Raw genomic sequence first — 72,089 nt, 5'->3', positions numbered from 1 at the left:
TTGAAACCTTTTGAGTGAAAAGGAGTCGTGTTTGCATACCATTGAGCTTCCGTCTTTCTCTTGTTTTTTTATAAATACCTAAGAACTTCCACGCTTTTCTTCAAAAACTACAAAATCGAATTCCACCTACTCGTCACCATCATCAATAAGTGGAACCGCCCTCACTAACACTTCATATGTCAATCCATTGTGTTTTCTTGCTATAGCTATCACACTCCCTTCCCCCACTTCTAACGCTTGTCATGTCATTACAAATATACCGTGTATTGAATATACACATCCAAAACACGCTCGAGTCAGACATGGATAATGCCAATTCGCCAAGTCTATCTGCTCCAATAACATCAACATCAGTTACGAGTATCAAATCAATCAGAGTGATTCGTGAGTAAAAATGATCTCAACCTAGCTTTTGAGCTCACCATATATATATAGAAACGGGATCAGGAGAAAACGCCCAAAAGTGTGAGAACGGTGAGAACGCATCCTGGCCCAACACGTGTCACGCGACATAGAAAAGGGCGGAGGGACTTTTTTGTCATTTTATCTTCCGCTTTTCCAATTCCGCTTTTCACAATATTGAATTATTTTTGGGGTTTAAGATTGTTGGCGTTAACCAAATTCAATAATTATATGGCGTTTTTAATGGTTTCATTGTATTAACATTTTGGCGTTTATGGCGTTATGGCGTTTATGGCGTTTTTTCAAATCTCTCTGAATGACGTTTTTCAAGGCGTTTTAGAGAAGATGGCCCATTGTTCTATTATTTTGGCGTTTTACAATTCTAAAATTATATTACAACCACAGGGAAAAAATAGAAGTGGAAAAAATAAATTAAAAATTCTAATCGGATCTCTCTTCACAATCTTCATTGTCATCAATCTCTCTCTTCTTTAATACTTCAAGAACTGTCACCAAATATATGACGTTTTATGTAAAACTTAACAAACCCATCGGTTTGATTATTTTGCCTACTCGTCTGTTGAATTGGCTTTTTGTGGATGTTTGGGGACATAGATGTATGACGTGTGGGTGGGTTTTTTCGCTTTGTTTTTCAACTTGATATTCATCTTTATAATCATTCCACCCTTCAGTGTCATTGATCTCTTCTCCTCATCCAAGCCTTCTTCAAGAACAAAGAATACAAAATGACATATGACTGTCATCAGTATCTTTTTCTTGAATTTTAGTCCATCTCATGCAGCAAAATCTTACTGAGTTACTCCCCTCAGCTAACAATCCATTCAGTGAAACTTCACGAAGAACAATACCGAATATCCAAGAAAGCAAATTAGCCATCTTTGATTTTTTTTTAATTTTTTGGCGTTTTACAGTGAGTGGTATTTAGTAGTATTGACATTTTTTTTATCAAATGGAAGTTGCTGAGACGTATCATTTTATAGGATGTCTTTTTGGCGCGTAAGTTAGGCGGTGCATTATTATAATAAAGTATTCGTCGTTTCAGTTACTGTTTGTAGTTATTGTTTTTTATAAGATTTATCTCTGAAGTATGTAACACGTCCCATCTTTCAAGTTTGGCGTTTTAGATTCTAATATAATAAATTTTCCCTCTCTTCAGTTTTACTGTTTTGTAGTTACTGTTTCTAGTTACATTTGGTTTTTATATATTTATTTTTTTTTATTTTTTGGGTTTTTATAATACTTGTCCAAAGTAATTTTATTATGGTTTGGTAGTTTTTGAGGCGTTTTATGGCATGTTGGCGTTTTGATAAGCATTTGGCTGTGTGGCGTTTTTATTACATATGGCGTTGTTATTATATAACCATCAACTGAAAAAGAAAATTAAAAAAATATATATATTGATCTTCCAAATCTTCACTGTCACCAGTCTCTTTCTTCTTTTGAAGCATCTTCACTGGCTGTTTCGACTTTCGTATGATTTTTTTATTTTTGTTTTTTGAAGTAGTTTTTTGTCGCCGTGTGGAAGCACAAAGTCTGAAATCAGCCTCTTTTTCTTGAATATTTGTCCATCTCATGCAGTAAAATGTTATTGAGTTTACACCCTTCAGCCAACAATCTTTGAATTTCCAATGAACGATATTTGATATTTTAACTTTTTTGGCGTTTTACCGAGAAAAAGAACGTCACTAAATAAAAGCACCTTAAAACTTTAAATTTGATCATGCTAAATCAATAATGTTCTGTTGTGTGGTGATGGACAACATTGTTAATCCTCAGTTAATAAAGATGTCTGACAATGTTGTCCATCCCATACAGCTAAACTTTATTGACAACAAACCTCAATAATGTTTTTGTATATTTTGGTGTTATAATTGGATGGAAGTTGAGGATAAAGTCAATAAGATTTTACCCAATAAAATGGACAATATCTTCACTTAAAGATTTTGTCCATTACATTGAGCGAACTCTTACCGGCAACCAAACTGAATTTCAAATAAAAGTTTTGGTTTAGAGGATATTTGATGTTTGGGTGTTTTGGCGTTTCTAAGACGAATGGTATATATTAAATATAGCATTTGGGGTTTTGTGTGTTTTAATGGAAGGTCTGAGATGTTGTATATATAGGATGTTTTTTTGGCGGTTTTTTTAGGCGGGATTTTATTATAATTAATTTTGGCGTTTTATATCTAATGGCGTTTTTCAGATTATGATGGTGTGTGCTATTGTAGGTTAAGGTGGTAATTTAATGGCGTTTTATTTTTCATGTGATGGCGTTTTGTGTAGAGAAGTCAAAAGACCCTTTTACCCTTAATGAAGCGCGCCACAACAATAAAAGTTATGTTATTTACGAAAACGCCACCGCGTCATCTAGTCCCATAGATTGTTTTGATCGGACGATCCATAACTGTTCTCTCTGTTATATATATATATATATATATATATATATATATATATATATATATATATATATATATATATATATATATATATATATATATAGGACAAAGATCCGTTAGGAACCACCCTTTATTGCGAGAACCGCGAGAACCAGTGTGAACACAAACAGTAATACCTAAAAAAATCTAAAAAACACCCAAAAAATTTTTTTTTTATTTTTTTACTATTTTTTATATAAAAATCGCTACTTTTAGTATCCAAAAAAAAAAAAATTTTTTTTAATTTTTTTTTTAAATTTTTTTTTTAAAAAAAAAAAATTTTTTTTTTGGCTACTAAAAGTAGCGATTTGAACATAAAAAATAGTAAAAAAATAAAAAAAAATTTTAGATTTTTTTTTGATTTTTTTAGATTTTTTAGGTTTTTTGGGGGGTTTAGTTTTTAGCATTTTAGCTTGGGGGGGGGGGGGTTTAGGTTTTTGGGGGGTGGGGGAGGGGGGTTTAGGTTTTTGGGGGGGGGGGTGGGGTGGGGTGGGGTTAGGTTTTTTTTAGGTTTTTTGAGGGTTTTAGTTTTTAGCATTTAGCTTTGGGGGGGGTTAGGTTTTTTTTGGGGGGGGGGTTAGGTTTTTTTTTGGGGGGGGGGGGGTTAGGTTTTTTTTTGGGGTGGGGGGGGGTGGGGGGTTTAGGTTTTTGGGGGTGGGGGGTAGGGGTTAGGTTTTTTTTAGGGTTTTTTTAGGTTTTTTTAGCTATTTTAGCTTGTGTTCACATTGGTTCTCGCGGTTCTCGCAATAAAGGTGGTTCTCGCATGAACCTTACCCTATATATATATATATATATATAGTGGGGATCCTACAGAAAGTGTGTTTTTCCTAGAAAGTCTAGGAAGCGATCTGGGTCATCCAATGGGTGTGTTTAATGGTTGAGATCATCTTGGTGGCATTTTGGTAATATGTGTTTCTTAAAAATATGATTATTTAATTAATCAGGGGTAGATATGTCATTTAGCTTGTTTTAAATATGGAAATAATTGTCATTCCATAACCACCCCACATTTCTTGCGATTTTTTTCTCTCTCTCTCTCCCCCTTTCTCTCTCTCTCTCTCTCTCTCTCTCTCTCTCTCTCTCTTCCTTCTATCCTTCATGAAGAAACACATCAAGAAAACACATCGTATTAATCTGCTTGTTAATATGCTTGCTGTTAAAACACAGCGTCAAGTAATCCTCCAGCATTACCAGCATGGATGGTAAAACACAGCGTATGAATCTGCTTACTGTTAAAACACAACTGTATGAATCTGAATGCTAAAACACAACTGTATGAATCTGTTTGCTGTTAAAACACAACTATATTAATCCGAATGTTAAAACACAACTGTATGAATCTGCTTGCTGTTAAAACACATCTGTATGAATCTGAATGCTAAAACACAACTGTATGAATCTGCTTGCTGTTAAAACACAACTGTATGAATCTGAATGCTAAAACACAACTGTATGAATCTTCTTGCTGTTAAAACACAACTGTATGAATATGAATGCTAAAACACAACTGGATGAATCTGCTTGCTGTTAAAACACAACATCAAGAACATTCTGGTGGTTTCCAGACATAGTTAAAAATCGATACAGACCAGATAATAGTAAACAGAAAAAGAAGTGTATTTACCATATCCGCAATCAAGAATTGTGTTTGAAGCCATAACTATCTCTCACGTAAAAAATGATTTACGAATAAAGTTGATCAAGATTGTGAAAGGAACGAATGAGAATTTGATTAATATTTACATCTGGTAGTAATTCGCAAATCATGGAGAATCAGTTACCATAAAATCGTGCATAGTTAGTTAATGAGATATAAATTCCAAAATTAAAACAAAATGTCAAATTACACAATTGCCCTTTTAGTTAAAATCCTTCAATGCCACATGTCACGTTCTGATTGTTTCCTGGACTTTCTAGGAAAATAAGGCTTTCTACCCAACTCCTATATATATATATATATATATATATATATATATATATATATATATATAGGATGAGGATCATGAGTGAACAACATCTTTGGTTGTGAACTGTGTAAACTGATCTAGACCCTTGATTTTTATGATCTTGAGATTGAGATGAGTGGCATGATGGTAATTATTTGGTTATTTTTTTCTACTTAATTAAATACATAAGGGTATATCCGTAATTACACAATCAAAATAATTCAAAAAAGAAACCTAAATTCTTTCCATTAATTAAAATCTAATCAGTTTTCAAATCCAGTAAATTTTCGGATCTCCATCTCTATGAAGATAGTCAATTTCAAATCCAGTTTCTTGGTCTCTCCATCTACATGAAGAACAATCTGCCTCTGACTTCAAATCCATTTTTTTGTCTCTCAATCTTGATAAAGAACACAGTGCCGGCGACTTCAAACCCAGTTTTTTTTGTCTCCATCTCGTTGAAGAAGAAAGCTACCGGCGATTTTAACAGGTGCCGCCGTCGAAGAAGAAACCTATCGGCCGACGGTTCCGATCTACTGGTGTATGACGATTCCAGCGATTTTAACAGGTGCCGCCGTCGAAGAAGAAACAGGGTGCCGCCGGCTAATCATTCGGCCGTCGAAGAAGAAACAGGTGGCGTCATCGAAGAAGAAACATGGTGTCGCCGTCAATATCCTTTTTTTTTTTTTTTTCTGATCTACTGGTATATGACGGTTCCGATTAAGTTGTTTAGTGTTTAATTTTTGCAAGAATTTTGTTTCGATCCGGCGATTCCCATGAATATTACTCGATACATCCTGTTGATTTTGCAAGAATTTTGTGTCTGTTGTTTATGTAAATGGGGTGCACACCTGTGTATACGGTGTTTGTATATTTGTTGTACACATGTGTATGGAAATTGATTGTAGGTATAAACAATGTATACACCTGTGTAAATTGGGTGTACACATGTGTATATGTCTGTACATAGGTGTATAAAATTTAAATACACATGTGTACTTCGGGATTTATGCATGTGTATACGTAATCGAAATCTGGGTTTTTTTTTATCGAAGAAGAAAAAATACATGAAGATGAAGAAACTGATCGATTGAAAAAAAAATCTGGATTGTTTTTTAATAGTGATTATGATATAGATCTTGTTTAAATTTAAAAGATATTTTTAGTAATCACAAAAAATTAGGAAAGTGTAACTTCCATAGATTAATTAAAATAAATAATTAATAATAACTTAATGTACAATTACAATCCTATCCTTTTCAACAAAAAAGATAATCAAGGGCTATGATCAGTTCACACAGTTCACTCTTGAGAGTTTGTTCACTCTAGAACCCCACCCTATATATATATATATATATATATATATATATATATATATATATATATAGGGGGCTGCTAGAATGAGAACCACCCCGAGTTGTAAGAACCGCGAGAACTACACCCCACGGAGCGCCGTTAGCCGTGATTTTTTTTACAAGTAGATGTGTGCATTATAAACACGGCCGTAAAAAATCACGGCGAACGGCGCTCCGTGGGGTGTACTTTTTTACACCTCAAGTTTGGTGTTTTTTAATTTTTTTTCTTTTTTCTTTTTTTTTTCACCAAACTTGAGGTGTAAAAAAGTACACCCCACGGAGCGCCGTTCGCCGTGATTTTTTACGGCCGTGTTTATAATGCACACATCTACTTGTAAAAAAAAAATCGCGGCGAACGGCGCTCCGTGGGGTGTAGTTCTCGCGGTTCTTACAACTCGAGTTGGTTCTCATTCTAGCGGCTCCCTATATATATATATATATATATATATATATATATAGGGGAAGGATAAATCGAAAACCCACTTGAGTTGAGAAAACTCAGAAAACCTTTGTAAAAAAACCATGTAAACTCAAGAAACATTTCTAAAAAAATAGGAAATGTAATATACATATATTTGAACATTTTTAAAAAAGAAACACAGAAAAACACCAAGTAGTTTTTTTTAAAAAAATGTTACAAAATTTCAGGTTACATAATATATATGTCCAAAAAAAATGTAACATACAAATTTTCAACATTTTTTTTTAAAAAAATAGTAAGCGTTTTTTACATTTTTTTTCATAAATAGGTCCGTGTACATTTATATTACATTCCCTATTTTTTTTAGAAAAAAATAAAAATGTTACATAGGGTTTATTTGGGTTTTCTCAACTCACATGGGTTTTCGATTTATCTTTCCCCTATATATATATATATATATATAGGGGAATGCTAAAATGAGAACCACCTCGAGTTGTAAGAACCGTGAGAACTACACCGTAGGGGGCGCGGTGGACCAATTTTTTTTCATAGACGTAGATGCATGTATATAAACACCATTTGTAAAAAAAAATTCAAAAAAAAAAAAATGTCGTGTGTGTAGTTTTGAGCGCCACAAGTTTGTGTTTACGGGACCCGTAAATCTGGTCGGAAAATTTACGGGTCCTGTAAACACAAACTTGTGTTGCTCAAAACTACACCCACGACATTTTTTTTTGAATTTTTTTTTTACAAATGTTGTTTTTATACATACATCTACGTTTCTGAAAAAAAATTTTGGTCCACCAAGGCCTGGATCAAAAAGTTCTCGCGGTTCTTACAACTCGAGGTGGTTCTTATTTTAGCGCAATTCTATATATATATATATATATATATATATACAGAGTAAGATATAGCAAGTCTATAGCCTAGTGACATCTTGGGGATGAGATAAGGGTTATGGACCATTAGGTTCTGGGTTCGATTCCCACAAAGGGGTTTTTCTCAGATTTATTGGGTTTTCTCCTGAATTGGTGTACAAGCATTATTGCCTTGTGGAAATGGATATAATCAGGTGATTCCGCTGATGACACGATAATACTCTAGTGGTCCGTCAGTGCTCCGAATTTAAGGTTAAAAAAATATGGTAACGTGGCATGTGGTCCCTTCCCTATACCACATTTGTGATGGGTTAAGTTGTTACTTATGGTCCCCGCGTTTAGTAGATTGGTCCTTCAGCACATCCGAACCTCTTGTCTTTCCGAACCCGGTCCGTATATTGTTACATATTCAAACCATTTAGGTCGTTACCCCTCAATATGTCTATGTAGGAAGGTGTGTGTAACTAATGAAGCTTTAGGTTGAATGAAAAAGAAACTTGATGAAGAACAACTATAGTATGTTATATGTCTCAGTTATTATTATTTTTAATTTTAAATTTAAGCAAGTTGCCGATAATTAGTTACAAATTTTTGTAGCATTTAATTGGCTATAAATGTTAACATAAATGTATGCTCATAATCGATTTTTTATAGTTATGAACATATGATCATGTAAGTATCATGATTTTAAAATAAAGGATTAGGATCAAATATAAAGAATCCTAATTGTAAGAAATGTAAGAAGAATTTATAGAGTGACAAGTGTCCAATAACCTAAAACTAAACCCACTACACAAAAAAACCACACTAAAAAAAAAAAAAAAAAAAACCTTAAACATCCACCACCACCAAAAACCTAAACCCCCACCCCCCCCCCCAAATCACCCACCCTAAAAAAAAATTTTTTTTTTTTTTTGCCGAGGGGGTGGGGGTGGGGGTGGGTGTTTAGTTTTTTTAGGTTTTTGGGGGGTGGGGGTTAGGTTTTTTTAGGTTTTTGGGGGGTGGGGTGGGGTGGGGGGGGGTTAGGTTTTTTGTAGGTTTTTGGGGGGTGGGGGTGGGGGGGGTTAGGTTTTTGGGGGTTTTTTGGTGAGGTATAGTTTTTTTTTGCCCGGGGGGGGGGGGGGGGTTTAGGTTTTTTGGTGAGGGGGGGGGGGGTTAGGTTTTTGGGTGGTGGTGGGGTGGGGTGGGGGTGGGTGTTTAGGTTTTTGGTGGTGAGTGGGTTTAGTTTTAGTTTATTGGACACTTGTCACTCTATAAATCTTTCTTACACTTCTTACAATTAGAAGACTTTGTAGAATAACTTGACCCTTAAAATAAAAACTTGTAAGATATTTGATTGAACAAACTTTGATGCAAGGATAATCATCTATGGAACTTTGATCACTATGAATATAATCGTCGGATCTTCGTGTGGATAACGTGTTGTCTAGCAAAATCTAAATACTATATGATTATAGAGAGAATGGAGGAAACGAAAACTTTATTAATTTAACTAGTATTAAGCCCCTGTGTTGCATCGGTTGTTGTAAAACTGTGTCAAGTAATACCAATGCTATACCACTGTCAGCGACCACCAATACCGGAAAAGCTCGTAAAAACAAATTAAATAAAATCGAAAAAAAATAACGTCGAGCGAAAAGCAGACATGAAATCTTTGATTCACGAACGCTCGTTGCAGAAAAATTAAACCGAAACGTAAAATATAGAAAAAAATAACTAAGTCAATCCAGGACCCGCAAGTTGGTCGAACTTGTTAAACAGAGAAAAATAGATGTGATGCGACGGGCCAGTCAAACGGGAAAAAATATACGAAAAAAATGTTGAACCCCACACGCACGTTGCGGTACATTAACTCACAAAATTTAGAACGAAACGAAAGACTTGAGAAAACTGATAAGTATGGTGGACCAAAATTGAAAATAAAAAAAGAGTTGGGATTAAATTGCAAAAAATGAAAAACTTTGGGTTAAAAGTAAAAAAACAAAGGGTCTAAATTGCAAGATTGAAGTTATTTATTAATCTTAGATAAAGATAAAGATAAAGATAAATGATATCTATATATTAGTTATTAATATTAATATTAATATTAAAAGAAATTTATTAAATAATTATAAATAAAATTTATAAGGTTGTAGGAGAGAATGCCATGTGGCATTATTTGGAGTCTTTTATTATAAGTTAGATACGAAAACTATATATAAGATCTTAACATTAATACAAATATACTTACAAGATGAGAGTTAGAAATGTCAAATGTGACAATTATCTTAAAATAACATAACGTATTCATAACAATTTCATAATAAGATGAATTTGATATGTATTTATGTTGTCTTCCTTTATGACATTTTTTTATTTACAAGCTAAATTTTTCAGTTGACTGCAATTTTCGTCTCTGTAGTTTGTTCAAATATTCCAGTCCAGGCCAAATTTCAAATTTGTATCATTATCGTCACTGACATTTTTTGGAACATGCTAATTCCGTTCAAGAAGTGAATAACTTGACAAACCATAGGGACACAAATGACAATTAACACATGTTTTTTTTTTTTTTTGACGGAACTGACATGTTTCAAGAATATCAGGGAAGGAAATGGTACAAATTTGAAATTTATTTTGAACTGTCATAATTTGACAAACTATAGAGACGAAATTGACAGTTACCTCTTTTTTTATTTTACCAAAACACACGTATACAACTAAAGACGTAACCTTAAAAATCTCTATTTATAGCCAGGGATGGACTTACTTCAAGCCCAAGAGTGTACTTACTTCAAGCCCACTCAACTTCTTAAATTCAATGTGTTTTTAATATAAAATAGACCCAATTCAAAAGGCCCAACTAAATTCAGTGAATGAGAAATTAGTGACGTTCAAGTTCAATACCTTGGTTCTTGGGTTGTTAAAGTGCATGTATTTGGTGTGATATCTTATGTTTTTTGAATTTGGATTAATTTGTAAGTTTGATATCAGATTTCAGGGTTGTATTTAAGATCTTTGAATTAAGACTAGCAAATCGTGTCTTAATTGGTTTAATAGGTCTCTGATGAAGCAAACAACACGAGTTCTAAATATGAATACGACTCGCTTAACTACTTTATATCCAATTACTATAACATAGTCGTATGTTTAATTTTAATAAAAGTAAATATGTTTAATCGTGTCTTATACATATTACCTATTGCTTGAACCATTTGAATGTGTAATATTGTCATTTGCCTTATGATAGAATGGTTGAATCATTTTCAGTATTTATTTGCATTCAAACTTGAGATTTGTTTCTTTGGTTGATAGACACATATTTTTGTTGAAGGGTTTTGAGATTATATATATATATATGGTAAATTGCCATTTCCGTCCTATATTTTTGTATCGGATTGCAATTGATGACCTTTAAATTTAATAATTACAATTATCTTCATTTATTTGTAAAACTCATTACACCCTACGTGCTTTTGCCCTAACCTGATTAAAACTTTTAGTGAAGTCTGATCATGTGCACCTCATGTGACGACAAAACACATCATCTTCCAAACCTAATTTAGTTATTTAAGATAACCTTCCTTTGGTTTCCGACAACCAGAAATGAATTTTGGATTATCTCTATGATCAAAGAGATGAGCTAGGGAGAAAATATTGGGTTAATAGATGACGACAAGGGTCCCCGCTTGGGCTCCTCGTCTGGGTTCACCGCCTTAGATTGATGACTGGGCTCGAGCCCACTTGGGTCTTTCTCGGTATGTTTAGATTGGTTCAAGTGGCCCATGTCTTGATAAGCCCATTCTTGGGCCAACCCATTAGGGGTATGGCCCAAGTATGTTGTTATAAAAGGAAGAGCTCTTCCTCCAAAGAAAGGGCAACAACACTTCCCCTTACAATGTGTTCTAGAGTTTACTAACGGAAGGAAAGGAAAGGAAAGGAAACAAAAAGAAAGTATAAACATTTTGTGTTCCAGAGTTTCATTTAAGGAAGGAAAAGAAAGGAAAATAAAACATGTCTTGTTCCCGAGTTTCATTTAAGTAAGGAAATGAAAGGAAAATTAGGCTAAATTCTTTAATTTTTCTTTCCTTCCGATTTGGGAGGAAACGGTGGGAAAGACATCTTGTTTTTTCCTTTCTCATACTTTCCTTTCTCACTTTTACTTTCTTTTCTTATCCCTCGTTAAGTTAACTCGGGAACACAGCGTTAACATCAGGCTACCTTGTTTCCCCTCTTTCTCACATACATCTGCTCCCTCTCTCTAAATTATACATTTTACTTGCACTTATAATTATCATTGCCATACATGATACTGACTTGAGCGTCGGAGTGCCCTCGGGGTAAACCCAATCGGGCCCTCTAACTAGATCTTCATGTGGTTGTAGCCCAAGACCTGGCACATCGCAAGAGGGACCGTCACCATGAAGACAAGATGACGAACCTGAACTGGAGCCGTCGAGTCTAAGGTTAGTAACGCAAAACCGTTTAATCATAGATTCGACAGTAGACATTACTAACCACATGGTCATGATTTCCTAGAAAAAAAAAGATAGGGACTAAAGAGTGACATTTCAGCCCTACTTGGTTTGATAAGTACAGGACTTGGTTAGAGTAGAGTGTAAAAGTGGATAAAACATTTTGCTTTTGTTGTTACGTAATTATTTGCATATATTATTTTTGAAATGTCAATGAATTCTTTAAATGGGTTACTGGCGAAATTCATCATATCGAGATACATCCGTCTTTGAACTGGAGAAAACCCTCACCTAGGGCTGAAACATGTGAATAGTCTCCCAAAGGTACGACAGTGTGGTGAGGTAAACTTCGTTCAGTTCAAGGATCGAACTAGCAATCGCCACCTACTCGCATAGTCTCCCATCATCATCCGGTGCAGTCGAAACTAATTGGGGGGGGGGGGGAGCAGGAATCGAACATAGGTCTCTTAATTAGAAACCCAAATCTCTCCCTCACTACTCCACTACCAGCTCATTGGCTACTTATTTGCATATTATGTTGGGGATAAAGGTGAAGTGATGTATTTTTAAAACTAGGTTCTGATAGTTAGACTAAACTAAATAGATTTGCTACACATATGATGTTGGTAGTGTTCACAGTACACTAAATTAAAATCAGCCTATTCCCTCCCCTTTTCGTAAGCAAGATTATGTTGAAAAGAGAACGAATTGACTTCTCCTAAATGCTACCATTAGACCATGCGTAGTCGTTGGGGTGAATAATGCCCCACCCTATGACGTTTTACGCCACGTGTAATACTAGTCACCAAAGGAGTGTTATTCACAAAGGGGCGTAGTGGTGATAACGCCCAATAATGCCCTGTCAATCATTACACAATTATTGAATTTTTTAATTAAAACGAATTAAATTTCATTAAATAAAAAAATTACATTCTAAAAAACAAAAAAAAAAAGGAATTAATAAAAAAAAAACCGAAACAAATGTTGTTACCGTTGTCAAACGGTCAAATCTCGAACAAATCGGCGGGCAAGAGCGTTGACAACGCCAAACACAAAAAAATATAAAAAAGGGGCCTGGGGGGGGGGGGCGTTTCCGGGCGTGTTTTGGGCGTTGTGTGGGTTAAAAACGCCCTATTTTAAACGATTACGCATGGTCTTAATGATTGTGTAATTTGTAGCATCAAAAAAGAATCATTTGGAGGTGTTAGGTGTAATTAATCGTTTTGTAAAAGATGAAATCACATAGAAAACGATTAAATCACATAGAAAACATTTGTAATATTTTTTTGTGTTTTTATATTTACTGAAGTTGTATGTTTACAAATATAGTTACTTTTATCTACTTTTTTTGGCCTCTACTATATATTTTATGAATATATCGCTGATTATATATAGCTCATAATTCAAGAATCGATTACGGTTGTTAAACACAATCATAATATGGACCATCAACTCAGTTCATGGTTCAGTGTAGATCTAATGGTTTCTTTAAACTGTCCTATCTCAGTTTAAGCATGTATTAGAAATGACTTGAAACCAATACCGACCGAACATCGTGCCAGTAGTATTATTATCAAAACAATTATCAGTGTTTATTTTTATGTTTTCGATTGATGTAAAACATGACTTTATTTTTTGGTTACATTAGAGTCTTAGACTGCTTTTGTGCAATGAAACCAGTGCATTTTTTTTAATATTTAACCAAACATGGTACCGGTATAGGTATTATCGGAATTGGTGTCGTACGTTTTTAGGATTTCAGTTAATGTAAAACACAACTTTATTTTAGTGGAAAATAGATTTAGAGTAACTTTTGTTACCGTAAGCTACACGAGTGTTGATGTTGTAACGGTACCGTGACGAGTTATACTGAATGTAACTCAACATCAGATTTTTATGGTTTTTAATCGTTGTGAAACACGCATTAAGATTATTTTAAACATATCATGATCTTTCAGCTGTAATAGTAAGTGTTGATACTGTAACGAAACAATTTAGATTAAGACCGAGTCTCACAACTTAAAGCGGGAGAAGCTTACTACTTTGATTCAAAATCCAAGGTTTTCACACAAAGCAATGTTTCGGGGAAACAAAAATTGGAATCCATGAAAAAACACCAAACAAATCCCCAAAAATTCAACTACATGTGCACGTGTGTATTTAAAAATCTGTCCTTAAAAAAATAAAAAATAAATAAAAAAATAAAAAGATTGGGGTATCCTAGGCCCTTAACATGTCCTATACGGCTATGGTATAATGAAGTTATCTTTTCAAAAAAAAATATATATACATTACTGCAGCCTCTTTAAGAAAACAGAGGTTATATTTATTTAGGTTATTAAAACGTGAGGTTATATACATTAATACATCATAAAATGGGTAGACTGTATAAACTTATAAATTTACATTTTTAATTTACACATTTGCACCTACTAATTTTAGAGACCTTAATATTAAAAATAGCTCATTTGGTAGAGGTTTATGCCTCTTAGAATGAAGGTCTTGGGTTCAATCCTAAACAAGAAGTAGTTTAGGATTTATTTGGTGTAATTTAAAGGGTTTAAGCATTGTCATTCAAAAAAAAAAAAAAAAAAAAAAACAAAAAAACACTTATCTTTAAAGTAAGCTTAGGTAATTATACGTCTCTATTTTTTTAAGGTTAACTTCATTGCCAAACGACAACTCCAACCCAAACTAAAACGACGGGTCACAGAAAACAAACTACATAATAACAAAGTTATATCAACTACGCCAATCTATCGACTTGAACTTAGTTCTACATTTAAACCAAAGGAAACCGATAGATTTAACATTTTCTATAATGTCTTGAATCTTCGCTTCTATCCCTAAAAATAGCTTGTTGTTTCTCGCTTTCCATATCCTCCAACAAGTGACAACCACAATCCCATGGAAGGTGTATTTTTGACCGTCGTCCAAACCCATAATGCTGTGCATATTCATCAAATCACGAACAATGAAGGCGAATATTGGGGAAGTTTTACACCAAGAGCTCCCACTTTGCCAAATCACCTAGAGACACACTGTATAAAAATATGATCAACAGACTCCACACAAGAGTTGAGTCACACAATACACATTTATCCGACCCTGCCCAAATATTCCTCCTCCTCAGCGCCTCACAGGTAGAAAATCTATCCATCTTGGCTCTCCAAAGAAAAAATATTACATTTCGCCGGCACCCACTTGCACCATTCCATCACAAACATATTGCTCACGTCCACATTGAAAAGCATTAGCTTTTTAACAGACATGATAGAGAACATCCCCTCTCCCTCTTCCTCCCAGATGCACTTGTTCTTTCTATTGTGCCACCCAGCCGTGGAAATAAGACCAAATCATCTTTCCCATTCCATCATCTCAATGTTTGAAGATGGATTCATAATCCAAATCCAACTCCAATTCCACTATATTATGTAACGCCCCAAAAATATCAAATTTTATAAATATGTATATATATATACGTATGTATGTATGTATTATTACATAATAGCTAAAGAAAAATAACCTAGTTAGTAACAAGAACTAGGTTATTTAAAAACATCAAGTTATAATGTAATATGGGCAAGAACTAACCTTGGGGGACCATAGTTGTCAATTTTGAAACTAATATGTTAAAGATGTAAACAACACCAAAAATACAGACTGGTGTGTGTGTGTGTGTGTTTTTTGGTCGACTAGAACCAGAGAAAGAAGAAGGGTAAAGCTCCCCACAACCTAAAATCATCAATTTCTTTAAATCAAAAGGGAAATCGGGTTTAAAGTTAGTGCATGAACCGAAAATACTGATCATCTAAGCTAGAGGATCATAAGATATGTTGAAAATTTGATAATAGTGAAGTAAAGGTTTCTAATAAACACTAGCAATTGCAATTCAAGTATGAATTGTGGATGTTAGAATGAAACTTGAAGTGTATTCATGTTTAGAAAACAAACCCTTAACGAAAATTGTGAAGCTAATACTATAATTTAAGTGTTTGGCCAATTAATCATGATTATGTAGGTGGGTTTTGATGAAATTATGAAATACATGGATTATGGTAGTAAACTTACATGTTTGATAGAAACTCCATCGAATCCTAGGTACTAATTGAGCATTTTGATCATGTTGAATTCATAAGATGTAAATACATGGCTTAATGTTAATTAGTAGAACCCATTTAAGTAGTATATAAATTCATGCCCACAAGATATTTGACAATATGCCTAAAGACAATATGCCTAAAAGAAGATTTATTTGTCAAAAAGGGTAGAAGAATTACAATAAGAAACTTGTGAATGATAATTGACAAGTTTACATGTCATAGAATGTGCTATAAGTCATAAACGATAAATTGGTTTGAACTCTATAGGCAATTTGGGTGAAGCATCGGGTAGCCAAGCCGAAGCAAATGCAGGGTTGAAGGAAAAACTATAAGGTATGTGGCTTTATGCTTTGTAGGATTTCGTTAATAGTTTTGTATTGATATATATTGAACAATGAAGTATTACTTGTGAAATTTGGTTCATTCATAAGTGATGGATTTCACATGAATGAGCCGAATGGATAAATACAAATAACGACATGTTTGGTTAGTTCATAAGTGATGGATTTCACACGAACAACCAAACGGGTCAAAATAGCGAATAATGGTATGTTTGGTTTGCTCATAAGTGATGGATTTCGCACGAACAACCAAACGAGTCGAAAGCGTAAACCAGGTAACGAGAATGCAGGTTATAAACGGTGAACCCGAGTAATGGGTCATAGTCGGATTATTGTGAATTCTTGAAAAGAATTCAGACTAATAGAGTTTAACCATTAAAAGGTTGAACAGGTAGAACAAGCGTAAACGCAAGCCGGGTAACGGAAGCATGAAACACAAGGTTAATACTCCGGGTAATGGGGCAAAGTTGTAAAAAAGGATTTATTTGTGAAAAGAGTTGAATTTCATAAGCTCGTGTGCTTAAGTTTGATAACGAGTCAAATAATCAAACAATGCAAAATGTGTCTCGATGGCAAAAACATAAAGTTATGAATCCGGGTTATGGGTTTACAAGTAAAATATGTGGGCAAAGGTTTTACAATCAATTAGAAATGAGTTTCGTGTAAAACGGACAAGAAACCAAAAAGTTACGGACTTGTTACTATAAAGGGTCAAAACTGGAAAAGAAGAAACAGTAGCGCCAAGCCGTAACCTACAACTGCCTGTCATAGGCTACGACAGAGTTAAACTGCCCAGTTGTTCTGTTGTGTGCCGTAAGCTACGGTACACTTGCCGTAGCTTACGACGGCCTTCTCACAAAGAAAAAATATTTTCTTGTTTTGGCATTCTTGTGTTATCAAGCTATGTTTTAAGTATTATATAACTAATGTTTGAGAAGATATTTGATATCTAGGTGATTACTAGGAAGCAACAGATGAAGATGAAGATGAAGATCAATTTTAAAGAAGAACCGAACACAACTAAACGTCATGCTTCCACTTTTTGTCCTTTTCATTATGGAAACTAACTATGTTAGCATGATAAATGCTTGATACACTATAAGTTTTGTGAAACCCAGATTTTGTAATGACGTGCACCTATATATATATCATGCTATATATATATATATATGCAAGATTTTATGAAACTTTAATTATTTAAGAATGGGTCTTATATGTTATCTTTCCATCTGACCTTATCCTTGACCTTGCATATCTTATCAGCCTCAAGCCTAAACAGGTTAGGGAACACATATTGGGAAGTTTCTAATCCAGCCCATTATCTGTCCAAATGTTTATGTCAGCTCCATCACCTATCTTAGCTTTAATCATGTAGCAAATGGTTGTATCGGCAAGCTCCAACTTGTAAACTGTAACCTCAATGGTTTTCCACACTTCTGTGAATTTGGATTTATAAGGAACAAGGACCCAAGCGTTACCTTGACCATGTATCGTTGTGATCATCCTTTTCCATAGCTTGTAATTGTAAGACTCATACTTAATAAACATAGATTTAATAAAGAAATTTGCATTTATATTAATAATGATGTAAATACATATTCGTTCGTAATTTCGAGCCTCATAAAACTTCATTAGTATTAGAACATTTCAACATGTTATCGTTGTTTAATTTCAAAAATGAGTAAACAAAATGCGGAAGCTTGATCTTTAACCGTGTTCGTTCTTCACTATGCTTGATCTCCATCCGTGACTTCAAAATCATTACCTAGATTTCTTAAATCATCAATTACATTAGTAATATAGAGTTTATACGTATTTAAATGCACCCAATTGCCAAAAACAACGAACAACATTTTTTGCCATCTAGCCAACCATAAGCTACGGCTGAGCTGCCGTAGCTTATGGCCAACACCATAAAACAATTCAGCAGCTTCGTGTCATAGCCTACGGCTGGCAGCCGTAGGTTACGGCTCAACATTTGTGCAACTTTTCCAATTTTGTCCTTTTTACGTAAAACTCCGTAACTTCTTAGTTACTCCTCTGTTTTGCTTGAAAGTTGTTTTTAATTGAACGTAAAACATTTATCTATGTAATTTACTCAAATTCCTTAACCCGGATTCTTAACTTTTATGAATTACACATTCTTTAGCCGATTCGCGTATATAATTAATTAACCCGTTTTAAGATTTGAGCACCAAGCTTAATTCTCGCTTATTCTTTCCATACCTCCTACTCCCCCACTAAAACTTTCATTTATCTTCCACCACAACTATATTTGTGGTGGATTATTATAATAAAATCATTATATACCAGTTCTGCCATCCAATTCGACAATTTACGAAAATGACCCATTAGGAGGCATTAAGCGAAAAAGGCTTATACCTTTCACGTTTATACCACCGAAAGAGTCTACCTAAACATAAAATTCATTTTAAATCTACCCCCTTAAGGGTCGTTTGTCCGGTTGGTCATTCGGGGACGTTTTAGTCAATTTTAGTCCTTTTAACTACGAGGGACATTTAAAAGCTTTTGCTATAGGGTGTCTTTTCAAAACTCATCATTTATTCGTCAACACGTGACTAAATTACCATTTTACCCTTTTTACCCATTATGGCTTACACCATAAGGTAACCTTTCAAAACTTATTGTTTATTCGTCAACACATGACTAAATTACCATTTTACCCTTTTCACCGTCAAATATGGTTTCCTACCATTTTACTTGTTCTGACCCGTATCGATTCGCGTCGGAACATCTTATTTCAGAGACTCATTTCAAATACTAGGTCACCTTGTTCTTAATCAAATACATAAGTAGATGTTCTATTTAAAAGATGTAAGCTTTACTTACCTTGCATCCCATTATGCTTTTCCCGCGTATTTGATCCGTTTGAACCGCTTCTTCCTAAGCTTCCACCTAGCTTGTCAAGCGTCAAACTACCATTTATCATTCGCGAGATGGTTAGATTAGTCATCATTTATCATGACTAGTCATCATTTATCACGACTATCCCTCCTTACGGACTTTATATCAAAATTAACATTTGATCCTATTATAGGTAAGTTTGACTTTTAAAAGTCAACTGCCTATTAACATATGCAAATGCACAAATAAGTTCAACAAACTCATTTAGGCATTTTATCAAATATTCGGTAGGCGTTATTTTTAAGCTACCATTTTAACTACATTCCTCAACCAAGTTCATGAAATTGTCAACATCAAGTTAACATAGTTTTCAATCATTGTATGCTAATCTATCAATCATTATACAAGAACTTGGGATTGTTTCATCACCATGAAACAACCCATGGCATCATATGTATGAACTTTAACCAAACATAAAACTTAGCTAAAGACTTTAATCATTCATATACACATAATGATTTCAAGCATCTATTATCATGAATATATCATCAATTTCATCATATCATACAAAACCCATTTCATGGCAAGTATGAACATGTACTCAAACTCATAAATTGTTCAAGTATCTTCCTATTACTACCACTCATGATGATTATAAACATAAGTATATCATCAACTTAATCATATTATCAAACCCACTTCATAATCTACTTGTTAATCACTTATAAGAAATCTCACATCAAATATTTCATAATTTCATTATGTCTAACGAAATTAAGCATACATATACACTCAATTTCATCTTTGGATCATAATCCAACAATCTAATTGCAAGTATTCTACTTGTCTCAAGTTATGACCTTCACCAATCTAGGTTTTAAACATACCTTGTGATCCCCTAGTCTAGGTGATCGAGAATTCATGTTCATGCACGAATTTGAGGCCCAATTTCTCCTTCAATTTGGTGATCTTAAATGAACAAAGGTTTGCCCTTGTTTGCTCCTCCTGATGATCGATACACACACGCACACACACTTGGTGTGTGTGTTGTTTTTATTTTCCTTTTATTAGCCCAACTTTTCAGTTTTCCCTTTTTGGCCCCTCAAGTTTGGGGGTTTTATTATCTAATTTCAAGTCACAAACTTTTATCTTTTTAAATCAACAGGTATACTAACTAAGCTAAATAATTATAGTTGTATGCGTCATATCACTTATTAAATGAACATAATAATTCCTTATATCAAGGTCGGGGTCTTACAATCCGACTTAGATCTTGTACCGATAGCCTCGGGCCTTTTATAAACTTTATTCTAAAGAAAAAGCATTCATTTATCTTTTAGTTAGCATTAGGCTTATTTAATTAAATCCTTATGCTCACCGGGTTAGCTTTTATCACTAACGGCATTTTACCTGTTCTTTTATATTAACGTGGTTTAATTACCAAACCTATTTTAGAGTGTTACAGTAATTTTTAGTTTTGAACCTCCAGAACCATTTGGCAGAAGCAATTGGTTAGTGGTTTTGAGTTTTGAAATTCCAAGACACCCATATGCTTAGGCAAGGCCACTCTATCCCACGCCGCCCAATGCGTATTTTTAACGTCATCCGAACCTCCCCATAAAAACTTTTTCATACTTCTTTCCAAAACCTCCATGGCCTCTGTAGGTCCGGGTTTCGGGATCGAAACCGTGATTTTCATGATTATGTTCATAGATGGAAGAGATTAGAGATGATAAACAAACAACTTTGTATTAATCCGGTAGTAAAACATTACAAGTCGGCCCGATTACATGATAACCGAACTAATACCAAAGGAGTATACATCCGGGGAGAGACCAAGTGGTGATCTCTCCCGGTGAGGTCTCAAACCTCCTCTCAAACTCTTACACTCTCTTAGTCTTGCAAATGACAAAGTGTTGGTATTTATACCCAACACAGGTTGTATGGTCGAAGGATCTAACTGATTGATCGATAGATCATCTGTCGATCATCCAGCTATCGAAAGATACACATATACCTCGAAGGATGACATATCCTTCGAGGTCCATCTTCATCTATCGATGGATATCTTTCGAGCTCATCGAAGGATATACACAATCCTTCGATGCCTTATCCTTCGACACCAAACATTATGTTAAAAGTGGCTTTTTAGGCTGTCATTCAGGTTACAACACACTATGTGTCATAAACTGGGAAAATTGACATGTACAGAATATGAATGATGGGGGCATGTTGAAAATATCCTTATATGTTCATTCATATTCTAGACTGCTTATTTATTGGGCTTATGTTGTTGTTGGGCCCGGTCAAGTTATAACTAATACAAGCTGGGCTTGTGATTAATTCATTCGGTTATAACAACTTCTAAATGCATCAGTGTTATTGTTTTAAGTTCAAGGGTGTAATATGAAACTTCTCAGGGGTTCCGATCATATGTGATGATTTATGTGGGTGCAAAGTGTAAATGTATTTTTGCAGGTGTATAAAAGGCCTCTTGTGAGCTAGGGTTTCTGGAACGTTCATTCATCTTATCTCACACTCTCTAACTTTGGGGTTTTTGTTCATACCAGTTGAAGACGAATCAAGTTGAAGACGAATCAAGGTCTGTTCGTTTTAGTTGATGTTCGTTTGATCTGCTGGTGATATGTCGAAGATTTAGTGAAGATTAATCTCTTCGTCTGTTTAGTATTATTTTCCAGATCTTGCAAATCTTCTTTGTTCAGGTTGTAACATTTCATTCTAGTTGTTTTTTGTTTTGATTAATCAACTGATCGTTATCAGTTGATTGTGAACTTTGTATTGTTCGTTTTTCTGATCTTACAGTTCTGTAAGATCTTGGGTGGTTTGGGTGTTTTTCGGGTTGGTAAAGATAATAAAAGTTACGTCATGTTTTGTCGCTTCCTCTGTGTTCTTTGTTATTTCTGTGTTTGTGCTGTATATTTTATACCATTTTGTCATGGTATCAGAGCTAATAGCTCATGAGTCTGATTTATGGGATTTCCGCTGTGCGTTGAGTTCGTTTTTTGGTTTGTCCTTGTCTCGTTTTTTTTAATCCGTTTCTTGTAGTGTGTACAGGTACAGATCTGGTGGTTCATAGTTCGGAATCAAGATTGGATAGTTTTTTGTTTTTATTAGATTTGATGATCTGGAAAGGGTTTTGATCAGAAAATTGGGAATTTTGATTCTGTTCGATTATTCTCTTGGGTTGTGTTGAAATTGTGGATCTGTTTTTGGTGTTATTTGTGAGTGAAAAAAAAAAAACCTAAAAATTAGGGTTTCGTTCATTTTTTTTTCTTGTGCAAACTCCTCGGTTCCAATATCTGACCATTCAATTTTTTGTTTTGTTTTGTTTCAATCATCATTTTTTAACTCATCATCCATAAGAAAGGTTATCCTTTATTCGTTCGAGCTTTAACAAATGTAATCTGCACTCTGTATGTAGTGTTTCTGTTACTGTTGATAGTCTTGGTGCTGCTTATGGTCTCTTTTGTTTTTCGTTGTTTCCAGCCAGTGGTTCGATTTTCTTGTCTTTTTTGTCGCCGGAGTTGTTCTGGTCGCTCAGTGGACCTTGTCTGTTCATGTCACCTGGAGTTTCTTGACCCGTGGTTGTGTGCGGAGATGAGAAATGTGGGAACTAGATCTGATCGGGTTTTTTGGGTGAAAGAGTGCTTTGTAGACTGCTCGTTAAGATCTAAGTCCGTGCTTATGGTTCTTGATATTAAAAGTCAAGGTTAGACATGTTGTTTACCAGATCTGAAGGTGTTCTTCGGAGATCCACAATCCACCAAAAGAACTATTCACAGGGAATCATGAGAAACTTGTTACAGAAGGCCTGTGTGGTGTTACAAGATCAGGTTATTTCTCTTCATTTTTGGTGTTAAGGTTGCTTAAAAATCTCATAACCCTTAGTGAAGGTGTTTTTACCTCTGTTGGATTAAGCACTGTGAGATCTTCCTTATTCCTTTTTTATTTTTTGTCACACGCTTTTGTATTGTTAGGCATATCTTGGCTGGGTTAGGTGGACCAACAATTGGATTAGATAACAGGGTGTGTCATATCCTGTTCTTATGTGTTTGTATATACATGTTGCATTTCTTTGTGATTGTTATAGTTACAGTTGATCACATTAAACACTTATTATATGTTCATCATTTGTGTGATAAGTTTTTATCGATTGTGTGTTTGCATCAACTTTAATTAATCCTTGATATGCCACACTGAGTTGTGTAACTACCTGCATCTTGTTCTGGTTGATTTATTGAGTATGCTATTTGTACCTTCATACTATAGTTGGAGGATTTTGTTGATAACAATTGACAACTATATTATATGGGTCAATAATATGAATTTAACTTGCAAGTTAAAAGAAAATTAGCTTTATTGATAGGACATGCTTTAAATCTCCCAAGATGAGGTATTTTTACTAGACAATGGGAAATATATTTTATGTTCTCTCGTGTGATTCTCTCAAAACGTTTTCATTGTTATAGATTCATTTTTGTTGAATTGGCTGATATCATTAAATTGAAAGGTTGATATCTATGATGATTCTAAGTGATTATTCATGAGGATTGAGCATATTTGGTTTTGTTTTCCTGTTAGATCTAGTTGTGTGAGCTATAAGTTTTTTGTTGAGACTTTCAGTTTGTTTTGGTCATATTTAGTCATGTATATCGTTCAGTTTCAGTTGCGTTTCTAAGTGTTAGGGTTTGGTGTTAATTGGTGAAATATATCAGATCTTGAATTTCGATTTTACAAGATTGTTGATCCTTATTAATTCTACATGTATTTGGAACTGGTATAGTATATTGTGTTGAATTTCCGTTGTTGTCTTGTGTTCAGATCAGTTGTTTGGTTTCTTCTTCTTGTCTGTTCTTTTTTTTAGCGATTGCAGGTAAAGATCTTGTAAGATCTGTTTGGATTTGGATTTTGTGAGACGCAATCTATTTGATGTTTGGATACCTGCAAAGTCTTGTAACAGTAGTTTGGTGCTGAAGAAGGAGTTCTTCTATCGATTGCTTATTGAAGACCTGTGTTGGTCTCTAAAACCCTTGAAGGTTTTAGGGCAAACCAACCAGAGATATTTTGCTGTGACTTGGCTAGTTTTTTGTAGTTCTTGAAAACTACAGTTGTGATCTCTATTGATATTATACGCACCCTCTGTAAGATCTTTTCTGTCTCGTCACTGTTTTTTTTAATTTTTGTTGTTGTTGGTTAGTTGAAGTCGGGGTAGTGAGGACCGGCATTGTTGTTTGTTTGTTATTTTTGATTACGTGACTATTTTGTGTCTTAGATCGTGGCTCCTGTATTAAGACCTGTCCAGGCACTATGAGTGATGAACCTGGAATCTGGAAACTGATACAGCTTCGCCTTAGGATTTTACATCTAGGTTTTTTGTCTATTTGTATTTTTTGTTCCTTGGCTGGTTTATTGGTTGATTCTGTTTGTCTATGTGGTTTCTTGTATAGAAGTGGTTTAAAAATCTGTCATTATATGACTATTAAAATTGCTGAATGTAACTTTGTTTTTTTAAATACCATAAAAGGTTTATAACGGAGTTTTGGTTTTTTAAATTTCAAGGGTTATCCAGGATCTCGAAATTGTGTGTTATAAGAACCATGTCTACTGTATTTTGCATGTCTGTCTGGTCGCTTGATTATCATGATAGAGGATGTTGTCTAAGTAAAAAAATGTTTACCAACTCATACGTTGTTTAGTTTGAAAGGTTGTATTCTGATTGTTGAATCATGTGGTTCAGTGTATTGGTTCAAGATTGTTTCTTGAATTATGTTCTATCTTGTCTAAGAGTTATTGTCTCTTGTTGTATGGTTAGGTGAACCATGTGGTTCGAGTGTTTCTAACCAGTTGTGTTGTCTCAAGATTGTTCTTGGATATGTTTTACAGCCTTGTTTATCTCTTTGGTAGGTGAGTTGGTTCTTTATCTAGTTGAAAAAGTTCTCTGTTTTTATTCTCCTAGGGGTTTTTTAGCTGTAAAATTGTTATGTGACATAGAATTGTGTGATTCTAAGTTTTGTCATAACTGTTTTTTGAATCGTGTGATTCAAAAGTTTCAGACTTGGTTCTGTTTTTTTAAAGTCGTGTGACTTTTTATGGTCTTGAAACATGTGATTCAAGTTTTCAGACATCGTTCTGAGTTGTATAGAGGTTTATATCTCTTTGTTTTTCATCAGATATGTTTCTTGAATTATGATAGAACCATGTGGTTCTTCATTCTTTGTACTATTAGTATTGTATCTGATAGTTGTTTTGTATGGGGATTTGTAATTCCATGTTTGATACTCATGTTTGCGAGTTTTGTCTTAGTTGTGAAAGTCGTGTGACTTTATGATTGTCAGATGTGTATCTGATTGTGTTATGCATTTGGTATGGCTCTTGTGATTTTGTATTTGTTGTGGAGTTGTAAAAAGTTTTTTGCTTTATTCAAATTATCTTTGAGTTCTTCACACGTATTGTTTTTTGGACTTGGTTCTGAATTCTTAGAATCGTATGATTTGTTGTTTTCAGTCTTTGTTCCGAGTTATGTTGTCTCGTGTGAGATATGTTATTCTGGTTACAAATTGTGTAATTCTGTGTTTAACCAGGATTTGTTTGGCTGTGTCTTATAGTCTTGGTTTTTTGAATGTATGTAATGTTAGCCTTGTAAGTTTTCTCTTGTGTAAGAGATATGTTTCTGGTTGCCAGAACCATGTAGGCTTTCATCGTTGTCTGGTGTTCTTATCATAACAGTTTTGTCTGTTTTGTTAGTTGTCTGTTTTGTTAACTGTCTGGTGTGTTCTTGTCATATCGTTTGTAAGAATCCTGTTATACATCAGAGGTCTGTTCACTTTGAAATTGATCTGTATTTTTTGAGAAAGGGATTTTACGCTAGTATTATTGAACCTGAAAATTTTTTTTGCGAAGGAATTGTGTGTTAACCGATGTCAATCTCTTTGTAAGGAACTTGGTAATTTTTGCCATGTTTACCCCTGAATGAAGGGGGCGTGTTAAAAGTGGCTTTTTAGGCTGTCATTCAGGTTACAACACACTATGTGTCATAAACTGGGAAAATTGACATGTACAGAATATGAATGATGGGGGCATGTTGAAAATATCCTTATATGTTCATTCATATTCTAGACTGCTTATTTATTGGGCTTATGTTGTTGTTGGGCCCGGTCAAGTTATAACTAATACAAGCTGGGCTTGTGATTAATTCATTCGGTTATAACAACTTCTAAATGCATCAGTGTTATTGTTTTAAGTTCAAGGGTGTAATATGAAACTTCTCAGGGGTTCCGATCATATGTGATGATTTATGTGGGTGCAAAGTGTAAATGTATTTTTGCAGGTGTATAAAAGGCCTCTTGTGAGCTAGGGTTTCTGGAACGTTCATTCATCTTATCTCACACTCTCTAACTTTGGGGTTTTTGTTCATACCAGTTGAAGACGAATCAAGTTGAAGACGAATCAAGGTCTGTTCGTTTTAGTTGATGTTCGTTTGATCTGCTGGTGATATGTCGAAGATTTAGTGAAGATTAATCTCTTCGTCTGTTTAGTATTATTTTCCAGATCTTGCAAATCTTCTTTGTTCAGGTTGTAACATTTCATTCTAGTTGTTTTTTGTTTTGATTAATCAACTGATCGTTATCAGTTGATTGTGAACTTTGTATTGTTCGTTTTTCTGATCTTACAGTTCTGTAAGATCTTGGGTGGTTTGGGTGTTTTTCGGGTTGGTAAAGATAATAAAAGTTACGTCATGTTTTGTCGCTTCCTCTGTGTTCTTTGTTATTTCTGTGTTTGTGCTGTATATTTTATACCATTTTGTCACATTATACAACCATAATTTGTCTAGCAAAACCCACACGGTCAACCAAATAACCCTCTCGTTTGACCACTTTAAACGAGCGGGTCTATACACGTTTGTTTGACCGTTTCACTAACTATTACAAATTCAGCGTACAATAATAACTAATCTATTCGACAAGCATCGGACACAAAATCTGCATCAACAAATACCCATTTAAGTTCCATCTCTCCTCCGATGTGGGACAATGTGCTACTTTCCCTTTTGTTTCAGCATTCAATGTTTCAAACACCCAACTTTGAGCATCGATATCTCATTCATCTTAGCTCCGTTTTGGACGTGGTTTAGTTCGTTGCAAAGCTCTTCCAACATAGAACACAAACCCACAAATAAATATATAAAACGCGCTCATTTTATTATATTTATTTCTAGTTCAAAAGAGGAAAAAATCATTTTCCTATATTTGTGAAAAATGCTATTTTCACATATTTTTCCAACAAAACCTTTAAACACCTTGAGAGGGGTTGATCTCGAGTTCAAGTCCCACAGACAGCAGAGAATAAAGGAAATTTGTTGTTAAAAAAAAGTAAAAGATAATAAAAATAAATAACATTTATTCAGTCACAGTTTTACAAAATTACAATACTGTTATTAGTTATCTCAAATATTCCATGTTTTGTATAATTTGGAAAGTTTTCTCTCTTCAATATTTATTACATTTTTATTAATTGTTATCCATTAATAGTCATTGGTGCCTATCTAAAAATTAATAGTCATTGGTTTTATTTATTTATTTTATTTAATATGTGATAGTCAGTGGGTTGTGGCTACCGTGTAAATACGCTGATCCATACTTGAGTCTCGGTTTCGACTTGTTTTATATCTATATAACAATATTATTATATTTTATAACACATGTTTATTGTATCTATATCTATAATAACTTCAAAACATTAAGTGACAATTTAAAAAAAAAAGAAGCTTAGTTGACTGAGTTAAGTTATATATGATCCTAAAAAAAGAAATTTGAAACTTCTTCTGTTATGGAAACAGTTTAAATAGAATCATGACTTAATGACTTTAAAGATATGCCTTAACCATGGAATATATACTTACTTGGTATAAATAAATCAGGAAAAAAAAAGCATTATTTTTACAAATATGAATTTTTCTATTGGATTTCCGTTAGACCGGATGATATGGGGCAACGCCTCAAGCCATCTCATCTAAGTGGCGCCCCTTACACCACCCAGCCTCTGCCAAAGGGTGACGCCATCCTTGGCCTCCGCCAAAGTCACAGCGGGTGTGAGAGGAAGAAAGCTTTGGGGCCCACCTGCATAAACCAACCAGATTTGGTTTTTATTTGATTTTTTTTTCTTTTTTTTTTCATATAGTTAAAAGGATTGATAGATAGCATTATTTCATACCGTACAAGTTAACAATAAAGCTCCCCGTTTATGTCTTGTGTATGTGACATTCAACAAAAAGTATTAAAGTTATAAAAATGATATCGAAATCTTTTTAAAATATGAAAATTTTTAATAAGTTGCTGAATCTCTTAACACAGGTGGGAACATAAAAACCTTCTTTGGATTCCATTGTTCATGTTGGCCTCAACACAAACAAACAGATAGCATCAATCTGACACCATGATCTCACCTCAACTTAACCCATATTGAAAACTACAACATTCCAAATTAGGTCCATTGTCCCCACCCTTTGTTAATTTAGTCTTTATGCAAATTGACTCCTTTACCCTCCTCTCTCTCATTTACTTGCTCCTCATCAGTACTTTGCAGTTCATTAAAGAAAATAATAATTAACATGTTTGTGTGTGTGTGTGTGTGGGGGGGGGGGGGGGGGTTTCACAAGAGATAGAGAGAGCTTTTAATGTCTTTTCCAACTCTGTATTTCAGAAGTGGAAAATATTAAAACACCTTTTGTACAAGTCTTTTGCATTGCATTGATTAAAGCCTCAAAAGTTCTGTGAAGGGGCCATTGTTTATATCACTCTTGAGGTGCATGGTGGTCCTCGTATAAAGTAGGTACATGTATATTACATGTATATATATGCAAACACATGCATCAAGATGATTGAATTTATATGCATATATTGGTTTATGACATCTCCCACTATAAATAATGTTTCATATCAAAAAGGTTCCCTTACATATGCATTTTTCATTGGACCATGCATGTTTGTTTGAGGAGTCATATATATGCCACAAATAAAAGAATATGCGTAGATATAGTTTGAACAGAATTTGATCCGTATTATCTCACACAAGATATTTAAGTTTTTATAAAAAGATACATCATACACTAAGATTATCTAATTTCAAAAATTGTACGTATTGACGGAGCTACCCATTTGGTAGAGGCATATGCCGCTTACATGGGAGGTTCAGGTTCAAAGTTCAACCCTAGGTAAGGGAATAGTTTAGAATTTTGGTGTAAAGTAGAGTAGGGGTAACGTTTGCCGTTAAAAAAAAAATCTATTTTCACAAACTTATCTCCTTCTAAATAAACCATCTGTCACTTAATCTCTACTAAGTCGGTTTTATTATGATATATGCAGTGATACGAGCTAGCTAAGAGAAACACAAGATTATGTAAAAGAGAAAATGTTTTGTGTTGATTAGAGAACATTTTACATGATAGCTTACAAGATATATTGAGGTCCATCAAGATGGGTCCATGGCGCTATCTAAGGAGACATACATCCTTATATTGTTAATATGTTTTTTGAGCGATGAACAAAAAATCTAAAGGACTTGAATCCGCACCATTGGGATGCATATAAACACCTTGTGTCATTAGGCCAGGCGGGGTCGATCGTTATTGTTCCGTGATGGGGAGCCATAACGCGTGGAACTATTGATTTTCCCACCGCCACTCCTCAACTATAACGCGTGGTAATGTAACGCGTGTAAAATTCAACGGCGTGATGGCCAGATTTTGTGAGAGGAATTGTTGGTTGGGGGAAATTGTTGGGTGTGGTGGTGAGTGATGACCATTGCCACCAAAAAAGGTTGTGAGTGATAGAATTCTATCACTAGTGACCACCCCCTCCCCCTTAGACCAATTGAGGCCATCGGCATACATAAAGAGGTGTGTATATACAAAGATACACATATGAACACACATCAAATTAGTAATATACATGGGTTAAATTATATATATCATTTAGGATATCTTAAAGGGAATAATGTTAACAAAAAAAGGAAAACACAAAACATATATGTGAGGGGAAATATGTCCTTTAAAACAATTCATCTTGTGGGATCTCTCATGATCAAAATCTAAACATGAAAAAAAAAGAAACAAACATATTCATTCAAAGTCCAATATTGGTAAATATAGTCCAATCAACCATACATTGCACTCATGCTCAAACTTTAAAAAGTTAGCAATACAATTAATTAGCTAGCATAACTTCATCATGATCATACCCTACCACACAAACTCAAAAACTTAAAAAAGTTGAATGCTTCTTCTAAAAAAAGCCACACACTAACACTTCTATCTCCCTCCCTCTCCTTCTTCATCATCAAACATATTCAAAATAACATAAAGAAAGATAGAAAGAAAAGCAAACTGCCAATCAATAACTTTGGCCAATTCTAAATAAACAAATACTAAACTAACTTACTAGAAGATGTTAATGATCATCTTACAGGTGTATGAACATGATTATAAATAGATGCCAAGTGAGAAGCAAAGAACACCTCTATATCAGGAGGATCAAAGAAAGATATCGGTGATCTTCTCAATGTACAACTCGAAACAAGCCTCGGTTTCTTCTTCGGAGCCGGTGGGCATGTTAGAATCTCCGGAATCTGGTACTTTTGTGCTTTAGGAGTTGTACATCCAATACTATTAATCTCATCCATCTTATTCAAGTTCAACACTGTATCATGATCAGAACATAACAACGAATTAGTCTCTTGAACCATATTCTTCTTCTTCTTTAAGGTTCTTCTTGGTTTTCTTGCATTTTTTCTTGATGGAGCCATTGTAAGAAACTAAGAAAGAATCTTGAGTTATGATGCTTATGAAACAAGAGTTCTAGAGAGAGAGAGAGGAGAGAGAAACTGAAATCTTTTCTAAAATTGGTTAAAAAGGAGAAGCAGGAAAATCACCATTTATAAAAACCCTAGAAAATTCTTTGACTGAAAAAGTGGATAGATGATGTAAGTGGTTTGAAAAGCCTACAAGAAGTACTTGTAGAAAAACAGGAGTAGAATATCTTGAAGAAAAAGAACAAAGATTCGGTTCTAAATCTGTTACAAAACTAGAAGTTACATAGGAAACCCTAGTACGAGAAAGAAGGATACGAGGAAGAAGAGCTACGCGTAATATGAATATCAAATTGTTGAGAGATAAGGGAGGGTCGAGGTGTGCGGTAGTGGGTATTTATTGATAGAGACCTGGGTCGTGCGGCCTGCCCGCTGCCCGGAATTCGCGGTCTCTCTCTATATGTATATCTCTATATCTCTCTCTTTCTCTCTCGCTCTAATTTTCTTTTTGGGTTGTTACTTTTGATGTCAAATGTAGAATTTCATTGATTTGATAATAATAAACAATTTGTTATTATAATTGCAAGATGGGAAAAGATCAAATATAAAGTTAATTTTCGCTAGGAAGGATAGGAAGCCATAGGATTATGATATGTGGCAAATTTTAAAATAAAGAGAAAGGGTATTTTAGTCAATCCAACTCCTTCTTCTTCCTTTTTCAAAACCTAGTAAATTCAAAAACCCACCATTTTCAAAACCCACCATCTTCAACTATTTCTTCACTTTCTATCTCAATAATCACTACATTATACTGCGATTTTCATCACCAATCAATGATTTCAGAACCCGATCAACGTGTTCTTCAGCTTTTTTTGAAGAAAACCCAGTTTAATTTCATAAAAAATCTCGGTTTTTCCGGTGATTTTAGAGATAATCACTCGATTCGTTCGATTCGAGCGTTGATAAGTGTTTCTATCATTCAAATTTCGTCAATAGATGAAGAAATCGGCTTCGATCCATGTAAGAAATTCTTTAATTTCATTTTCACGATCTAGGTTTTTGATTTAGTCATTGCGTTTTACGATCTTTGTGGGGGTCCGTGGGCGGTCGCCCCCGGTAGCGGGGTCCCAGGGGCGGCAGCCCCTGGCGGGGTCCAAGGGGCAGAGCCCCTGGCTGGGGTTGAGCTGTACTAATTCGATTAAATTGTTGTACTAAAAACGCATCAGAAAAATTAATTTTCCAGAAATTGGCTCATTTCGAAGACAATAATTCGTAGACAATTCAGACAGTTTTATGTGTCCATTGCGTTTTAGAAATAAGAGAGTTTTATGTGGTTTCTGGCTATTGCGTTTTAGAAAAAAACACACTTTTAAGTGTTTTTAGTCATTGCGTTTTAGGTAAAACACATTTTTTAGGTGTTTTCAGTCCATTGCGTTTTAGAATGAGTCATTTTTAAGTGTTTTCTGGCCATTGCGTTTTACATATAAGACATTTCTTTGTGTTTTTGGTGCATTGCGTTTTAGGTAAAACACTTTTTTATGTGTTTTCAGTCCATTGCGTTTTAGAAAACAGACATTTTAAGTGTTTTCTGGCCATTGCGTTTTACAAATAAATCATTTCTTTGTGTTTTTGGTGCATTGCGTTTTAGGTAAAACACTTTTTTATGTGTTTTCTGGCCATTGCGTTTTACAAATAAGACATTTCTGTGTGTTTTATGGCCATTGCGTTTTACAAATAAGTCATTTCTTTGTGTTTTTTGTGCATTGCGTTTTAGAAAAATGTCATTTTTTAGGGTTTTTTTTCATTGTGTTTTACGTAACTGGTGGTTTTCTATTGCGTTTTACGCAACTGGGTTTTAAATTTTTTTTTTAAATATAGCAATAGTATACTCGTTTTAAAGATAAAAAACGCTCGTTTTTTTTGGTGCAATTTTTATAAAAAAATAATGTCGTATGAAAGAGTTATTAACGTTTAAAAAATGGGGGAGAATTGGAGGAGAGAGAAACTATTGGCTTGGATTGACTAGAATGCCCTTGAACAAACTCACACGCCTCTTTTCTTCCTTTCAATTTCCCTGATTTAATCTTAGCCCTTGATTAACATAATGGATGGTCAAGATCACTTCCTATCCTTCCTAGCCAAATAAACTTCCTATTATATCTTCACCCTTGCAAGATGATCCTTCAAATAAAATAGTTTTATGTCCGCGTTGCAGTGCGTTTGGCAAATATTTTTCAAATAAATAAAAAAGAGTGAGGGTATTAATACAACCCGAAAATTAGGTGTACATATAGAGCTATGAGTGAGTATAAGATATAAAAGCATTAAATGCGTCAAAAAAATAAATTTATACCCCTCTTATTGCCCTATGAGCGACGTATAAGATGATGGTAGTTGAAGCATTAAACCCTGTAAGCCTCTCACTGGCCTATGAACAACGTACAAATATGATGTTCGAGGAATTTAAGGTATAAAACTGACATGTAGCGAGTTCAGACTGAAAAGTCTGAGAAGGTGACCCGTATACGTGCTCATTGACCTATACACGACTTATCGTCCGAGAAAATGTTATTAATCCAAGTATACGGAAACTATTTCATTCTAATATTGAAAACTCACAAAATAATGATGAAATTCACAAAAAAAAAAAAAAAAAACCGTTCGATCAAACCGTGAAGCATAAAGATGTCCTCTTGGGACATTGGTTATGTTTTTGGCGAAGATTCAACCGGTCATACGTCTCCGAAAGCGTATGGTTATCCAGAGTTGATCGAGGTGAGGAGGAGGTTGTGTTCATGCTTCGTTGTGATGACGGGGGTGTGCATCCCGTGTTGCCTGATTTGAACCAGGTGTTCGTAGATGAGGCAGAACCATCTTACGTGGCTCAAAGTTATCCGCAACACGAGTATGGAACTTACCATTCGTATACGAAAAACCAACATAAGTTAGAGTACGAGGAAGGTGGTAAGGACTTTGAGTAAAATGATAACTAAGTCAAGGAAGGCGTAATGCACTTCAAGAAATGTGATCACGACGAGGAGAAAGGTGTTGACGAAGACGAAGGTGCTAACGATGAAGGTGCTAACGAGGAAGGTGTTAACTACGAAGGGCAATGAGAGGCGTATAGATATACAACTTCAGACACCTTTTCATGTTATACGTTGCGTATAGGGTAATGAGGGTCGTATATACTTACTTTTTCTGAAAAGTTGATAGAATGTGTATTTCTATGCGCCTCTCATTGATCTATGTGCAGCGTATAGAAGTTTTATTGCCTTTTATAGCTACAAACAAGTTCCTATCCGGAGGTACATACGAAAAGGGGTTGTGGACCATATTAGAGGAACTCTGGACCACATGATGACGATCCGGAAATGCACATACACGCACGGATTCTTTGTCTCTCGTATAGTTCTCGCTCCTCGTATCTCTCTGTACGGTTGGAATATTCAAGGTTAGTTTGTATTCCATATTTTGATGATTAATCTTCAATCATTTTATGTTTTTCTTTTTTGTCCGTTTGTGGTGGTGTTAGGGTTGTGGTTGTTGTTTGCGGTGGTGGGTTATGGTGGTGAGGTGGTGGCTGTTCTGGTGGTGGGTGGTGGTTGTGGTGTTGGTGGGCCGGCTGGGTGGTGGTGGTGGGTTAGTGGTGGTGGTGGTGGGTCGGCTGTGGTGGTGGGTCGGATGTGGTGGTGGGTCGGCTATGGTAGTAGTGGTGGGTTGGTTGTGGAGGTGGATGAGGTGGTTGAGGGTGGTGGTGAGCTATGGTGGTGCCGTGGTGGGTGGTGGTGCTTGGATTTGTTTTTCTTTTATTTTTTACAAAATATTTTGTTATGCCGAGTCTAACACTATAATTGTATGTTTTATTAACAGTATATCGAAAGTCAGTGTTTTGACGGTGGTAGTAGCGTGATCCTTATGGAGAAGTACATTGGGTTCATATTTCAGATTCAAACGCTTACCGCGTTCGTATTTTAGATTCATGCACTAGGGCGTCGAACTAGGATGATGTGTGATCGGGGTGGACTACATTGTGCTAAGCTCCTAGTGATGCCAGCCAATGTTGTTTGCCCCATTGCATGTATTTCCAAGAGAGTCGTTCGTTAGTGTTCTCATGAGGTATTACAACTTCCCCATACTAAAACATCCATGATATTTAAATAAAGTTTCATTTGGTACATCCTAATCATTGGCTGACATCCAATGATTGGCATTAATTAGGTGGGCCTGAGCCAGCCGTATAGGGCTATGAGGGGCGTCTGGTGGGCCCATTTTCAGGTGTATAGGGGAATGAGCGTAGTATAGAGTTTGGGGATGTGTAAATACTTTTGGGGGGATGTGTGGATACTTTCACCCTTAAAAAAACATTATTATAGTTTTGCTAAAAAAACTAAAATAAATACAAGACTATAATTTTGAGCTAGGTGTAAACCTGTAATGAGTCGGGAGCAATAAGCGAGTGCTAGGCAACTGCCTGACATGAATTAAAATTACATTGATTCAACCAACTAAAACAAAACAGTATCATAAATTTGCTAAAAAAAGACTAAAACGGTGACAAGACTGTAATTTTGAACGGGGGATCATAATTTTGACCGGGTTAAAATCATTATTTTTCAAAAAGTTACAACGATGGCAAGACATTAATTTTGAGTTGGGGGCAAAATCGTAATTTTGATTGGGAGTAAAATCGTTATTTGTCAAAAGCTACAATGATGACAAGACTGTAATTTTTAGCTCTGGACAAAATCATAATTTTAAGCTGGGGTAAAATCATAATTTTTTGAATAGGGTAAAAACTTAATTCTTTAGAAGCTACAGTCGATTTAGTCATCAACTCTATGTCCTATAAATTACCATATTCAGTGAGAAAGTAATTAGTAATAGAAACTTGTTGTGAAACAACAACCTACTAGCCTAATATCAAACAATAAGAGAGAGATGTAGGGAGAAAAGACTGATATTTTATTGATAGATATATTTACAATGAGATACAATAGTGGTATATATAGGTGTACAAAACTTGGAAAGAAAGCTAATCTATTTTTGGTGTTGATAACCACATTAATAATAAATATATTCATAACACTCCCCCTTGGTTATCAACATAATACGCTTGTTGCTACCTCGTTAAAAACCTTGCTAGGAAAACTCGGTGGGAAAAAACCATAGCTAAGGGAAAAAGAGTGCAGCGTGTAATGCGCATTAGTTCCCTCTGATACTTCTAGATCAGGTATGCTGCCTCATTAAAAACCTTACTAAGAAAACCCAATGGGACAAAACTTAGTCAAGGGAAAAAGAGTGCAACTTAAATAAGTCTTCCCCTCATTTTAACATATATCCTTCAAGTGAGGTCTGCCCATCTTCCTTGGAAGTTGATCAAAGCTTTTGTAGTCAATGATTTGTCGCTCGACCCATTAATGTGCTATCTTTTATGTTGATCAATGTTGTATAATCTTCTAACATGACTTTAGGTGCCTCCTTCCAAAATATATCATATATCCAGGACTGTGTTTAGTTACATTCCTGCATCTACAAGACTAACCAAACTTGTATTGATAGGTTAGTAAAATATAATCAAATATCGTTTATACTTGAAATATTTCTTTGAACTCATTCCAATGTCTTTTCGCTTGACAAAGGTTATATGAAGACAATAAGCTCAAGTTAAAGATATTATAACCATACATAGCTAGCAAAACATATGAGTGCACTTATGCATTTAACGATGGTGCTTCTAGAATGAGAATCTCTACTTTGGTAGGATATGATAATTGGCATTTCTTATTACAAATGAGTTAACAACCTTTAACATACCTTAAGGTTTAACTATGTTCATACTATAATCTCCAAACATCATCTTCTAGGTGTACTTGAGGGATTGGTAAAATATAATTACATAGATACTCAAACTGCAGTTCGAGTAATAATTAGACCGTGCCTAGGTCATTCAAAACTTCTCCCTCTAAAAGCTCGACAATTTCTCTCAATAATGCCTGGACATCATTACTGTAAATTGCGATTATAGTGAACTTTTAAAGGTAGAATGTTGATAGAACATGGCTAATTGAATCAAACTTATGTCCCTATTTATCCGAATATCTCGAGTTGTATAACACTCGTCTCGACTATTTAGTCTATACGTATTTTGTCAACTTCATATAATACGTTCTTGATGTTTTGACATCATTAATGCTTCTAGCATTATCAATTCATGAGTGAATGCTTTCCATCTTATCTAAATATGCATGTGCTTTCACTCTTTAGAAGTTTTGCTACATAAAATTGCTCATTTAACATATAAATATCTATATCATATGCAAAAATGTCATGAACACTTGCTTTTAACTCCAAAATCCATATTGTACCATGCGTGTACACTATTTATTGAGATATCACAATCACCGGGTACAAGTTTTCTATGTATGTTTCTTGGTGCACAAGTATTACATCGTTAAGATGTTTTAATTAACCTTTTAAACACTCAATTGCTTTAGAAACTCATCAGGAATTCCAATTATATCCAACATGTAAAATAATCATAACCTTCAAATCCGAATATGTATAAATGATCACATTGTTCTCGAGAACTTACTTTACATGACCTACATAATTTAATCCTTCGGGACTTCCATGTAAACTTTCAGTATCAAGTGATACATAACATTCATAAGACGAATATCAATTCTCTCTTTATATTACCACTTACCAGACAAATAAAATACTGGAAAGTCAATGCATCCACCACTGGAGAATATGTCTCCTCATAATCAATCATAGGTCTTTGCGGAAATTCTTGTGCCACCAATTTTCCTTATATCACTCAATTTTATTTTCACATAATTCGCATAAAAGACCTGTTTATATATTTTACAACTTTAGTTGTATGGACTGTTGGTCCAAATACTTTCCATGTCATTAGAGAATTCAACTTTGCCTTATTTGCGTCTTTCCATTTTGGCCAATCATTTCTATGTTTACGTTCATAGGCACATCTCAAATCGTGATCCTCATCAATTAATCATTTCAAGCGCTACATTATCTACAAAAGTATAACGACGTCGATTTTTATTTCGATTCCATACATATCTTAGACATGATACAACTTATTGAGATCTCTTTATTTTCAGGTACCTGAGGTCCTTCTTGAACCTTCATGTCTAATGTCTCTTCAAGAGACCCTTTTACATACCTCGACTTGACCATCTTAATTAGTTGCTCCAACTTTCGAGGAATTTTATTATTGGAATCGACTGGTCTACCACGCTTCAGACGTGCAATAGACTTATTACTAACATGTGATTGTCCTTCTAGGACACTAATCTTAATTGGAGCATTAGCAGTTGGTATATGTGACATAATCACCTTTTAAAAGTCAGTAAATGCGTCTGGTAAGAGATTCGCTAATCTTTGTAAATGAGTTATTCTTTGAATTTCTGGTTCATACTTTTAGTTTTGAGGATCAATAATAATTCATACAAACTCATTTCTGTTCCAACTGCTTTTTATCTCCCCCTGATGTTGGGAATATTAATCCACTGAGGTGGATATCAATTAATTAAGTCATAAATAAATAACTCATGAAAAGATCTATTCGTTATCATTTATTCCCAACCACCTTTTAAGGTTCTATCTTTGTGCATAGTGGTGGATCAATTTCAACATATACCGCACAATTAAAATCTTAAAAAGGATATCTTTGGCTCCTGACACAAAACCAACTACAATGGGGAGAAACTATTACAACATGTTGGTTTGATGTGAATTAATGTTATCGCAGATGTATAATCACATGAACTCAAATTTAAATTTTGCTCTCATGATTATTGGCTTTGCAATCAATCGTAGACGTTTGTTTACCGTCTTCAACAAAAGCAGTTCGTGTATAAATATATAGAAAATTCAACACTTATTTCAATAATCATTTATCACTTGGGAATTAATTCACTATTACCAAATAAAAATACTAATCTGGATTAATATGTTTGCTATCACATTAGCTAAGCCACAATCACACAAACTTCAGGTTGTGGATTTGATAACAATTTAGACGATGCATCGATTTAAAAACACTAAATGGTATCACGTTGGGATATGTGTATCCTTTAATCATTTCCAGAATATTTAGGGATACATACCCTCCTTTATTTGGCAAAATATAAAATTTCCCTTGAGAACAAACATTACATGCTAATTATTAGCTTGAAGAATCTTTTAGCTCTTCATTATGTTTCACATCATCGGTGTGGTCTAACCGGTCATGCCAACTAAGACAATAATCATGATACATAAACTTCTGGTTTATGTTTATAATCTATCAGTTGCACTTTGTTTTATGTGCACATTGTTTGTGTAATAAACATATATAATATGAGAGAACATCGTATTGTCATCTCAAACTTTCAATGAGTTATTCTGATATGGTTACTCCCTTTATTTGCCACTTCTAGTGGCCTTTCTCATTATTACCACGACTATTATTACAATTCTCATGGTCGATCTCATCACTAGAATTTTCTTAACTATGTCCATGATCACAATGATCAAATATATATTCACCTCATGGATCAAAATAAAACCACACAAGTTTCATGGTTTTCCATTATTTTCTCGAACATACGAATATATAGTCACTTCAAACCCTTCATATCCATCCTTTTAATGATGCGACTTTGGGAACATATTTGAGGTTTGACAAAAAAAAAGTTTGTTTTATCCATCTTCCCTTATGAATAAACTTCTCCTCACATAACAACAATTGAGAAGTAATTATATGTCCGAGTTATATAATATTACTGTTCTAACATCTTACAACATTTTATAACTTAGTAATGAGATGCGTGAGTATGACACTTTGAGTGTCTTATCTAAAAATATTTGTACTCTTTCATGATAATAATAATAGATCATAACTTTGGTAATAGTTGTTCTCTCGATATTATTCACATGTATTAATGATAGAATATAGAATGCAAGGTAAAGCCAAACTATACAATATATAACATTATAACATGTCGCTATGTAAAGTAAGTTATAATAAAAACTATGTGAAATAAGATATTCGTTTTATCAATTATAAGCAAATATATATAGTGCATGTATAAACATATCACGACATGACCAATTACATATCCATCTTACATAATATATTTATCACTCATTTTTGAAACATGAGCAAATATTATTAACATATGATCAAATAAGTGTAAAAAAGCTATTTAATCAACTTCAATAAGCAACCATATATATGTACACAACGTGTATATATATAAAACTAGACATGTAGCTAACACGAATTTACAAATACATACCCTTATTGTGATAGCACATAAACATATACACAATAAAACATTTGACCACTCAATATAATTAGTATCGTTTATACCACCATCGGTTATAAAGTTATAATAATTTGATTTCATATTGTGTAAACTAAAAACATAATTATTTAAAATATATCCTATAAATCTAAGAGCATTTAGAAATAAATCATCCATTCTCTTGATAAAGAATAGAAACTAGAAATCAACAAATACTTTTTTTTTCTTTCTGATGCTCTAATAAACAACCTTTCTCTTTTATTACAAACATAAAAGTTTAGATAGTTTTGTATAGAAAAATCAATACATTAAAAATATAAATTTTAAATCAGGAAGTATAATTCAAATTGAATATATACGATCAAATGCATGAGATTTAAAATCAAAGCATACAAAGGTTATTCAATGAAATAAAGAAACATAAATATAAACTAACACAAATACTTTTCATTTAAGTGGTTTTATTGGTTACGATAAGTAACTCAATGGATTCTACTATACGTTGATATGAAATTTCCTAACTAAAAAATCTATTTAAGAATGGTAATAAAATAAAGATTTGATTAAGCATATCAATTTACATCCTAGTGTAACCGAATTCTAGAAATATTGTCTAGTCAATAGTCAACGATTGATTAACTCAGTAAAGTAAACTAATCTTGTTTTTGAAAACTAATCGTTTTTTAAATACAAAATCAAAATATCTGTTATAAAACTTTTAATTTTTTCTTTACTTAGTTTCTAATATAGATAATCTTCATAACAGGAAACCAAAATACATTCACAAATCCATATTGGATACGTAGTGTGCATATTATTGAAAGAAAAGGGTTAGGTTCTTTTTTACCTCAATCTACGAAGACGGTTCCGTCGGAAATAAATTTAAAACTGGGACATCTGTTGCTTTATTGTTTCCGGTGGTTGATGTTCTAGCATTTTTATGCAACCTCTTACGTTGAGATATCAAAAAAGTAAGGAAGGGGATTAGGGTTTTTGATGAGAGCATTTTCGTGCTGATAACGTGTTGTGAAACAACAACCTACTACCCTAATATCAAACAATAAGAGAGAGATGTAGAGAGAAAAGACTGATATTTTATTGATAGATATATTTACAATGAGATACAATAGTGGTATATATAGGTGTACAAAATTTGGAGAGAAAGCTAATCTATTTTTAATGTTGATAACCACATTAATAATAAATATATTCACAACAAAACTCAAATTTTATATTACACTTCTCACCCCTCCTAAATTTTCCATAAGTTTGGTCATGTCAGAGCTTTTTGTTAGGAGACTAAAACTATGCTTTTATCTCATGCCGGAAATATAACCCTTCAGTTTCATGTTGAACTCCCAAAAGCACTAGAACGTAATTTTTGGTGTTACAAACCTCAACAAAATGTAGCAATTGTATATATATTATATATATTTAAAGGTTATGGGAGATAATAGTGCCAGACAGATTGTATATATATATAAAGTCATGGGAGGAAATAGTGCCAGACAACTTTTAAAGGTCTTGGGAGGGAATAGTGTTAGTCAGCTGACTTACGCTCCTTCTTTGGCCCTAACAATTTATGATTTTGCCCCGAGTTCATAAATTATGATTTCGGCGTAAGTTCAAAATTACGATTTCGCCCGTCAGTTTAAAATTACGATTTTGGCACAGTTCAAAATTACAATCTTGCCATTAGTACCTTATTAGATGGTTGGTGATATATGGTGTGGTCCGTTGGATAATGTCGAGGACTGATATCTTTTGTTGTACAACCATGATGACATCTATGTTGTGTTAGACTACATTTATGCTTGTCATGATCACGTTTGAAAGTTTGGGATTTTCCAATGATTCGGACCAACAATGGTTTGGATGAGGGGTTGACATAGTTGATTAATCATAACTTATGACTTTAGAATTCCGGTTAGTTACCTTAAAAGCCAAGACCCTCATTTGACTAGACAAGGATTACCCATCAAGGCTTTAAACACTAAACTAGATTAATGATCTCATTGTCATTATTATCTTTTATAGTCATTTGTGCGCATACTTGGTAGCACTACTACAAAAGGTAGCATTAGACGGTGTCAAGGATTTTTTTAGACGGTGTTAAAGTAATAACACCGTCTTAAAACCAATACCAATAGCTCTTTTTAATAAAATATTCAATAAAATTCAGAAGAACACCGTCTAATGGTTAAACACCGTCTTATACTAATTTCTCCAACCTTTAGACGGTGTTGTCTCTGAACACCGTCTTATAAATATTCAATGAACCCCGTCTAATGCTTAAACACCGTCTTATAAACTAATTTCTGCATCCTTTAGACGGTGTTGTCTGTGAACACCGTCTTATAAACTGAAAAAAGATCGGACAAATATCAACCACCAAAACCTTATCTCTTTCCTTTCATCTTCCTCCTAACAACTTCTCCATCTTCATTCAAAAATTTCACCATTAAGGTTAGTTTTTTTTTCTCTTTATATATGTTATTTAATGTTTTTTAGTTTTATAAATAGTAGTTATATCATGTTTAATTATATGTTGTTAAAAATTCAAATTTGATTTTTTGCTTTGTTTTGATAAATCGCTAGTACATTGTATATAAAAATTAGTTTATATATAGTAATAAAGTATGTTTAAGTTTTAACCTTGTTGTAATATGTTTTTAGTGAAATATAAAATATTAATATTTATGGTTTTGAAGTTAATGTTACATACTAGTAACCTATCAATGTGTCCTAATTAACATCACTGGTTTTGCTACAATGCTCTCAACAACCGACTATTGATCTAGAATAATAAACCACGAAAATTGAAGAAAAAAGTAATAATCATGAAAATGGATCGTGGATTTTGTCAAATTTAATAAAACATTGGAGAAAAACCATGGTTATTTATATTTTTTATATGAATATTTAGGATTGAAAACCATGGTTAGTGAATTCTTGACCCATATGTTACAAGTTTGAGTTGTACGTGAAAACTTGCATAAATTGATACACGTATTTTGATTTTAGGAAGGCAACAAGTTTAAAGAGGACCTCAAGTAATTGAAGGGTCTATAAGCTGATGTGTGTTTTACATGACCTTAGTTGTGAAAGTTTAAGTGATTTTATAAATTAGATGTTATTTATATTTTTATTAGATGTTATTTTGTTATTTATATTTACATTTACATATAGGTGTATAAATATAGATTTAGATAACCCTTTAGAATTACCCGTCTAAAATTTATCTAATAGAGATAAATTTTGGATTGTCCCGTTTTGGGTCTGCTTTTTGAATATTCTATCTCATTTAGGATATGTATACATTTTAACGAAACACCATTTAAGAAAAGATCGGTTGGTATTTCCTCTACTCCAACGGGTTTGCGTTTTATGCATACTTGGGGAGTTAAGGGGAAATGCTGCCGATTTTTTCTTAAATGTCGTCTCGTTAAAATGTATACTTATGAGATGGAATATTCAAAAAGTGGGTTAGGATTCACCGCCTTAGAGCATTGATTTACATCATACGCATACGCTCACATCATTATTTATTTATTTATTTGTTTTAATTTTCAGATGGAGCATCGTGAAGATTGGATGTACCATAGAAGTCGTACGAATGCAATATATATTATGGGTGTTCAAAGTTTTCTTAAGGCCGCCAAAGCTCATCGGGTGAACATAGGAGATCGGGAACGACTGGGCTACTACACTTCCATATTCAGCTCCTGAGAATATGTTTCCAAGCAAAAGTGGTACCTATATTGAGGTTGAGTAAGTTTTTTTAGTTAACTTACTTTTATTTTATTACTATGATTTACCTAACTATTCTATAACGCTAATTTTGTAGCGACCATTAGTCTTTGTTCATCATTGCCCAACACATGGGACATGTTTATATTTTGGATTCAACAAAGATAAAAGGCGAAAAGAATGCTTCTAACTATCGTCTTTCAAGCCTAATTCCTACCGCCTTAGGATCCGAGTTCAACTACACAATGGTTGATGTATGTGTGTTTGCTATTTCTAAATTGTTTGATTTTCGTTACTTTTAAATAATAATTTGTTAATTTATTACAGTGTAAGCAACAAAAGGGTGGATGGGAATGCGGCTACATGGTTCTCCAACATATGTTTGACTTTGTCAATTTGTATCAAAACCAATTTCCCGATGAAGTAAGTAAAATATACTTGTTTATCAATTTATTACTTAACTGTTTATTTTTTTTCAAACTTAGAAGGTTTAGATGTATATAACATGTAAATATATACATAGCTTTATTGCCGATGTTGTTATCAATTTTTCTCTTTGCCTTTAGATTTATTCTATAATATTTGTAATAACTCTTTCTATCTACTTTTATTTTAGATGTGGCACGACACGAGAGTGGCTACGGATAATGAAATAGATGTTTTGTTGATGACGTTGATGCCGAAGTTTTTTAGCGAGTTAGGTATTCCGTTAGTTTAGCTTATGTGTAGTTTGTTATGTATTCACAAATGATTGTAATTTGACGGGTTTATTTCCGAATTGGATGTGGGGTTTATTTTGGATTTGAATGTGCATTGTTTTGGTTTGATTTGAAAATGTTACATTGGTTGATGTATTTTTTTTCCAGCAAATGTATTTTTGGTGTATTTTTTTTCCAGGAAAAGTATTTTTGGAAAATATGTATTCAGTAAATGAATTTTTTTCTAGCAGTTTATAAGACGGTGTTGGTACTAATGTTATTAAAAGACGGGGTTCACTAAGTTTATAAGACGGTGTTAAAAGTATTTGATTTAATAAATGTTTTGATATTAAAAGACGGGGTTCACAAAGTTTAAGACGGTGTTCAAACTGAACACCGTCTAATAAGACTTGAGTTTAAGCCGGTGTTCAAATAGAACACCGTCTAATAATACTTGATTTTAAACCAGTGCAGTTTAAGACGGTGTTGAAACACCGTCTTAAAACCCATTTCACCCCGTCTAAAGCTCTATTTTGTAGTAGTGTAGGCTCGCAGCGGATGTGGAACAGAGGAGTGGTAGCACCCGTGAGAAAGTGTGTCTCGATTGTACAGGTTTATGAGAAGGGGAGAGAGAGAATGAATGAAGGAGTCAGATAGACACCAACGTTAAAGAGTCAAGCACCCTCACCTTCATGTTCCTAAGGCATGTGTAGTCATAACTCCTCATATAGCCCTTTAGGGGGGGGGGAGGGTTATATAACATATGTGTGTAGTGGATGGAGCCTCGTAACATCTACCAATCATTACTCAATTATTAGTTTTTAATGTCTAAATTTATAAAATTAAAAAACAAATAACATTTCATTAAATTAAAAAAAAAACATTACAATAAAATTAAAAAAAAACACTCTTAAACTCAATAATCGCCTTTCTTTGTAGAGCCATTTCCAACATTTTTCCGGATAGGTGGTCGTGCGGCTTCGAGTAAAACTCAAAGTCTCTATCAAATTGTCTATCCTTTATTATCCTTTATAAGATCGACCACTTCCTCGTTCTCTTGCATACATTGAGCCCTGAGGTCGCGTTTGTCTTGAAGGCGTTGTTTCATCTCGGAAAACGCTTGACTCAAGTCAGATCCCCTCGACGATGATTCTAGTCGCCTTGATTTTGCCCCGCTTCTTCTACCGGGTGGTCATGGTAGGTCCGCATCTCGCTCATCCGCCCCTTCCTCCCCCGGAAATAACGGATTAACATCGTTTAAGTCGACGTATCAAGCGTCGGACGTTGGAGTTTCAGGTTCAACCGACTCGGAGGTTTTGACTTCTTTGTCGGCCTTCTATTTCCGAAACCTTTAAGTATGGGAAATTCTAACGTGCCGCTTGATATTCTATTAAAGCCGACTACATTATATCCTCGTCGCTCTCGTCGCCTTTTCAACCGTTTCTTTGACGTTGATAAATCGATTGAAAATTGGTCCATTTGTTGTTAATATCGGTCCACTTGCCTGATATTGAATCTGGTTGCCGGTAATTATCCCCCTACCCATGAGACCGAAAAATAGTTTTTGGATTCGTCTCCAAAACACAGTTTTATTTTGGTTATTTGCTAAAAAAAGATAAAAAAAATAAATACAATTTTTAACAAACAAATTATATGTATAAATTAAAAACTAAAAAGTCTATAAAAATCTTACAAATTTCGGGATCCTCTTATACGTCGACCCAAGCTCGGGCTAATGCGTACTCCTCTTCATCATCCCATGGTGGCACGGTTTTTCTCGTCCGTGTCTTGGTTATTTCTTTCTTTTTATGTGACACCCGTTTGTTGCGTTTGGTTTTGTTTGGTTTGGTTGTGTCGCCGGCTCCTCCTCATCCGGTTGTGTCTCCGAGTCAAAGTCAGGCTCGTTTTATGACATGCCGAAACCTTGTGATGAGCCGTAACCTCCCATGTTGAAGTTTGGATTCCAAGTTCCAACCGTATTAATTTGGGTCCCCCGTGAGGGGTTGGTTCAAGAAGTTCATGAACCCGGTTTGGTTATGATTATACTCGTCAAACCCGGTTCTATAGGCGGTTGGTCGGGTGGGAACCAAAGCAACAAGTTGGTTAGGAGCGTTTGTTTGGTTCGGGTCGCCGCTAGATCGAGAAGGAACGAAACCACGGTTGTTGGGATACATGGTAGAGAGAGTGGTATAAAAGTCTTGAGTTTTTGTTATATATGGAGTGAAGAGAATGATAGTACAGAGAGTGGTTTAAAAATAATGGGGATGAAAGGTATATATTAATATATTTTAATTGTTAAAGAAAATAATAATAAAGAATATTACCGTTCGGCGGTAATAATTACACATCGCAACCATTTTCACCCGTTAAGCACATCATGAGAATCCGAATGTGCGTCGTATAACGCCGCAGGGGACGATGTGGGGTGAGGCTATGGGACACCATTTGTGGCTTTAGCGTGATATACTTCACGACTATGGAAGGTTTAGGAAGAAAAACTAAAATTTCAAAAGTAATTATATCTAAATCAGACATATTATTTTGTAGTATAAATGTTAAAAGACTAATGTCCACACACCAATAACATCCATCATCCATGGTTATTAATATCGGATCCTATCTCTGTATATATAAGATTAATATTTTAGAATTAAACCGAAACTGGACTATTTTAAAACAATGTTTTAGTCTTTTTAATAAGTTGTATAACAATGTTCTAGTCTTTTTAATAAGTTGTATTTATGTGAAATTTTCGTTAAATATCTAAATTCAAACATCATATAACCGGCCAATTGTGCGACATATCTTCCAATGGGGTCCATTTTTTCGATGTTGTAACACCCTAAAAAGTCGCAGCGGAAATACGAACTTAAAATTTTCTTTCATTATATTCATTCTAACATACTTAGAACTACATTAAATCACTCTTTTACATTAAATACATTAATGCTTTCTATAAATTTATACAATCTGACATACGTATATTAAATTACGTGACCACGCACCCACACGTACAATCCACGACTTGACTCGATCTTCGACCGCTTACGCTTCGTGATGAGAATTCACAGTTCTGTACAACCTGCAGACACCACGTACAATCACATTATTAGTAACTGGTGTCATCATACATAAAATTTAAACACGCATAATTAGGCGTCGACATATCATGCTTTCGCTTATGTTAGACCCTTCATCCATCATTTAAACCACCCGCATTGGATTTCGGTGTCTACCTTCAACTTCCATCACAAGTATGCCTGCATTTCCATTTCATTCTCAATAGGAAAACGATTAGCATCATTAGATTTCATTCATACGAACATATCCATGTATACACATAACAAGTCTCATTCAATTGTACATATAACTAAATTCCAAATTCATGCATACATACCCTTTCTATCCGTACATGTACTTACAAATTTACATTCTACACATATTACTTGTAAATCCTAAACACACCCATCTATACATGTAAATTTTATACACATAATTCTCCATACTTACGTGTTCATAGTCATACTCTCCTATGAGTCCCAATTGCTTACTTACAATTATACCCATACCTACGCATATAACTACTTATTTCATCTTTATGCATAACATCATCACGTGAGATTCCTTCTTACCTATACTAAATAGAAACTAATTCTTAACTACTTTCGACTCATTTACCGTAAACTTACCTTATTACTTCCATTGTCTCATACTTTCTCACACATTTCACAATAATCATCATACTACAATACATTTTACATCTAAAGTGTAAGTCCGGGATTCACTTACCTTGCGCGCCCGTATTTGCGTTCGCTTATTTGATTGAGTCTTCGTAGCCCGTTAGCCTTCAACGCTCCCATCCATTTTGACATGATTCCTATACACTCATGTCATTACATTCACATTCTTATTAGCATATATGCTTATACTTATGAACAACCATATCAAATTCACATCTAACACACGACCTACATAAAGCATACTCAATATCATCCCTACATAATCTTCACATGAACTATTTATGTTTACCCATTACTTGCATACAATTTCACTTATTATTGTCTTTTAGACATTTCATCAAACACTTGGCGTGCGTACTACTTCCTAAGCATAATGTACAAGTGTTTTAAGCATGTTCTTCCTTATTTCATCTTATGAACTATCACATTCAAACAAAATCTCATAATCATAAATTTCACTTCAAGTTTAACTATCTTAGTCTATCATACAACACCTTATACCACACAAGATTACACTATAACATCTTCAAGTTCATCATGATCATCATCTTCACACTCATGCAATGGGTTTCATTCTAAATCACCCAATTACTTGAAATTATTCATAACACAAGTTCTATTTGGTGTTTCTAACACCTCTACATGCTTAATTTCATACAATTTCATGGATTGATCATAACCCACTTCAAACAAGATCACCAAATCTAAGTTTTAAGACATACCTTATGATCCCCTTGTGAAGGTGATCGTTAATTCATGCTCGGTTGTGAATTTGGGCTTCGTTTAGCCTTTCAATTTGGAGATTTTGATGAAGTTTAGGGTTTTGGCTCCATGGAAGCTTTCCCTGCTCGTTCATGAACACACACACAATGTGTGTGTATGTGTGTGTGTTGTTTCTTTTAACACAACAACTTTCAAGTTGTTCACTTTGGTCCCTCATGTTTCGTTTTAATTAAATAAGGCTTCAACTCTTCCCTTACTACTAACGAGACCAATAATCAACTAGGTTAACTATTCCTAATAAATCCTCATTTTTCAGGTTAACTTTTCTCATTAACGGTACTTTACCCGTTTCTTAATAGTAACCGGGTCTAAATTACCAAACCCGTTTTTGGGGTGTTACAGGTGTTCAAAACCCTCTTATAAGAATCGAACCCAGTATCTCATGATCCCTAAGCAGTGACGGACCCATAATTTTTTTTCCAATGGGGTCCATTTTTTTCGGTGTTCAAAATTTTCATAACAAAATGTTAAAATTTTCAGGTCGGTCCTCATTCGGGTCTTGTCAGAGCAAGGTTTGAATTTGATTTAAAAAATATGAAAAAACAGAGTGTACAAAGATTGAACTTATTGGTAAAGAGGGGGTTTACCACTATATCAGCTTTCCTTTTCCTTCTATGTTTTCCACCTAATTGTATTTATGGGATTTTTATAAAATTTAATATACCGAATCTACTAATTTTTTAACCGGGAACCCCGACCCGCTCTATGTGGGTCCGCCCTTATCCCTAAGCCTTGTCCCACCCAAAGATGTCACTAGACTATAATGCCATAGGAAACATCGTACTTTTAATAACCTTAGGGTGTAGGGAATGGTTAGACACTTTGAATATGTAAACTCCTAAATCACTCAATCACATAGCGTCATGTCAATTGTTTACCTAATGCTAAAAAACGTTGGGGTGGTTTACCTAATGGGGTTTAGATAAATATTTAAAAAAAATGTGTGATTGGTTGAGAAGACATGGACCCCACCACACACCCCTCTCTCTCTCCCCTTCCCTCCCTTCACCAAGTCGGTGAACCTCCACCGATTTCTCCCCCAAAATCGGTAATATTGAACGGTTAACAAATGTGACGGTGGTCACCAGTCGGTGCCGACCACCTTTACCGACTCGACATCGTATACCCTTACCATCAACAACTTCTAATGTAGAATGATAATAATTCTAACAACCTTAAACTATAACAACCACCTAAATAACCTTAACATCAACAACTTCTATTGTAGAATGTCAGAATGAATGATAATAACCTTAAACTATAACAACTACCTAATTTTTACAGAATGATAATAACTCTAACAACCTTAAACTATAACAACTACCTAAATAACCTTAACATCAACAACTTCTATTGTAGAATGATAATAACCTTAAACTATGACAACTTTTTTTTTTTTTTTTAAATTAAACTTCATTAAAACAAACCTTCGACCTAAACGGGCAAAAGGCCAACAAACAAACGCCCCCGACCCAAACGGGCAAAGGACCAAATTACAACATATACAAGGGATATATACACCAGTCCTTCCAACTTAGATATTTACATGAAGATCTATACTTTAACCATTCAAAACCTCTCGATTTAATCTCTATCAATATATCTTGTGTGCTTCTCCTGATCTGCTTGAAAACCAACTCATTCCTGCTTTTCCATATACACCAACACGAGATAATAACCAGCCCACTGATAATCTTTTTTGCCTTTTTCTCCCCCTGAAAAGAATTTTGAGTATCCAATAAATCTTTGAATTCAAAAGCGAATATCGGGGGAATTTTACACCAAACACTAATTGCCGTCCACACCCTTATTGCCACCGAACAAGGTGTGAACAAATGATCCACAGATTCCTCATACTCGTCGTAGAAAGGGCACATAACCGATGCAATCTCCATGTTCCTTCTTCTTAAGTTGACTCTGGTAGCAAGCCTATCCAAATTACCTCTCCAAGCCATAATATTACATTTAATAGGTACCTATTTGCACCACTTGAAATTTGGGAGTTGGTTGTTTCCCCTATCATGAATTAAGGTCTTTTTAACTGAATTCACCGAGAAGCCATCCTGTCTGTCGATGCTCCAAATCCAAGAATCTCTATCGTTTGACAATCTAACCTTGTTGGTAGCTTGTATACATTCCTGTCATTCTTTAAGTTCCGTATCAGTTGCTGGATGTCTTACCCATTTCCAAGCGAAGACACCATTTCCCTGTCCTGAATCAATTCTTTCCGAAACCCTGCAAGATTTAAAAGATTCCAAAACAAACAGATGTGGCCACCGTTCCGCGAATGGAAGATCACCCATCCAGGTATCCATCCAAAAACGGATATCATCCCCAATACCCACTTTACCCAATATAACCCGATTTAATCTTTTCCCATTTAAATTCAATTTGGAGATCAGTTTCACGATATTATTCCAACATCCTGCATACTTACCGTTTAAAGGAAGGAAACTTCTTTGAATGTTCTTACCGTGACAAGCATCCACCACTTTCCTCCATAAACATTGAGATTCGACCCTGTATCTCCAGCCCCACTTATAAAGAAGCGCCTCATTGACTTCTTTTAGTCTGCTAATACCCAACCCCCCTTTTTTCTGGGGCCAAGTAACCCAATCCCAAGCAACCCAATTCATTTTATTATTATCATTAGATCCCGCCCAAAGAAACTTTCTCATCTTCACTTCAAGAATCTTAATAATACCAACCGGAGCTTTATATAAAGAGAAGTAATAAACAGGGAGAATACTACCTAATTTTTACATGATCTGTCTTTAATTATAAGTATTACACGGTTATTTTGTTTATTATTAATAAAACATAAAGAATAAAGTATAAATGAGTTATATTTATTTTATTTGTCATTAAGAACACTTAAGTTTCTTTTTGTGTATCTTACCTAATACATAGTTACCTAACACACAAGAAAATCTCCAGTTTATTATTTAATTAATTTAATTAATGCTGTATCTTTATAGAATATAAAAAATCTTATGTAGGTTAACAAAATCTTTATCTTGATAAATTAGCAACTTTTGTTGCATTGTGGTGTTGTACCCCAAGCTTAGGGAGTTTTTCGAAAAAAAGTTTTGATTTTTAACTTTTAACCCAAACATTTTCATATTTTGTATTTTAACCCCTTTTAATTTTTTACTTTTAATCCAAAGTTTCTATCTTTTATAATTTAACACAATACTTTATTATTTTCAACTTCTCTCACTATTTCCATTTCCATATTATAAATTAGCAACTTTTTGTTGCATTGTGGTGTTGTACCCCAAACTTAGAGAGTTTTTCAAAAAAAAAAAAAAAACAAACTTTGATTTTTCACTTTTAACCCAAACATTTTCATATTTTTTTTTATTTTAACCCTTTTTAATTTTTTTTTACTTTTAATCCAAAGTTTTCTATCTTTTATAATTTAACACAACACTTTATTATTTTCAACTTTGGTCCCCCATATTTTTTTATCTTTAGCAAGTTTTACGTTTCGTTCTAAATTTTGCGAGTTAACATGTCGTAGCGTGCATGTGAGGTTTGATGTGTGTAAAATGCAACATATAAGTTACATCAATTATGGCGTAAAACTAACCATTTTTTAGTACTAATGTTGGAAAAAGTGTGTTTTTGTCTTCCTTTTGTATTTTCAGAATTAAATGAGCGTAAATGAACAAAAGAAGCAAAAATGCAGCCAAATCTAACATAAATACAAGAAAAAGAATAAACGTGGCATGCCCGACCACTCGACAGCATCTTCGCAAGCAAAAACAAGAGATCAGAAGGATGAACACGGCCCCGTACCCTGCGGACACGGGGGCGTGCTCAGGTGTCTGCAGAAAAGATAAAGTTGTAGAAGTTTCTGTTTCCCAACACGGGAGCAAGCCCAGCTCAACATGGTCGTGGTCAATGCTAAGATTCGCAGAATCCAAGTAAATCTTGATAGTACAGATACGCTTCAGCACACGGGGACGTGCCCAGCGGACACGGGGGCGTGTGGAGCTAATACAGACAAACTGCAATTAATGAAGAAAGAGAAAGTGGATGGACACGGGGCCGTGCCCAATGGACACGGGGCCGTGTCCGGGCTTCTGTGCAGGCTATAAATAGAGGTGTTTGGTTCACTTCAAAGGCATCCCTTGGCAAACCATCTCTCTCCCACTACCCACACTCCACCACCATTACAACCCACATCCACCACCATCATCCATCATCCATCATAGAGTGTGTGAGGTAGTCTTGGGATCCAAGATTGATAGTAAGAGTTCTTGACAATCAAAGGCCATGTTTGCCTAAGTCTCTTACATCACTTGGTAAAGACAAGCATTTAGTGTAATACTTTTGATTTTTAATCTTTTCGCACTTTTTATTTGGTTTTGTATTAATGACTTTAATAACTAGTTTCTTATGTTGAAGGTGAAACTTCCTTATCATTTGTCTGTGGTGTCTTGGCGTTATTTTACTGTCTATATAAAATAAAAGATTTACACCATTCATATCTCTACGGTTTATATAGAGATATGTTGGCTACCTGGTCGGGGGGTTAAGGGAATGGTTTGGTAAGGTTCTTGCCTTGTTCAGTGTATAGATCATGCAAGGACCTGGGTCAAGCTTACTAGGACCTCCTTCAATACCCACTGGTATTGGATGGCGAGGGTGCGAATGGTTTGATCCCCTCATATGTAAACTACTATTAAAACATTAACCCGGCTACCTGGGATTGTATCCCTGCTGACTCAAACCACTTAGCCGAGGGTAACGTCACCTTCAAAAGAGGGGCCTACCACATTACGCATTAATAACTTAATTATTTATCTTTCAATATTCCGACCCTTTAAAGATTGTATTCTTGCTGACTCAAACTACAGGGTTGAGGGTAACGTCACCTTCAAAAGAGGGGCCTACTACTATAACTAAGATAATCTCTTAAAAAGTGTAAAAGTGCGGAAATTATCAAAGGTTACACTAAAGGCGAGTCGGATCCAAGTGATTCATCTTGTCTATATGTTTTTATTTTATTTTCATTTTCAGTATTTTTAGTTTTTTTTTATTTTCATGTTTAAAACCTTTTTCTAAAATCTTGATTTGATTAGACGTTGAGGATAAACCGGTATTAAAAGATCTTGTGTCCTTGGACGACCTCGGTATCTTACCAACGCTATACTACGCTCACGATGGGTGCACTTGCCCATATGTGTGTTTAGTGTTAGTAAAATATCGTGTTTTATAAATTTAAAACTTGACTAAAGTGTTAAAAAGGGCTAAAAATATAATTAAACTTATATAACACACCGCACACATCAAATTTAACGTTTTTTGCTCTATTTTTTTATATTTGACAGACCCGTCGCAACGTGTGAATTTTTTTTTCCTTTTGACAAGTTCGCCGCAACGGGCGGGTCCTAGATCGACTAAGTTATTATTTTCTATATTTTACGTTTCTGGTTAATTTCTTCGCATTAACACACTATAACGGGTGTGTGTGGTTCAATGATTTTAAATCTGCTTTTCGTTCAGTGTAATTTTTCCCATTTTATCTATATTATTTTTACGATGTTGAGAGTCGATGCTGTTGTGGCAATGGTGCTACTTGGCACGGTTTTACGAACGTTTTTAACCTATTAAATTTTTTACTAATATTTTGTTTCGGTTTACCCTTATACTTCCTTTACTTAAAAACTATTTTTACGTGCATATTTTATGTACGGGTAGGTATAAATATGATTTGTTCTACATTCCGACCTAAACTTTTTTTATAAACGGGCCAGGTCAAATATAATACGTTTTCGTTTAAAGAAACCATTTTTACGTGCATATTTTTATGTACGTTTTGGTATAAATTCAAGTTGTTCTACGTTTCGACGTAAACTTTTTTGGGAAATGATTCAGGTTAAATATAATATTTTTCGTGTTTATTTTATGTATGTTTCGTAAAGTTTTGTTTCGAACCGAGTGGAGTCAAATTATGGTTTCTTTTTCTCCCTCTTTTTCGAAAGCTCTAATTAATCTCTTTCGATTACATGTGCAGATTTTCCTTCATACTCATTACGTTTTCTATGTATGAGTTAGGTCACATATAATACGTTATGATTGTTCGATATGAATTTGATTTAATTTACGTTTTATCCAATCACAATGCTTATACATGTTAAACTGATTACAACTGGATACGCCGAAATGTGTGTTTTCATATGGTTAATGCATCATATAACGTTTGGACCAATCAATTCAATATTTACGATTTACCCGCGCCGCAACACGGGCGGGTCTTAATCCTAGTTATTACTATAATGAATACAATCTTCACAATACAGAATAAAAGGATATAAATAAACGAAGTGGGTTTTTTTAAATATTTTCATTAATCGATTAACCCAAAAAAGAAGAATACACAAAGCTCATCCAAAATCATCATATAATTCAAAGACAAGACGCGTCATTGCAGTTAACAAGTGAAGTGCATTTGTTCTGAAATTAATAGGAAGGAGACAAATATAGTAAAAACAAATATAAAGAAAATACTAATATATATATATATATATATATATATATATATATATATATATATATATATATTGTGTTTAATTTGGAGTGTTTTAACAAAATACAAAGTACAAAACTAATCAGGTTTGAGTTAGTCAGTGGTGAATCTAGAAAATCCGTATAGACGTAAAGTTTCAAAAAAAGGGGGTAACGAAATCGAAAAAATATCAATTTTTTTCAAAATCCGGAACATCAATTTACATTACCGTCGAAGCGTCATCGAAACGTCAAGAGACAACGAATGTTACCCCTTGTAACACTATAGGTCCGCCCATTGCTAGTATAACTTCTTATTAAACTTATCCACTATAACACGGCCTATTTAATAATTATAAATAGGTGGTCTCTTGATCCAATTAATTATAAGGTTTTATAAAAGTTACTATTTAAATTTTAGAACTGACTATTTTTATAGTATCGATACTTAAAGAGTTAAAGTTCTAACTACAACTTTTAATGTCTCATCTTACATCTTTCAAACCCTTAATTTCTACTTAAAGAGTTAAAGTTTTAACTACATTTTTTATTGTTTCCTCTTACATCTTTCAAGGGATTTTTACATATTTCCCCCTCCTAAGCCCCCTTATTACGTATTTACCCAAACAAAATAATCAATTACATATTTCCCCTCCCTAACTGATATATATTACATATTTCCCCTTTTCATTAAAATGACCCTTATTTATGACTATTTTACCCTTAATGAACTAGTAAATGAATATTTACATATTTCCCCACTCTAATATGTAAAACCAATTACATATTTACCCAATTTATGTATTATCACCCAAATTCTTCTATACTTCGCCTCTGTTTACAATGATAAAAACACAAAACCAAAAAGTTCATAATAATAAAAACATAAATTCCGTTCATAATAATTTCCGTTCAAAAAACATAAATACGATACCAAAAATTCGAAATCAACCGCTCATTTTGACTAATTACTTTCACGTCTTTTTTGTACTTTTTCCTCGTCCCCTTTTGCTTGTTGAGGCTTGTTGTTGAGTAGGATCTTCAGGTGCTGAGTTTTTGCATATCTTTTCACGGTGTCCATACTCACCACATCGTGGACATTTTTGTCGTTTTTTAGGCTCGTCACCTGGTCTAATTCTGTTCTTTCTTGGTCTCCCAGGTGGACGTTTGATTGCAGGTGGGTATATCTTCTCCTCGTTATCTATATGCACCCATTGATCCTTTGTAGGCATTGGAGCAACTTCTAAAGCATAAGCTAATTTAAACTTCTCAATAGTATAAAAGGGATCAACATACATGTCCCAGTTAACATCCCTTGTGAAAATAATAAAAGCTGTTGCATGCACACACGGAACACCTTTTACCTGCCAAACCCGACAAGTACACTTTCTCTCATCAAGGGAAACTTCCCAACGCTTGTCCTCGTATTTCACCTCAGCTCGATTTTCACCACTTCTACAAATTTCATATGCACCCAATTTCTACGTACAACAATCAAAATATTAAAAAATCGTTAACCTACAATATATTTGAAATATACATAAAAAAAACATTATACGAACCTTAGAGATTTTGTCGAGGTAAGCCTTAGTTTTAGGTACCAAGGTACCCTTCCATTTTTTTGAAAGCCTCCTTTTTTTGTCAAATCGTACCATAATCTTCTCTCTAATGGAATCAAGTAATTCAAGAACCGGTTTATAACGCACCTCACCTATCCACGCATTAAATGACTCCGAAATATTATTTGTAACATAGTTACACTTTGATGTCTCCCCAAACCTACAACGACTCCATATCTTATTGTGATTCTCATTAAGATAAGTAAGTGCATCTTTATTTGCTCCAGCAATTTCATTTAACAGTCGATCATGCTCGTTTACACAATAGGTCTTTGCAGCTCGCCATAAATTTCTTGTGAATAAATCACCACGAAAACGCTTCTTGAAATTACTAAATAAGTGCCTAATGCACTCTCTATGCTCAACATTAGGGTAAACTTGTGTAATTGCAATGTCTAAACCCTTTTGCATATCTGATGATATAACTAGTCCGTTAGGTGTACCAATTGCTTTCTTAAGTAACTCAAGAAACCATATCCATGAGTTCTTGTTTTCAGATTCAAGTACACCATAAGCCACCTCATCTTCTTCATCATGAGCATCATCTGTACTAAAATTTACTGATTCATCCTCCTCATCTTCTTCATCATGAGCATCATCCGATTCCCTATAAAAACATATTTAAAATGTATCTAAACATATTTAAAACGTATCTAAACCAATATTTACCTTTCTTGCACCGAGCTTGTCTCGACATTATTATTCATTGTCACATAAATGGTTAATTCTTTCTCAACTTCGTACATACATTAATAAACCAACAGTAATAATCGAACAGAAGACATTAACAAGCATAATCGAACATCAGTAATAATCGAACAAAAGACATTAACAAGCATCAGACATTAACAAGCATCGAACCATTAATAAACCAACAGTGTAATTTCAGACATAAACAAATATAAAGATGTAATCGATGAACATTAGTAATAATCGAACAGTAATAATCGAACAGATAAAGATGTAATCGATGAACATCAGTTACAGTCCGAAAAAAAACACAGAATCGATGAGGAAGATGAACGATTTTGAAGAAGATGAACAATTGATGAATAAGATAACGATTTTGAACAAACCTAATCGATGAAGATGAACGTCGCTGGGGAGAAGAAACGATGAACGTCGCTGGAGAGAAGAAACGTCGTGTAGGGGTTTGAGGGTATACGAATGGGGATTATTACCAATAATAAATTTGAGGGTAGTTAGGTAATTTCTCAAAAAAAGGGGAAATATGTAATTGATTATTTTGTTTGGGTAAATACGTAATAAGGGGGCTTAGGAGGGGGAAATATGTAAAAATCCCATCTTTCAAACCCTTAATTTCTAAATATGTTATTCATCACTTGTAATAGTTGTTCTCACTTCCGTGCTCTTCAATAATTCACATTTGATTGCTAACATGACATTATTTTAAATGTGTTGGGTACAAGTCTTTGATTATGTGTTGGGTAGAAGTTTTGATCGAAGAAATATATAGGTTGTATTCAGGTTCATACACTCACTTAATTCACCTAGAAGGCTGGGTCTATTCGCACACGCTGTTTGTCTTTTTGCACATCCAAAGCGCCTCGCTATGGCCAAAGCGGGGCGCTTTGGCTTTGGTCAACAGACAAGGACTGACTTCTGTCAGTCCTTGTCTGTTGACCAAGCCAAAGCGCCCCGCTTTGGCCATAGCGAGGCGCTTTGGATGTGCAAAAAAGACAAACAGCTTGGGTTGGGGTTTATTTGGGTTGATGTGGGTTAGTTTGGTAGGGATTTTTGGTTGAATTAGTATGGTAGAGATTTTTGTAGTAAAAAAATTTTATGTGAGATTTGCCGTTGTGAATGGGAATTTGTTTTTGAATGATTGAATGTTGCCTTTTTTGAATTAAAACGTTGTTTATTTTATTTTATTAAATTTGCCGTTATAATTACGTCGTTACGTCATTATTTTTACAGAAGGTGTATAACATAAGTTCAAGTTCAACGAGCGTTAAATAAAACGAACACGTTATTTGTTTTTGAATGATTGAATGTTGCCTTTTTTGAATTAAAACGTTGTTTATTTTATTTTATTAAATTTGCCGTTATAATTACGTCGTTACGTCATTATTTTTATAGAAGGTGTATAACATAAGTTCAACGAGCGTTATATAAAACGAACACGTTAAATAAAATATACAGAAAGCCATAAGAATTAAACGTGATGTAAATAGAATATTAACTGCAATATATATATATATATATCAGTTTGTACATACAATACACAACAAAAAGGTACAACTGAGTACATAATACATAACAAAACACTAAACAAACAAACTAAATGTACTAATCCTCGTGCGGTGGGGACGGTGGGAGGGGACGTGGAGGCAACGCAGCGAGCTCTCGTAGCTCAACGAGCGTCTGGACCATCCAGTCAATGAGAGCGCCCTGACGTCTGAGGCGCCGGTCGAAGTCCCGAGCCACCTCACGCGCTACCGGAGGTAGGTCAGCGTAAACGTGCTGCGGGTACTGTGGAGGCTCAGGAGAACTGGTGGTACGTGGACCTCCTCGACCCGGTCCTCCTGCGCCGGATCATCCTGAGCCTGAGGCTGAGGCTGAGGCTGAGGCTGAGGCTGAGCCTGAGCCTAAGCCTGACCCTCAGGCTGATCCTCAGGCTCATCGATGCCCAGAGCCTGTCGCTGAGCCCGCCGAGTGGCCTGCTGAACATCAGGAGGGGCTAAGATCCCAAGCCTCACCTCAATAACAACCGGGATGACCTCCGGCAACTCCACTGGCTGAAAAATCAGCCCGTCAGCACCCCTGAACCGCAGACCGACATCAAAGGTACGGGTGATCTGCATAGCGGATACTGACGCGCGGCCCAACCTGTGTGGACAGCAAACTCCCGCACACTCATCTCAAACTGCTGACCGGCCAGACGGAATGTAACCTCGTGTACCGGAAATAAAGGGTCCTCCACGTAATCCGCCGGATGCGGCGCGTATGTAAACGTAGAGCAAAACTCGTACGTAAGCTCAGGGTACGAGTCCTCCATCGCTAACTCAAATAGGCGCGACCAGGGAGTATCTAGCCCAACTATGTCACGCGCCCGCTCGATCTCCCCCACGGTAGATAGCAGCTCCCAGTCTATGCCTACGTGCTCCCCAATCGGTATGGTGCGCAACCTAGCGCATCTCCCCCTCGCCCGCGACCCCACCGGAAACTGAAGATACGGACATGCCGGCTCCTCCTCGTCCCCCACCAATCGCTCATCAATATGCTCAATCTCCTCATCGGATAAATCCATCCCTGCACGTTGATCAATTAAACAAATATTAATAATTAAACAAATAATAAATAAACAAATAATAATAAAATAATAATTATTAAACAAATAATAATTAAATAATAATAAATAAACAAATAATAATTATTAAACAAATAATAATTAAATAATAATAATTAAACAAATAATAATAATTAAACAAATAATAATTAAATAATAATAAATAAACAAATAATTATTAAACAAATATTAATAAACTAATAATAAATAAACAAATAATAATTATTAAACAAATAATAATTAAATAATAATAAATAAACAAATAATAATTATTAAACAAATAATAATTAAATAATAATAATTAAACAAATAATAATAATTAAACAAATAATAATTAAATAATAATAAATAAACAAATAATTATTAAACAAATATTAATAAACTAATAATAAATAAACAAATAATAATTATTAAACAAATAATAATTAAATAATAATAAATAAACAAATAATAATTATTAAACAAATAATAATTAAATAATAATAATTAAACAAATAATAATAATTAAACAAATAATTATTAAAATTAATAAACTAATAATAATAATTAAACAGATTATTTAATAAAACAAATTAAAAAAAAATCAACATGAACCAAAGCGCCCCGCTATGGCCTCGGCGCGGCGCTTTGGTTCTTCATTCTGAAGAACAGAAGCCAAAATGGCAGCGGATCAACCTCAAAACAACAACAATCAAGCCATAAAATTGAATGAAATGATACACGAAAGATTAAGGGCTTTAGATCTAACCTTTATGCGGCTGAAAAGCTCGGAAAATCAACGAAAATGGCTCGAGTGTGTGTAAATCGCACTTTGTGTGTGTTTTTTGTTGTTTGGGTGAAGTGAGGGGGAAGATGCCCCGCTTCAGGGTATAACGAGGGACCAAAGCGCCCCGCTATGGCCATAGCGCGGCGCTTTGGTCCCAAAACGCTGCGTTATGGGCATAGCGGGGCGTTTTGGTGTTTTTTTAAATTTTTTAAAATTGTATTTAATTAACAAACGGGCCAATAAATAGTCTAAATTTGCCGTTTTTTCTTTTATACATCATTTTTTAATATATATGGACTATACGGCAAGTTTCGGATCAAATCGGTTACGTGTGATGTCTTATTCCGTTATCTCGTGTCATTTAGGTTTGAAATCACAAGTACTCCTGTGAGAAGTGTTATGTGTAACAGCCGCCTACCGTACATGAACATGACTTATTTTTTCATTAATTGCAGTATTATGATGTATATTGTCATTTCGGGTCGTACAAGTGCGTATTGAATCCGATTGGGTCGTGTCGGTGACATTCGGTTTTTAACGTGATGTAACGCGTATATTGAACAAACACAAACGTGGTTATTATTAAACACATTTAAGATACACAAACACAAACGTGATTATTATTAAACACATTTAAGATACATCGTGAACATATGGGATTGCATTAAGGTCGGGGGCACGATACGTAAGCATTTCGTACGTGTCGATCTGATCCCTGTATAATGTATTCCAGCCTGCTGCGCGCTCTGTTCTGTTCGATGTCCAGAGTAGGTTTGGGGGAGGCATTGGATAACAACCTTCAAGCTCTACATGTATGAAATGCCCCTTGTCGACGAACACAACCGCAACTACCAGCTGAGGTTCCTCAGCTTCGTTTGGGCCGCCCAGCATAGGGAAAATTGTATCGCTCCCACGAATGTCGAAGGTGTGAACAATCACACCGTATCGTTGGGCAATAAGAAACCCCGTCTCAGGCATCGACATGTAATTTTCGATACCTGCTCGTCCAAAATCGATCCGTTTAACCAGCGCATCATAATGTCCTACATTTTCCGGATCGAAAACCTGCCTCCAAAGCGATTCGTGCATACATAACTCCTTTAGAAGCTGTTCCCGGATCTTCAAATATGAATTTTGTTTCAATCCTAACCCAACAGCCAACGATCTAAATCCACAATGACCATCTGGTTTCACGTCCTTTATTTTAACGATGTATGGATGGATCACGTTGGGAATCTGAGATGCGTAGTTGCGGATCGCTATATCCGTCTTAGGACCGAGCTTGATATTCGGGAAATCAGGGTGTAGGTTGAGCGGTTTGGTATTCTTTCCTCTGCAAGAATCTTCGGCTGATATGTACGAGCTGTGACGGGGAAGATCGTCTGAGGCATCGACCCAAGTTTCTTCTGACGGATTGTAAGAGCTTTGTCTAGCAGCTTCAACCTTTCTTTCTTCCTGCCTTTTCAATGTTGGTCGACCACGAGTTTTCTTCAGAACAGCAGGAGGTTTTTTGTTACTGTTCCCTGGATTGAGGATTTGCTGAAACTTTTCAAAGAAGCTCCTTTTCACTTGAGGGGGTGTTGGATCGATCTGTTTTTTCAATTTTTCAAATTCCGCGTCTACATCAATATCCTCTATTTTATTCCTTGCAGGCTTGAAGTCAAGCTTCTTCCAAAACACGTCTATGTGTGTGATCCGGATTTGCTGACCTGTGGATGAAAACAAATTAGGTGGCAAAATCATAACGAGAAAGTTCAAAAATAATAATTACCTTTATTTTCCAACTTTTCCAAACGACAGGCACATGGCAAACCACAGCTGGTAAAAAGTTGGCAACCACAGCTTGCACCGTAGGCTCTCAACCCGTCTTCCTTACGCTTTAGTTCCATACTCAAAAGCTCAATCGCATATATTGAAACCTTTATGAGAATATATGCAAGCATGGGCTGCTTCTTGTGGTGCGTCATCACTTTTCGGAGGCTTGTTTCAAAGGTACTTCTAATCTCGGCGTATTGTTTAGCAACAACATGATCAACATACAGTACAAGTTTATCCAGTGTGTTGCGATGACTTGGAAAGTGACTTTTTAATGTTGCATGCATGCTCTCAACCCTGTTGGTCGTAGTCTGGCGAAAGTTGATAGTTTGGTTAATCCAGCAAGATACAAACTTTTCACGGTACGGATCCAACCAGGATTTCTTCATATAATCATAAACCTCTAAAATTAAAAAACGTAAATAGTCAGTTTTTGTTATTATATAAAATTTGAACATAATTATGTAAGAAATACTCACGTTCACGGTCAGCTTCTTTCAGCTGTGCTTCAAAGTTTTCCAAGTTATACATGTATATTTCCTCGGTCGTGGACTCGCACAATGTCCAAAATGTACGTACGAATTCTTTCCACTCCTTGTCAGAGAATTTCTTCTTGCTGTTCTTATTAATATTTTGTTGAATATGGAACCGACAAAGATACTTATGCGCTTTTGGAAAAACTTGTTCACACGCGTTCATTAGCGCAAAATCCCTGTCTGTTAAAATCACGCGCGGTTCCATACATCCTGCCAGCATAGACTTGATCCTCTGCAACACCCATAGGTAGTTCTCTGACTTCTCGGCGGAAATTACAGCACAAGCAGCCGTAAACGATTTGTTTGTCGACGTCATGCCTACGACCTGAACAAATGGCAGGTTGTACATGTTCGTTTTGTATGTGGCGTCAATCATTAGCACATGCGGGAAGGCACACCACATAGTGAATGATTTTTCGTGAACAAAGAAGACGTCTTCAACTTCGTTCGATATCTCATTCGTGCGCATGTAATAAGTGTAATTTTTTTTATAAGAATGTTTTCAAGTTTTTGCATCGGAGACTTACCGACATTTTTTTCGGCGTTGATCTTCTGAACAGCGTTGTGTATATCTTTCGGAATAAGCTTTCTAGCCGGATTGTTTTTTGTCAGCGTTCGCCAAATACTTTGGTTGCGAATATCTTGCTCTGCCAACTCCTTAACCAGTTTTTTGTCCTCCGAAGAAAGCCTTCTCGCATACGCGTGACCCTCGAAGTTTTCAATAGGAGTGTGGTTATGCTTCGCCTTCGTCACCTCGATCCTCCAAACACTTCCGGATGATTCCGAAAACCCGATCATCTCGAACGGGCAGCCTATTTTCTTGCTACCCGTTTTCCTCTGTGTAGCTACACTCTTATGCTCCCCACCAAAAGTACATTGAAACCAAATCTTGTAATTCTCTCCTCTTTTATTCGACCTCTTTGTCACAATGAGGTAACCATTGTCTTTTGCCGTGTCTTGTACCCAACGCACCAACTCTTTACGTGACGAAAAGGTCCGCGTTGTATCAAACGAAAATGTAACCGGGTAACAACCTTCCTCGTCAACAGACACATCCTCCGGCTCACCATCGTCACCGAGATTCGAATAGACTTGATGTTCAAAGCTCTGTTCACAACCGTAACTCTGGTTTGGATAACACTCCTGCTGTACAAAGCTTTGCTCGCCACCGTAACCGAAATTCGAATAACCTTGTTGACAACCGTAACTTTCGTTTGGATAACACTCCTGCTGTACAAAGCTATACTCGCCACCGTAACCGAAATTCGAATAACCTTGTTGTGCGTAAGGGTCCTCCACAGGGGTATTCAAATCCAGCTGCACCGTGTTATCACGATAACGAATGCCAGATACAACCTCTGTCTCCCTCAAGTTGGACGACACCGGTTTCTCAAACGAGTCAGAAATAGCGGTCCCCTCGTAAGAATCAGGAACAACCGACTCGTCAGAATAATCACCGAAAAGATAGTTACTGAACCACGACATCGTTTTTTCAAAAAATTTAACTAATAGAGCAAAGAAGATCGACAGAAAACAATTCGAGTGATGAATCTGTTGTCTGGCCAGTGATTTAAAGCCAGAATTTGGGATCGAAGCGCCGCGCTATGGCCAAAGCGCGGCGCTTAGGGTTCACGGGACGACTGAAACCTAGGAAGCTTTATGTCTGTCAGTCTGTCACTCAGTCAGTCATTCGAAACCTCGTATCACCTTTTGTCGCCCTAAGCGCCGCGCTATGGCCAAAGCGGAGCGCTTAGGGGTGTGAAAATTATTTTGGCTGTGTGTGATTAGCATGATCCATTCTTTAACACAACAAAACATAAATCTACCAACCCAATATGATTGAGTTACAATACTTCTTGCCCTCACTATGCTTTAAATGCTTGATTATCTTAAAAATATAAGCTAAAATTAGCAATTACCTGTCTTAACTCTAATTAATTAAGCCTGGTCTGCCATAAATTTAAGATCACATGGACAGACAAACTTGAAATTATTGGATACCACTGCCCTTTTTTGGGCACAAAATCCCATGACTTATATAATATATTTTAAATAAACAATTTATGATTTTAAAGAAGTAAACTAGAATTAAAAAATGAAAAACTGTTGCTAGATTTAAAACTGATTTTAAGTAAAAAAATCATATCCCTAAATTTAAAATGTGGATAAGTTTGAAATCTTATATTGCATTTTCAATTTAAAAGACTGGACACAAAGATACTTACAATTTAAAAGACTGGACACAAAGATACTTACAATAATGATTATGTGTGACAACGGACTAACGACAAATGTTTAATTATGCATTATATTCAATGACGATCGAAGTTGTTTCTATATAATGATACGAAAAATATCAACATGGAGTATTAAGATCTGTGATTATTTCATAGTATAACAAATGTCACTAAATTGCATCCAAAATTTCAGTTAATCAAGATTATAGCAATACATTTTTGTTATATATTTTATAACAACCAACTTGTAACATCTATTTTTAACATGTATATATAGCAACACGTAATGAAGAAGTTTTGACGTGTTGGAACGCAGGCTTTTGGCATTCGTCGGTAGGAACCATCATTTGGCATCTGAGTAACGGACTTCCGGTTAAAGGGTAGAGGTGACTATGGAGGTAGAGCAAGTTGAACACATTTGTGTTCCATGAATCTTGCAAAAGATTTATGTTTTCGTTAATTACATGTATCCTAAGATTTTTCTCGGAGCAATATATTTTGTTGGGAAAAACGTGTAACCAATCACAAACGATAAACTAAAAAACGCACAAGTTAATTAGGTTGATGTTCGAAAGTCTCCCGAACTACTATTTTTCCTTATATAAAGCTCCAGTTGAGGCTGTTGGTGCACTTGTGTCTGTACTTTGTCTGTATTCTGTCACGATGTAAAACGATGTCCTTGTTAGTCCTGTAAGTTGACCAAGTCAACCGTCCTCCTGGTTTGACTTGGTCAAACAGTTAGAATTATAGTTGTAATTGTCTGTCTCGAAGGATGAGAGATCGAAGGATGATGTAGATCCTTCGATCTCCTCGAAAGATATGCTTCGATTGATGGACCTCGAAAGATCATCTTTCGAGGTCCCTGTGAATCATTTGATGGCTTTGTGTTCGATAGATGATCCTTCGACCATCTATCGGATCCTTCGGACAAGACAATCTGTGCTGGGTATATATATACCCATGCAGTGTGTTTCAAGTCAGTTAGATGCACACAGAAGGATAGAGAGACACTTGAGAGCATTCTGTCCGAAACACACACACACACTTTGAGAGTTTGCAAAACACATTTGTGAACATTGTGCTTGTAACCGGAACCTTTCATTCGCATTAATACAAGTGGTGTTAATCGGTGAATCTTTGTGTGTTTGTATTTGTGCTTGTTTCATCCCGGTTTGCTCACTAGCTTGGATTCCGCACTTGCTAGTGGGTTAGTATAACAAGGTTAAGGTTGAACCTCATCCTCCGAGAGGGACCTACAAGTGGTATCAGAGCCGTGGCTCTTTACCTTGTTTAAAACCGGGTTTGTTCAAGTTCTTGGTGTGTTTGGACACTTGGTTTAGCACCCGTTTTTGGTGGTTTTCTTGCATTTTTAAACATAAAAACGTGTTCTAAACTAACCGGGTGTGTGAAAAAGCGGGTTGGGTAACTTAAAACTTGTTTTTAAGGAACTTGGTGATTTCCGGCCAAATTCCGGTCATAATTCCGGTGACCGGTTTCTGGATAAGGTTTTCCTTTTTGGGCATATTTTATTTCAAAATCAAAGTTGGTAGGAAAGGTAAGGTCTGCCATATCCTTTTTGCCGAAAGTTGACTTCACCAACCCATCACCTTTTCACCAACCTATCACATCAGTGTCAGTGTGTCAGTAGGGTTCGAAAGATATCTTTCGACATCGAAAGACAATCTTTTGATCAAAGACAGCTCGATAGATAAGCATCTTTCGAGTAGTCTTTCGAAGTCTAAGCATTATCTTTCGTTCCAGGAATCTATTCGAAGGATAGTTGTTCGAAAGATAAGGATTTATCTCGAAAGATAAGGATCTTTCAAGTGTGAATCTTTCGAAATTTTGAATCTTTCGAAACCATTGCTCGAAAGTCAACAGTGATCTTTCGAACACTGTTGATCATTCGAACAAGTGTTGATCTTTCGTTTGTGGTTTGTTTATAGTTAACAAGTTTCTGTGTTTCAGATCTTTCGTACCAGGATCTTTCGGCTGTGTGTGATCTTTAGGAATATTCATTTTTCTTATTCATCATGAATCCGAATTGGTGGAATCCGGCTCCAGACAGTGGAAAATATACAAGTTCAGGTTCCACTCCCTCATGGTGGGGTACACCGGCTCCCGATAGTGGAAAGTACACGTGCACAAGTCTATCACCTTCATGGGCCGAGTCTCCGGTGTCTACATCTTCACAAGCATATGCCATATCTTCAAGTCAATGGGCATTAGTATCGAATCAAACTCCGAGCATCCAAAGTATTTTATTGAGCGAAAGCGAAAGCGAAACCGGAAGTTTGAATCGTCCTCCAAAGTTGATGCATCTAAATGAATATCCGGACTGGGTTGATAGAGTCCGTACATACGTTCTTGGTCAAAACACCGAACTGTGGATACGTTTCACCACAGATTTCGATCAAGCTATAGAAGTTGCTGCTTCAGATACTGCTACGTTTGCCGATCTTCCTGAAGATCAAAAGAAAACGTATGATCTGGAAAAGAAAGCATACGCCATTCTCACTCAGGCGTTGAGCAAGGATATCTACCATCAGTTTGTCAGTTTCAAGACAACTAAGAAGTTGTGGGACGGGTTGAAGACCAGAGGAGTAGGGAATGAAGCAACACGTCAATTGCGTCATGATCTGCTCAAGAAAGAATTCGACTGTTTCACGTGCATGGATAAGGAGTCTTTGGGAGACATGACAAGCCGGTTTTATCATTTGCTTACTGAGTTGAATAATTTTGGTGTAGCAACAACTCAAGCAGAAGTGGTGAAGAAGTTTGCTGATGCTTTGCCTCCCCAATGGAGCAGTTTCTTGGAAATCCTAAAGTATAACGGAGTGTTGAGAACTACAAATATCAACGACTTCGTGCAGCTTTTGGAAAACAAGGATCAGGAGGAAACATTAAAGGCGAAGAGAGTTCCATTGCCACAAAATCCAGAAATGTATTATGGAACTTCCAGTACTTCGTCTGCAAGAACCGGTCCACATGCTCCTCTACAAACGGCGTTTGTCACAAGCACGGATATGTATGGCAATCCGGTGCAAGTTCCTGTTAAGCCACCTCCCACCACAGACATGTATGGAAATCCAATACAACCACCTCCTCCTCCTCCTGCTCAACAACAACGTGCATGTTATGGAGGAACATCATCTGCTGGTCAGCAATCAAAGCCAAGTACAGTACAGCTCGATACTTCAAGCTTCTCTAAAGTCAGTGTAGAAGTAGCTAAGGAACACATGGAGCTGCTTAACACTGTAGTGAGCGCGTACTGCGGGTTAATAGAAGGTCAGATTGGCAACATTAATCTGACACAAGAAGATTATCGGCAGATTGATAAAGAAGAGATGGACTTGATGGATATCAAGTGGGCCTTTGCTAGTGCTGTGAGAAGGGCAAAGGATTGGATGGAAAGTACTGGCAGAACCAGCTTGGAGAGTAAGAGAGACACCAAGTATGGGTTCGATAAACAGGCTGTAAAGTGCTTCAACTTTGGTGAACGGGGTCACTTTAAAAGGGAATGTACAAAGCCAGCACAGCACGGGAACCAAAACCCCTTCAGAAACCAAGGCAACCAGCAGAACCAGAACAGAAACAATGAGCGTACATTGGTGCCTGTCAACAACCAAACCAACCGGGCACTTGCAGTTCAGGTGGATGAAGGTTGTGACTGGTCAATCCAGTTGAGTGGTGATGCTCCTGAGGGAACAACATGTTTTGCTCAAGTTGTGAAGGAGTTAGTTCACACCAGTGGTGGAGAATCTTCCGCCAATGGTGGTGAATCTTCTGAGGATGAAGACTCTTCGGGTTATAGCAGGAGTGTTGATGAAGAATCATCCAGTTCAGGCGATGATCATGTGGGTGAGACATCAAATGCAGCAATCGATGCAGATATTGATGAGCTTTTGGAGGAAGTTGCAGCAGAAACTCAAAGAAGATCTATTCAGGTGGATCAAGCTGCTTATGCTTCATCTTCTCTCCATTCAGCCTTTATGGCTAATGTCGACGGTTCATCAAGTCAGGTATGTGTCGATGAACCCACTGTTATTACTTGTGATGAATGTGATAGATTGCGTGCTAGATGTGCTGATGTGGAGAAAAGTATGTCTGAGTTGCAAGACAAACATGATGCTTTACAAGCTAGTTTGTTTGACTTGCAAGACAAACATACTACATTGAATGAGAATTTGAGTGACTTGCAAAGTAAGCACGAAGCTTTGCAAGAAAAGTATGATGTGACTTTTATCCACAATCAGAAATTGACTGTGGACCTTTCCAAATGCACTGAAGCCAACATGTTTTACGGAAACCATGAAAAGGAATTTAAGTCGGTAATCGAAAAATTAAAGAAAGATAAAACCGAACTAACTAAAATGGTTTCCAGAAAACAAACTGACATTAATTTGTATATCTCTCGTCTTGAGACAATGCAAAAAGAAATGGCTTGTGTAAAAACGGAAAGTGAGGCAATCCAACTCAAGTTAGATAGTTATTTGAGTTCGAGCTATGTGTTGGATCACATCATTGATGTGCAAAAGGAGAAAAGGGACGTCACGTGCATAGGCTATAAGAATTGTCCACCACCAGTGAGACATAATTATGATGCCATGCCGGATGAGGAGGACAGGGTGTTCTTTGAACCATCTGTGCCTCTAGATGTGAAAGAGTTTGCAGCAGGACTCGGATACCAGAAAGAAGTATCCTCAGATTCAGATGTGTCAGCAGATACATTTGTAACTGCTGAACAGAATCAGGATCCTCCAGTTGTGATTGAGGATGCTGATTCTTCTGATGATGAATCTGATGATACTGATTCAGCAAAGTCTGATGCGGTAGTTAAAAATGAGGACATACCTCTTGAGAATCACATTCTATGTGATCCACCTGCAAAACCCGCTAAGACTGTTGCAATCGAGTCCTCGTCTGAAAAAGAGTCGGAGAGTGTGAACTTGCTGTACACTCTTGTTGGTGATGATAAGATTTATTCAGACAAAGATTTTCCTATTAAGAATGTTAATCAATCCTTAATCAGTAAAGTCTTTGAGAATTCGACTAGTAAGTTTTTGGGAAAGTCAGGACCACGTGTTACAGTTACACAGTGTCCTCCTATTCCAAAGGCCGAAATTCGAAAACAATTTGGCAACAAGAAATTACCAGCAGGGCAGAAACAGCAAAATCACACCAAGCCAAAAGCAAAATCACCGGCTCAAACTCAAAAGAAGCCGAATCAGAAGAAAAACAAGAATGTAAACTTTGTGAAATCGACGGGAACGGACAAAATTGAAACGTTTGAAAATAAATCTAACTTAGATTTTGTCAAGAAAGCTACTGTTTTGAAAAGAAATGAACAAAACAGTTCAAAGCCTAGTACCTCGGGTTCACAAAGTTCAACATCATCGGCTAAACAATCACATGATACTTCGGGGTTTGTTGAACGAAGATCATGTTTTGAGTGTGGAACAATTGGACATATAATTAGAAATTGTCCATATCTTCATAAGCAAAAAGAAAAGGTTGATGTTCCCCGTGACCAAACTGACCGCAGGCAAACTGTTTCTGCAAAACAAGATCCCCGCCTTGTAAAAGAAAGGGAAAAGAAACAGAAACGCCAACAGGTCAAGAAAATTGAAAAGGCAATTAAAACCGATGCGGTTAACAAAACGTCTGTTTCTGTAAAACCAGACAATTCAAAAACTTCAGACAGTCATGAAGTTAAAATTTTAAAGAAAGACACTGGTAAAACAAAACAGACATGGAAACCTAAAACGGTTACTGAATCAGGGGGAACATCACAATTCACCAACCATCAAAGACAAGAAGTTATTGTCATTGATGAAAATGGAAGACCCAAGACCACAATTGCTTGGGTCCCCATCTCCAACTAATTGATTGAGTTCATGTGCAGGGTGTTCCAGGAGGAACTATCAGTAGTCATTGGATTGTTGATAGTGGGGC

General features: G+C 35.4%; 2 protein-coding genes and 2 long non-coding RNA genes across 4 annotated transcripts; 2 read left to right on the top strand and 2 right to left on the bottom strand.

Moving 5' to 3' along the window:
- Positions 1–21,359: 21,359 nt before the first annotated feature.
- Positions 21,360–26,990, top strand: LOC110927110. Its single transcript, XR_004884157.1, has 2 exons — positions 21,360–24,383; positions 26,662–26,990. It is a non-coding gene; the product is annotated as an uncharacterized LOC110927110 (long non-coding RNA).
- A 3,703-nt stretch (positions 26,991–30,693) lies between these two features.
- Positions 30,694–31,041, bottom strand: LOC110900309 (cyclin-dependent protein kinase inhibitor SMR13). Its single transcript, XM_022147213.1, has one exon. It carries the CDS (start codon positions 31,039–31,041, stop codon positions 30,694–30,696), a length of 348 nt encoding a protein of 115 aa, XP_022002905.1.
- Positions 31,042–44,228: 13,187 nt separating this feature from the next.
- On the top strand, positions 44,229–44,917 carry LOC110907646. The gene is made up of 3 exons (XM_022152597.2): positions 44,229–44,368; positions 44,442–44,537; positions 44,731–44,917. Exons 1-3 carry the CDS (start codon positions 44,246–44,248, stop codon positions 44,830–44,832), a joined length of 321 nt encoding a protein of 106 aa, XP_022008289.1. The 5' UTR covers positions 44,229–44,245; the 3' UTR covers positions 44,833–44,917.
- A 2,760-nt stretch (positions 44,918–47,677) lies between these two features.
- Positions 47,678–49,410, bottom strand: LOC110907654. The gene is made up of 2 exons (XR_002573972.2): positions 49,275–49,410; positions 47,678–48,689 (listed from the first exon to the last, which is right to left on the bottom strand). It is a non-coding gene; the product is annotated as an uncharacterized LOC110907654 (long non-coding RNA).
- Positions 49,411–72,089: the final 22,679 nt, after the last annotated feature.

This window comes from Helianthus annuus, chromosome 2 (genome assembly GCF_002127325.2).
Source record: "Helianthus annuus cultivar XRQ/B chromosome 2, HanXRQr2.0-SUNRISE, whole genome shotgun sequence".
Taxonomy (NCBI): Eukaryota; Viridiplantae; Streptophyta; class Magnoliopsida; order Asterales; family Asteraceae; genus Helianthus; species Helianthus annuus.
Note: the sequence above shows the minus strand (reverse complement) of the source record. Positions and strands in the feature narration are given on the sequence as shown.

Bases quoted from the DNA above. Each gene is read 5' to 3' on its own strand.
- LOC110900309 (XM_022147213.1), bottom strand. From the start codon at position 31,041: ATGGCTCCATCAAGAAAAAATGCAAGAAAACCAAGAAGAACCTTAAAG.
- LOC110907646 (XM_022152597.2), top strand. From the start codon at position 44,246: ATGGGACATGTTTATATTTTGGATTCAACAAAGATAAAAGGCGAAAAG. The intron at 44,369-44,441 runs GTATGTGTGTTT...AATTTATTACAG, and splicing joins TCAACTACACAATGGTTGAT to TGTAAGCAACAAAAGGGTGG. The intron at 44,538-44,730 runs GTAAGTAAAATA...CTTTTATTTTAG, and splicing joins AAAACCAATTTCCCGATGAA to ATGTGGCACGACACGAGAGT.